The 72,089-nt window shown below is 42.0% G+C and overlaps 2 protein-coding genes across 5 annotated transcripts in view; both read left to right on the top strand.

Moving 5' to 3' along the window:
- The first annotated feature begins 4,020 nt into the window (after nt 1-4,020).
- Nucleotides 4,021-59,920, top strand: PIK3CA (phosphatidylinositol-4,5-bisphosphate 3-kinase catalytic subunit alpha). Of its 3 annotated transcripts, none has more exons than XM_066618890.1 (23): nt 4,021-4,433; nt 15,949-16,240; nt 23,125-23,539; nt 26,309-26,518; nt 27,564-27,814; nt 29,821-30,066; nt 33,021-33,106; nt 33,418-33,523; nt 33,747-33,899; nt 35,783-35,917; nt 37,203-37,327; nt 37,834-37,915; nt 38,464-38,628; nt 39,866-39,969; nt 41,253-41,424; nt 41,662-41,768; nt 43,446-43,567; nt 45,883-45,961; nt 46,547-46,717; nt 49,249-49,366; nt 50,378-50,529; nt 51,387-52,386; nt 55,826-59,920. In XM_066618890.1, the coding sequence occupies exons 3-22, from the start codon at nt 23,188-23,190 to the stop codon at nt 51,655-51,657; spliced, it is 3,207 nt and encodes a 1,068-aa protein (XP_066474987.1). In that variant the 5' UTR covers nt 4,021-4,433; nt 15,949-16,240; nt 23,125-23,187; the 3' UTR covers nt 51,658-52,386; nt 55,826-59,920. The 3 variants fall into 3 exon arrangements, with proteins under 3 accessions (XP_066474987.1, XP_066474989.1, XP_066474988.1); XM_066618892.1 differs by having other exon boundaries at nt 51,387-51,730; XM_066618891.1 differs by lacking the exons at nt 4,021-4,433; nt 15,949-16,240 and adding an exon at nt 21,282-21,364.
- Nucleotides 59,921-71,051: 11,131 nt separating this feature from the next.
- The window catches only part of ZNF639 (zinc finger protein 639), a 12,989-nt gene continuing 11,951 nt past the window's right edge, over nt 71,052-72,089 (top strand). For both annotated transcript variants that reach the window (XM_066620885.1, XM_066620886.1), the window contains exon 1: nt 71,052-71,125. The gene's annotated coding sequence lies outside the window, so the exon portion shown is untranslated. The remainder of the gene's footprint in view (nt 71,126-72,089) is intronic.

Genomic DNA, 72,089 nt, shown 5'->3' on the forward strand with positions numbered 1-72,089 from the left:
CCTACATTAGCAAAATGGAACAAAATAAGATGGTATCTTATCATATACTGGACCAGGGTGACCAGATACAATGGAGGGCATACCTTTAACCATTGTATAGAAAATGGAATGTAAGCAGTGCAGCTCACCATGGAAGGGCTTAAAAAGCTACACGTGCCAACAGTCCCTCTTCTATACAATGGTTAAAGCCAAAGGTATAGGCACTCTGTCCTCCATTGTACAAGGACATGTATCTGGTCACCCTGTGCTGGACACCAAAAATACGCCATCATCTCCATGTAAGTGCCCAAAGGCATCTGGCTAGCCAGTTTTGTATGCTCTTTGACTAATGATCAATAAGATTAGCTTCAGGAGCAGGAGCCATAGCTATCTTTACATAGGGCAGTGAAATATCCATTTCTGAAAGTTAAAAAAAACTGATGCCAGTCAGTATAGACAGTACCAAGCAAGAGAGACTAATCATCTGAATATTAGGCAGATTCTGATATTCTTAAAATAGGAAGGATCCAGTCGGATCAGAACAAGGGGTTATCTAACTTAAGATCCTGTTTCCAACAGCAGCCATTCAACTGCCTCCACAAGTAAGGCATGGTTGTTGTGACCAGTATGCAGAAGCATAGTATCTCATAGTATTTCCCCTGGGGCTGGGGATAAGAATAGGCCCTCAGTTTGGCTGTACTTGTCGTAAGAGGCGACTAAACAGCCACCGGGTAGATGGGACTCGTCAGCCTGGGAAGGCAGCTCATCTGAGAGAAGGAAAACTCTGATCCCAAACCTCCACTGCCTTGTGGCTACATCCAGTTATGGAAAAGGCTTCAGGAGTCAACCTCGAGGCAAAATCCAGAGCCGGAGTCCCTGAGGCAGTTCATGGCTGAACACAGTCACATTCTGGCAACTCCTGCAACGCCGGTGGAACCAACCGTATTGGCCTCTGCCTTTCCATTGGACCATTTCAGTGACGTGGAGAGGGGGGATTTGCTGCATGGGTAACAGCCTATCCTCCATACCTACTTTACCCAGGCTTCGCACACTGGAGAGGACACTCTGTTCCAGAACCACCAGAGCATGACACCATAGTCTTCCGAGACTGAAGGATGCCAACATTAGTATCTCTGAACATGGACAATCCATAACTCACACAGGTTTCTTTTATTTTTGGATTATATAACAAGGCCTACCCAAATCATGTCCAAATGGAAAGCATCCTTAAATACATCCCCTTCCAGCAGCTATCTACAGCAGTGGTTCTCAAAATTTTAGCACCAGGACCCACCTTTGAGAATGAGAATCTGTCAGGACCCACCAAAAGTTATGTCACCAGAAGTGACATCATCAAGCAGGAAAATTTTTAACATTTATAGGCTGTAATCATACCTACATTTACCCAGGAGTAAGTCCCATTTACTATCATTGTTGAAAGCATATACAGAGTAGCCTGTTCAAAGTACTAATCTGTAACTTTTCCCCAAATGCAATCACATCCCATGGTAGCATTAAGTCTAATATATTAAAAATAAAATATTGAAATGAATGGGGACCCACCTGAAATTGTCTCACAACCCACCTAGTGGGTCCCAACCCACAGTTTGAGAAACACTGATCTACAGAACAATAATTCATACCTAAATTTCAAGAACAGGAGCTTCCAGTTCTTACTAAGCTCCATAGTAAACAAGCTGTTTACAAATTTAGTCTTTTGTAATTTTCCAAGATTAGGTACACATGAGTAACCATTATATACGCAATCTGAAAACATCTGTCCTCAAATCAGTAATTACAGAGTATTTCCTCCAATTACAGTCTAACCTGGTACTCATTCACTCTCTCTCTCTCTCTCTATAAAATAGCCAATGGTAGAGATGACTCAGTGCACGATAACTTATTTCCGTTTCACAGTTCCATGTTCTCAAAAACTGCCAAGGAGTGTCCTTGAGTACACCAAGGATGTATTTTTTTCTTCCCCTGTCAGTGGCTCTGTGTGCTCTTAAAATTTGCACAATATACAGAAATCCAACAGATACAGCTTTACCTACCATGAAGATGATGATTTCTACAGTGATGAAGAAATCCATATCTGCTGATCTTCTGGCTGTCACACAGTTGGCACAGGGCCTCAGTCAGGTGGCCACCTTATCCTTGATTAACCTTACATAAACTCAAGTTTATAATCCAACCCTCAATGAATTTCCTATGAAGTAAATTCCACTGATATGCACAGAATTTAGCTCTGTGAAGTTATAAACATAGCCTGATCCTAAGCATTTTAACTCAATCTCATGGAACTCAGTGATGTCAGGACTCACTAGGTGGGTTGCAAGTGAATTTCAGGCAGATCCCCATTCATTTCAAAGTGCATTTTGTTTTTAATATATTATTGATGTTACCATGGTCTGTGGGAAATATTGCAGTTCTGTACTTGATCTGAACAAGCTACTTGTATATGCTTTAAAAGTATATGCTTTTAACAACAATAGTCAATGGGGCTTACTCCCAGGTATATGTGAATAGGATTGCAGCTTTTGCGATGTTTTAGGAATTGTTTTTAACTCATTTCTGGCCAGCTCATAGGTGTACCCATTTGATCCCTGTTGCGTATATGTAATGTTGGGTAGAAATGGCTTTTAAACAGATCAGTAACTGCTTGGGAGGGTTGGGGGTGGTGGTTTCCTCTTTATTTGCAAGTAGTTTTTTGTTTTTTTAAAAATAAATAAGTATAAGTATTGTATTGTAAACTTTTAATTTACTTAGGGAGCAATCCTAACCCCTTATGACAGTGCTTTCCAGCACTGACCTAAGGGCAATGCAGCTCTGAGGTAAGGGAACAAACATTCCCTTACTTTGAGGAGGCCTCTGTGAGTGACAACCAACTGCAGGATGCAGCACACGTCCCATTGGCACCGCTATGCCAGTGCTGGAAAGCACTGACATAAGGGGTTAGGATTGCACCCTTATTTATTTATTTATTTATTTATTCATTTATATTCTGCCTTTCTCCCCAAGGGCACCCAAGGCGCATTAATTAAATTTGATTTTATTGTAGGGGGGTATTAAAATTTTTCCTGCTTGATGATGTCACTTCTGGCTGTGACATTACCTCCAGCTTAATGACATCACTTCCACTGGAGAGATTGTTGTTCTAAAAAGTGGGTCCTGATGCTAAAAGGTTTGAGAACCACGTGTATAGGATTGCATTCTCTGTGAGAAATACTGTACAGACGTATATTAAAGATATTGGTGACAGGATAGGTTTCCAACTGTGGGGAGCACCTATTGTCTGGCAGGACCCCCATAAGAGGTGCATGACAGGCTGACATTTAACAGATGCAGCCTTTCATCCCCAGGCAAGTGAATCCATTTCTGGAAAGGACCAGAAATGCCGATAGCCCAATCCTATGCATGTCTACTTAGAAGTAAGTCCCATTGTGTTCAATGAGACTTACTCCCAGGAAAGTATGGATAGGTGAGCAGCCTTACAGCCCAATCCTATGAATGTCTACTGAGAAGTAAGTCCCATTAGAGTCAATGAGGCTTACTCCCAGGAAATTGTGGATAGGCTTGGGCTGTTAGGCTGCAATCCTATCCACACTTACCTGGGAGTAAGCCCCATTGACTATAATGGGCTTACTTCTGAGTAGACACGCATAGGGTTGGGTTCTGAACGCTTCAACACGTCTCCCTGCACAGGGGGGTTCAGCTTCAGCTGCCAGCAAGACAACAAACTTAGGAGCAGCCAACCACGTGATGCTACTGTTGCTGGCATGAGAATCACAGTGCGCATGCGCTGCGTGAAACCACGCCCCTTTCCCCTCCAGTCAAGATGCCGCATGCGCAGTCGGAGCGGCGTCTTTGTAGTTTGGGCTTTTGTTTGCCTTCTGTCCTTCCGTCCACATCCGGGTCACACGGCTTGGCTTCCTGTTTTGTTTTTGCCTGTCCGCTGGGCGCAGAGGGAGGGGGCGCCAACCGTCGCTCGTGGGGGTTCCTGCGCGTGCGCGTGCGAGCTCCTCAGCGGGGCTCCGTCAGCTGAGGGGAAGGGAGTGCGCGCGCGCGCCCCGCCTGTCAAACGCGGAGGGGGCGAGCGGCGGCGGGCGCGCGCCCGACGGACGGGGTGGCGGGGGCGCACTTCCGAGGGACGGGGCGTGCGAGGCTCGAGCCCTCAGGGTCCGGCGGTGAGGCTGAGCAGCCCCATTCCTGCGCCTTCGCTCCGGGCCGCGGGAGGCTGAGGGAGGCGGGTGGCCCGCCTCACTGACTGAGGGGCTCCGGCCGCGGACGGGGAGGGGAGCGGAGGAGCCTCCTCGGGCGTCTGCGCTCCCCCCCCCGCCATCCCCGCTGGGCCTCGCTCGCCGGGCCCCCGGGCCCTCTCCCGTGGGGGGCTCGCTCCCTCTGGAGCGTCTGTGGATCGGTGGCAGCGCAGAGGGACTGGCTCCTGCTCCCAGGTAAGCGTCCTGGCCACACTTTCCTGGGAGGAAGTCCCATTGGGCACAGTGGGACTTACTTCTGAGTAGGCAGGCATAGGGTTGGGCTCTGAAGCTGCAATCCGATCCACACTTTCCTGAGAGTAAGCCCCATTGGACACAGTGGGACTTACTTCTGAGTAGACATGCATAGGATGGGGCTGTCAGACTAGAATCCTATCCACACTTTCTTGGGAGGAAACCCAATTGACTAGAATGGAACTTTCTTCTGAGTAGATATGCATAGGCTTGGGCTCTAAGGCTGCAATCCTATGCCCACTTTCCTAGGAGTAAGCCCCATGGGTCACAGTGGGACTTACTTCTGAGTAGACAGGCATACATTTGTGCTGTCTGGCAGCAGTCCTATACCCACTTTCCTGGTAGTATGCTCCATTGGACACTTCTGAGTAGACATGCATAGGATTGAGCTCTAAGGCTGCAGTTCCCAGTGACTCAGGAGTAAGTCATGTTTACTAGAGTGGGACTTACTTCTGAGAAGAGATACAGACATACCTCAGATTATTTCCTGAGGCTATAGTCCCACACTGAACTGAGAGTAAGCCAGTAGTAGACATGCATAGGACTCGACTGTAGAGTCCCATTAGGGAAAGAGGAGGCATCTGGTGTGCCTCTTCAGGTGCCAGGAGATGGTGCCCCAGTCCTGCTCAGGTTCTTAGCAGTGGTGCTAAAACAGCTTTCGCTAGTGCCAGGCTTCATGGTCACATTTATTGCCCTCTCTAGTAAGGTTATCTGGTAACAGTGAACAGTGCTGGGAGAGCCTTATGGGGTTAGGGTGGGTGAATATGGTCCTCGAAGGGGATGCGGGATTGACTGCAGGGTCCCCAGTCTCTCTCTCTCTCTCTCTCTCTCTCTCTCTGTGGTACCTGAGTTGGTGTTTGGTGGTACTCAGGGGACCCCCTGGACTCCTGCTGTCTGGCATCAAGACCAGGAATACAACACAACAAACAGTAGCAGGAGGCTCCAAAGCATGCTCTTCCGCCCACCTCCAAGCCTCTTACTAGTGTTTGTCACATCACATCTGGCCTCCCCATCCAGAAGTAACTGGCAATGATTTCATCGCTAGTTACTTTCAGTTGTACTTCAAATAGGTTCTTAGCAATAGTGCGAAAACAGCTTTCACTAATGAGCATTATGGGTCAAGGAGTGTGGTGACAGGGTTGGGGATGGTTGAATAGGATCCTGGGAGGTGGTGCCATTGATTGACTTTGGGGTCCCCAGTATTATGCATGTATCACATGGAAGAACCGCAGATGCTTAAAGTGCTTCTATTATCAGCACCTTTATTTGTATGAGGGTCAGAACCAGACTTCACCAGATAAAGTAGCTTTCCATTTAAGACATAAGTATAAAGTTTCCCTTTGTTATAAGCTCTATCAGATAAAATTCTTGTCAGGAATTTTACTTTTGGATGGTCAATCCTGGAGCTTGTGACTCTGGGGCAAGTTTTAAGCTGGCAGGACCTCGGTCTGGTTTATTGGGAGTGTGGCACAAAAACGGTTGAAGACCACTGGTTTACAGGATTGCAACCTCCGACTCTCTTATCACCACCCTGCGCCCACGCTTGCCTTTCCTCTGCACATCCTGAAATAATAGGTATTTACCACCATGGCACAAAAACACATGCACACACCTTTTCATACATCAAGTGCTCTTCTATGGACTTTTCCTGCCAAGTTTTTTATTCCCTTGTTTTAACCTACTGCCTGTCTGCAGCGTGCTCTGTGACAGAGGGGACCTTCTCTGATCCTCTTGTGCTCCTGTTTCATTCCTGCACCTGAAACTATTATCCCTCCTTTATGCCCTCCCTTTATGTATGAGATTCCTTCCTCACTGCCTTTTCTGTCTTTTCAGTCTGTGTATGTATGAAACTATTTTCAGTCTTTTATGTATGAAACTATTATCCCTCCTTTATGCCTCCCTTTATGTATGAGATTCCTTCCTCATTGCCTTTTCTATCTTTGCAGTCTGTGTGGTGATCTTACCTATCAGTGCACACTTTTACAGTATAAAAACTGCAGTAGGAAAGCCCATTTTGCTATTACTGTCTTCTTCCAGAAAGTGTTGTGTTGTGTTCCAGGAAAAAAAAATCCAGCAATCCTTTTGCATCTTTAAAAATGACCGAAGCCTAGTTCCTTCAGATCATGCTCCACTAAAGATCTTTTCCCAGTAAATGTGTTTCAGTTCAATCCTTTGCATGTTTACTTAGAAGTAAATCTCAAGGGGCTTACTTGAAGGTGATTGTGCTGAGCACTGTAGTCTTATAGCCCATTTCCTAGGCACATTTATTCCAAAGTGAGTTCCACTGAGTTCAGTGGTACTGACTCTCTTCAGTAAGCATGTATAGGTTTCAGCTCATGTCTCTTAAGGTGCTACAAAATTCTGTTAAGTGCTACTATTACCTACACACAAGCTTAGGCTTTCTTCACTTTCATTTCTTACTGTCTTTTAGACTGTTGGGCTTATGTCCACATTTTTCCGGCTCTTTTTACAGGATATTATCCTTCCCTGCTACACATTATGGGATTGCTCCTACCTATGGGCTCATTCTCATCTCTCCTCTCCTTCCTTTTCCTTTCTCATATCCTGTTTTTGTGCTGCCTCCCTTTTTCTCCGCATCCCCCTGCCTCTTCTCCTTCTGTGTTTCCACCCAGTGCCTCCTCTACAAGAGCTGCTTGGTATGAATGAATAAGATTGTTGCCTTGCCACTCCCACTGTTTCCTTGGTAATCTGGGTTATGTTTACATGTCTTCCTGCTCAAAGAGGGTGGAAGAAATATTCAGAAATAAGGGTTTTGGTTGTTTATTGGCAATACTGTTTTCAGCCACCACCCTTTCCTTGCCGTTTGGAGTGTGTGTGTTTATTCAAGCAACCTGCATGGTTTTCATCATGTTGGTGTGGTAGAAAGGTACTCCATGCTATCTTTCTAAATGCATTGTTGAGGTAGGATGGTATTCACTGTTCTGATCTAGGAGGAGACTGAAATAATAATTATGTCTTTATAGTTGGGGAAACTGCCTCTTGTAGTTAAATGTTGACATGTTTTATGTAGTGTATTTAAAAAAGTAAATGCCGTCCTCACAATTCTCTGTCCAAAGACCAGTCTTTTTAGTGACAGTATTTATACATAACTCAAAGTCACAACAGCTTCCTGGTGTTAAATTATATCCTTGAGTTCCCATGAGATCTAAAAAATAAATTGCATAATTCCAGATGAGTTATTCTTTGTGGACATTGTTGCAGAGCTCAGAAACCAGTAGCGTGACTGTAAATAGGATAAAGAAATCTCTTTAATGCTGTTTCATAAGCATGGTTTGTATTTTACAAAGCATGCTTTTGTAAGCATATTTGTTTGAAGCAAACCGTTTATAGCTGTCAAGCAGAAAAGTTGTATCTCAACTCTGCCTAGTTAATGCAACCACTTTTCTGGGGAGCAGTGAACGGCTAGTAATTTGTAGGTTAGCATTGTTGACTTGCCAACCTACACATTACTCTAATGCATATTGACTTGTAACTAATGTAAATTGTATATTGTTAAAACAACAAGAAGAGTAAGTCTAGAAGAGTAACTTTATAAATATTCAACATTATAGCATACACACCTGAACACCTGAAATCACTAAAGTGATTTCCATAAATATCAGTTCTTGTTATCCGCTAGGGTTAGGTTCCTGGAAAACCTAGTGAATACTGAATCATTGAGCTTGTAGGAGAAATGGGATTAGATTCCAGGGGACCCTCTTTACCATACACTCCATGAACTTTATGAACCTGAATCTTGAAGTCTATGGGGCTGTGTGATAGCAAGGTCTCATCAACATCTGTTGCTTCCTCCTCCATGTTGGCTATTCCTCAGTTTGTTGAAGGTTGCTGGCCCAACAAGGCCTCAGAGTTCAGCAATGCGGAGGGGGTTGCTTCACCCATCCTCCTCCTCCACCTGTCTTTTAGCACCTTCCCTGGGCTTGTCCCAGCTCCAGAGCAGCCCTCAGCCTTCCAGAGACCTCTCATCCATCTGTCTCTCCTCATCACCAGGGTTGTGAGGGTTCAGCTGGAGTTCCAGAGATAGTACCCAAGATGGTGAGACAAGTCTCTAAGAGGACACAAATGTGCCCAGTGGTTCTCCACAGGGCAATACCAATGCCTGTTTGATGCAGAAAATTGACCCAGTCCAGACAACTTTTTTTGTTATCCGTGATTACTGCAATCCCCTCCCTGTACACCATGTAGGCATCTTTTCCTCTTCCCCCTGCATGGCACTGGTGTTGTCTTCTGCTCATGAGGATGCAACTGTCCCTTTTCCTCATCATCCTGGAACTTCTCTCACATCACCTCATAGCTGCACCAAACCCGACCCCCACCCCAGGTGCACTGGCACAGTATTCACAGGTAACGAGAACAAAAGTCACACATAATGAGAGGTAGGTGGCAGTTCTGCCCCTTGCAGATAAGTGAATTCGCAGATAGTGAATTTGTGTATAAAGAGAACTGTACTGTTCTGTTGTAGACTGTATTGTTGTAGATTCTCATACAGGTCCAGCCTATTTATACATGGATTTTTTTATACACGGATTTGATTCAACACAAATGGCCACTGCAGATGAGAAGGAATGTGCTGATCCCTGGAGAAGGGGAAAAATGCATCCCTTTAAAATCAGTTTAAAAAACTGAACAGTTCTTTAACAATAGCCTTCTTAATGAGAGGTGGGGGGCAGCTGGTTGACAATCCATCAGTCCTCCTCTCTCCAACGGACCCCTCCCTTCCCCCTGAGCAGGTGAAAGAAAGGTGATCACTTTGCATTGCTGAAGGGAGGGGCTGAATGAAGCTCTTTTCTAAGCACGTGGAGGAGGACTGATTGATGGATTGTCTTCTTAATGACTCTTATCTTACATCACAAAGGTCAGCAAGGCTGTTTTTAAATCACTGGAGCAAAGAAACTTTGTTTTTTAAATTGATTTGCTATAGTGCAGAACAGAACCCACAAGAATAATGAGTCTCAACCTGTATAATAAAACTTGTCTATTGAATGTTCCATTGCAAGGAAAATTACTTAATCTGACAGTGATAGTGTCTTAAAAGAATATTGTTTAATATTTGTGAAACTACTAGATATGCATACATTCTGCACAAATAGGTTGTTTACATTTGTGCAAGGTATGGTCCTTTTGTCTCCAAGCAGCTATCTTTATTCTATGTCAGAAGCTGATGAGGAGGAAATTTTTGCTTTTAGTGTGTATCTGCCTTTGCATGGCTAAAGATGTCTACAGTTTTACAGTGTGTGTGGGGGGGGGGGGCAATCCTGCTCTGCACAAAAATGTACATGCATAACTTATTGAATGCAGGAGGGAGACCAATGGGACAAGTAATGTACAGTGTGGGGCAGGATCATTACTTCATTCTTTATCAGCAATGCAGGATGGTTTTTGTGTACCCTATATCTGAATATGCAAAATGTTGAATTATTTAACATTAGCAGACCACACTTCATTTACTGTTTAGAGCAGGGTTGTCAAACATAAGGCCTTGGGGCCAGATGTGGCCCGTGGAAGCTTTTTACCTGGCCCTCAGGCTATCAGCTACTGAGCAGTGCTGAGGTGTTGCTGCTGAAAGGGCAACCAACATGAAAATTAGGCTCTCCCATATGTTGAAATATGATCAAGATTTGCACATTTTCTCTTTGATCATTTGCAGCTAATGAGTTCCTAAGTGAGAGAAAAAATGCTTATTTTTGGTTATGACCTGTTTAATAACATAACTTCCTGCCTAATGACATCATTTCCAGCCCTCAGCAAGCATCATGAATGCTATTTGGCCCTCTGTATGAAATGAGTTTGACACCCCTGATTTTGAGTTTAGTGGTGTTGTACTAGCAGTATGTGTGTTCCTGTGAGCACATAAAATTCTAAGCATATGCATTATTGCCAACAGTCATTACAGATTTTGCCATGGAAAGACACATCCAGTTTCTCCTTGAGAATTGCATCCTTTGCATTAGAAAGGATTGTGTGGTATTTCTGGATGGAATGTTGTGTTAACAAATGTGATTTCTCAAGGTGATGAGAATGATGGGACAGAGGGCACTTTCAGGGAAGTGGGAGGGTTGGATACTGAGCCCTCAAACACCTGCTTAATTGTCTCCACAAATATTCAGTCAGCACCATTTTCCCGACAGCTTGCCTTCAGTTTGGGAGTCCAGCTGAGGGCAAAATGGGGGGAAAAAATCAGAATTTCAAGGAAGAAACTGTTCAGCAGGTTAAAAGATGGAACTACATGAGAAGGTGGAAACTACATGAGAAAAGTACAGTGATCCCAACCTGGTGTTTTCCTTCTAACAGCCCAATCCTAACTTTCTAGCACCAGTGCAGCCTCAGTTCAGCCCCAAGAGTTGCAAACATTGTAAACATTCCCTTACCTTGCAGAGGCCTTTGGGACTGCCTCCCCTCCCAGCAAAATGCAGCGTGCCTTGGCATGGCTACATCAGTGCTGGAAAGTTGGTTAGAATTGGGCTTTATTAAAATTGACGTTCAGACATAATGTGAGTTGCGCATATGTGGGGCATATAAAAACTACTTCAAATGTACAGATGTACAGACTTCAGATGTCCTCACCCTCTACTGAACTTGGAGGCCCCTCCAGAGGTGAGGGGAGCGGCCCCCAGGACTGTAGGGACAGGCTTTCACCCATATCCACAGCTTCACCTATGCACAGGGGGTTCCAGAGTGGAACCCCTATGGATAAGTGGGCACACCTGTAGTTTCATTCTTACTTATCTCAGTGGATTTGCTTTGTGGGTCGGTAAAAAGCTATGATGTTTATACTACCTTATTAGTGAAGGTTCAAGTGGGAGGAAAATCTGTAAACTTCTACTATGGCGACTATCTTGCCTCTACTTCTTTGTAGTCCTTGATTATGGCAGCATTTCTTGTAAGCTTTTTTATCTGCTTGTCTTTCAGTAATCCCAGGATGACAGTATGGAAAGAAACAACAAAAATCCAGTGTACAGGTCCAACCTATTTATACATTGATTTTTTATACACGGATTTGACTCAACACGAATGGCCCCTGCAAATGAGAAAGAATGTACTGATCCCTGGAGAAGGGGGAAAATGCATCCCTTTAAAATCAGTTTTAAAAACTGAACAGTCCTTTGACAACAGCCTCCTTAATGAGAGGGGGGGCAGCAGGCTAACAATCCATCAATCCTTCTCTCTCCTGCGGACCCCTCCCTTCCCCCAGCAAGTGAAAGAAAGGTGATCATTTTGCATTGGTGAAGGGAGGGGCTGAGTGAAGTGCTGATGGATTACCTTCTTAATGACTTTTATCTTGGAGTCAAAAGGTCAGCAAGGCTGTCTTTCAATCACTGGAGCAAAGAAACTTCATTTTTTAAATTGATTTGCTATAGTGAGTTTTTTTTAATCCATGTGAGTGCTTGGAACAGAACCTAGGCGAATAATTGGTCTCAACCTGTATATCTGCTTCTGCCCTGTGATGTGGGGGGGGGGGCTACACATTTTTTTTAATAACAGCATCAACCCCAAAATGTACTTAATGGAGCTTGAGCTCTCCAGCCCTTAATTTTGCTGTGAATTCAGTGGAGGTAGAGATACTCAACTGCCTTGTGCACACTGAAATAGTCTTGGAAGTATTAAGAGCACATGTGAGCCTCATTTCTTAAATGCAGTCAGATGTTCAGGGACAAGACAGACAGTTCCTAAAGTGTTAAATTATCAGTATTTGAAGATGCTGCCAGTGTTGCAGGCAGGAGTAGCAGAAGGGCAAAGCACCCAAGCACCAAGATTGAAAGTTTCTGTGCTGTCACTATGCAACAGACTTTTGGAGTGTCACAAAAGCAGGCAGGCTAGCAACATTGCCAGTTCTTGTGTTGAATTCTATAGCGACTGACATGTCTATGGAGGGAATGAAAACATTTTGTTCTTCAGTCTTTATGGATAGGAATTTCTAGGCTGAAGTGTTGGCATTCAGTGACAGTGGTTTCACTTAGCCAAGTAATTTTGCTCTTGGGAAAGTGTCTTGTGATCTTCTCAGGGTTTGACTTGGAAGAAACCCTTCCTGGACCCATACATTAATGTTGAGAATTAACTGACGGCAAATGAGGAGCTGGGGGGGGGGGGAAGTCAGCAAATTGATGGAAATCTATACATTTATTTACTTACATTTCACCTTTTTCAAAGAAAGGCCCCAAAACACAATAATAACACAGCAGTAGACAAAAACCCAAAATTATGAGAGAAGGCAGCATGGGGAAGCAAGTTTTTTTGCTCCTGTTGGAAGGTGAACAAAAAGGATGCTAGTCTTAACTCAACAGTGGGATAACTTCACAATTCTGCTGCTGCAAAGTTCAACATCAGCACTATACATCGTGCCCAGGAGCAAGCTAGAGTCAGAGGAGCAGTGATCTGGCAGAGTCAAACTGCCTAGTTAGCTGTGTACCTAGTATGACCACACAGGCCACAACATTGTGCATATTGCAATTTCTGAACAAGTCCTGCCCTACATAGAACTTATATAAGTTCCAACTCTAATATATTCATTTATGTAAACTTATGGAAATTTTATTCAAATTTGAAATGTAAATTCTTTTTTTTTCCTGGCCCCCAACACAGTGTCAGAGAGATGATATGACCCTCCTGCCAGGGGTTTGGACACCCCTGATCTAGAACTTCTACAGCTTCCCCAGAATTTGGTTGAACACAGATGTAGAGCTGGGTATCATCTGCATATTGGTGACAGCCTACTTCAAACCTCCAGAAGATCACTCCTAATGGCTTCATGTTTTGATTTGAAACTGAGCAGTTATCTACTACAATGGGAACTAAGGGTGATGTCTGTAAGAGGGATTAAACCATGACCAGCTTCAATGCTGCCAGCCCTTGCCTCCAAGGATGAATTAACTGCCCTCCCTGTCCATTCTGCCAGTGTCTCCCAGCCACATCTAATAAGCTAGGCTGTTCTTTACCTTGAGGAGGCCTCCATGATTGCCCCCTTTGCAGGATGCACTGCACGCCCCATTGGCATGTCTGCATGGGTGCTGAAAAATTGGATAAGATTGGACTCTTAGCGATTCACATAGCTAGACTCTAAACATAAGCAGTTATGTGAAAAGGGAGAAAGAAGGAAATCCTTAAAAGGGAAAGGGCTGCATAATCAAACAAGCACATAGGGGGAAAATTGCAAGGAGAGAAGACACTGGGAATTTGGGTAGGTTACCAAAGGCCTGAAAAATTAGGGATTTGACAGTAGTGAAAAGGAGAGGGAAAGGAGCTGGAGAAGAAAAGGAAGATGGGAAGAGAGGTTCCCATGGTTCTGACTGCAACAGGAAGCCATGGCTGAATTATGGTTCTCTGTGATATGAGCTGAGGGCTACAGGCAAGGAGTGAGCCCGTCAGTGGGCTGTAAAATCCCTTCACCCCCTTGTAGTGGGAGGAGCTATTCTTTCCCACCAGACAAACTCTCCCAACCGGTTGTACAGTCACTTCAAGGCAGCCCAGTTGTTTGAGACCTGTACATGGTGGTTGCAGGTGTCTACCTAATGCAGAAGCCTCAAGCTGGTTTCAGGCCTACTAAAACCATTTAAGAATAAGTGTGCATACATACACGTGCTTATGTGCAAAGAAGAAATTGATGTCAGTTTGACTGTATGAGAGACAAGGAAAGATAGAGTTTTGTGGGTCAATTTCAAGGCTGCGCTAAGGACCATGGTTACCAGTCTGTTTTTGCTGGGTGGAGTGCACCGCATTGCAGGAATTGCGAGGCTCAAATGGCAAAACCAAACAATTCTGCTGCTCCAAAACAGAGTATAAAAAGGCAGAAAAACACCTGACGCAAGCCCAGGAGCTAAATAGTAGCCATAGCTGACTTAAGTCATTTCTGCCCAACATTACGTATATGCAACAGGAACCAAATGTGTACACCTGTGGGCTGGGCAAAAATGGGTTAAGGAGGGAAGCTGGGCAAGAGAACTGCAGCAACTTTCCTAGAGAAAAAGGATATGTTGCAAGATGGCCCACAAGGAATGGTTGTCAATTCCACACTGGCACAGCATCTTTTGGTTGTGCTTAAGGAAGAGAAAGTGGGAAAGGAAAAGGAAGAGGGGGTTATTGATCCTGGGTGCTGACTTTGCACAATGAATTTAGGTTGAAATGGGGGTGACTTTAGGGTCAAATGCTGCAACAAGGCTGTGTCTGAGGCTCCTAAAGGGCCATTTTTTGCCCCGCAGTGCAACCAGGCCTCCAATCATGAATTCAGGAGGACTTGGAAGAATTGAGGATCAGTCTTCATAATGAGCGCTTCCAGGGGGCAGCCAAGCCCCCCTGCTTATTGTTCAGAATATTGTTCACTGTTTCCGGGCCCAATTCAAGGTGCTGGTTTTGACCTTTAAAACCCTTTATGGCTTGGGAGCTGTGTATATGAGACACTCACTGCCTTTTTTCATATGGTCCATTCTTGTTGGTCATTGGAGAGGACCCTTTTGGTTGTGCTACCATTGAGAGAGGTCGGGGATGGCAGCCAGAAATAGGGTCATCTTGATGGTGATGCCTGTACTATGGAATTCCCTCCCTTTTTAGCTGAGAACAGTTTCCTCATTATTCTGACGAAGCTTGAAGACATTTTTATTCTGAAAAGCCTTTGGTACCCTGTAAGATCTTGGGGTATGATGGCTGCATACTGACTCATTCTTTTTAGTAAATTAATATTTTATGACTTTTTTATGCTGCTGTTTGCTGCTGACTGACTTTTAATGTGTATTTTATAGTTTGTTTTTATCTGTGATATATTTTAATTGATAGCTGCCTTGGGTGCCCCTTGGGGAGAATAGCGGGGTAAAAATAGAATGAATGAATATTAGAATAAGCATCAAGGCTTTAAACTTTGATTTGATGGGTAAATCAGTGAACAGTTTGATTAATAGGTTGCAGCAATTTTTAATTATGGGGCAGAGATTCAAGAACATATTTGCTTGTTCTGGAAAGCACTTTGGCTTTGATGTGTTTCTTTTAAGATTTTTATTTTTCTTTAAAGGTGTCCTGCTTTGTTTGGTAACTTCTGTTAATTTACAACTAAATAATCTCAATTAATTCTGCTTCCTCATAAAGGCAATTGTGTTGAAGTACAGTATTGGCAATATAAACGTTTTTTAAAATCAAACAAACGGTTAACCACTAGACAGTTAATCAACTAAAATCGTTAATCAAGTGACAACCCAATAAACACCTATTTCTAGGGTAGAGGCTGTATAGATGGGGGGGGAATCTGTGATTATTCTCATTAAGTTATAAGTTATTAGTATAAACAGGTTGATGCCCACTCCTGTGAGTAAAACTTATTTCTTACCTTTTCTCCTTCCCCTCCTGGATCCTTCTGTTCCCAAAGTACTTGTAACATAAATGTCCTTCTATCACACTGTAACTTGTCCTGTAACACACCTGCTGAGATTATTTTTCATCTTTTTTTCTTCTTCAGGTTGGACCTGTTGTTTGGACATTTGACATTCAGTCCACTCTGTTAATTGTAGTAATAAATATGTTGAATACCATAGATTTAGCTATTTGCAGTGAAGATTCAAACAGTATGACTTCCCAGAGTTGCAAAATCGCTCTACATAAAAACTATAGCAATGTTTCTGGATTATATCAAAGACCCACATCTTTGTATTGTGCAACATGTGGACATCAGAGAACTTACATTAATGTAAGCATCATGTGAAGCAGGAGCCCTGTGGATCTGTCTGATCCGAAAGAATAAAAGCTTGCAGGTAAGTGGGAGTCATTTTATCTGCAGCTTCTCCTTCATGTCTGCAGACCGGCAGAAGGCCTGCAAATGGTTGTTTATCTTAGAGCAGTGGTTCTTAAACTTTTTGCACTGGGATCCACTTTTCAGAATATCAGTCTGTCTGGGATTCATGGAAGTTATGTCATTAACCTGGAAGTTATGTCATCAAGCAGAAAGTGCTTTCTTGAGAACGCAGCAAGCACTGAAATTGCACTATTTTCCCTTTATAGGCGGACTATAAATAAATTAAAATAAAATATTACATCAAAGTAAAATTAATTAAAAATATTAATATTAAAATATTGAATTAAAGTAAAACAAATAATTAAGGGGAGATGTCATGGGGAAGCCAACCCAGTTTCACCAAGTGAATTCTCTCTGTAGTCTGTCTAACCCCCACTCCAAAAAAAAATCAGTAAAATTTTCAGCCCTACCCAGAGCCCAGTTCAATTTAAACCAGTTCAGTGGGATTTGGGACAAAATCAGTTTTAAATCAAAGATGTTTTTTATTTGGGCTAGAATGCAATTCAAAGCTTCCCTCAACATCAGGGCTTTTCAGACTGGAGCGTCATGATGCCCCAGCCTGTGGGCCCTGCCTCTGCCCCCTTAAAGGTTGGGGGCAGCCAGGAGGTAGTGGCGTGCTCCCCAGGATTGCACCACTCGGGGGCTGCAGGGGCTTGGGTGCACTTACCCAAACCTCCTGTAACCTTCTGGGGGTGCAGGGAGCCCTGTGTAACCGTCTGCAGGTTGAAACCTTTTGCTTTGAAAGCGAAAGTAGAGCCATCGCGCCCCACCTATGCTAAAGCAGAAGTGGAACACGTTCGCTCCACTTTTACTTCTGAAGCTGCGGGGAGCCCTGCAGTAGGTCGTGTAGGGCTCCCCACACCCCCAGGAGGCTGCAGGAGGCTCAGGTAAGTGCACCCAAGCCCTTGCAGCTCCCCTGAGCCTTCCCCCCCGCTCACGCTGCTTCCCCCCCCACCCCCATAAGAACTTAGAGCGGCTCATACTCTCCCTGAGAGTTTGAAAACTGCTGCGCAACACCATTAAAACCCCAGATTGATGAGAGGAAATGAGATGCAACTGGGGCTGGGTGGGAGAGGAGTCTGGAAAAGACAGCAACCCTTTCCAATAAAGCAGTGGTTCCCAGACCACCAGAACCCACTTCTTAAATTTGCAAACTATGAGAACCCACCTAGATTTGAAAGACTAAAAAAGAAAACAGCTGAATCCTCTGTTTTATCCTTTTTATGGTGGGGTAGGTGGGCTGCCTTCTGGAGCATTTGTTGAGCTCCATATATATCACATCAGGACCATTCTGATGGCTTTGCATTCCCTTTCACCTGACCTTCTACATGCACCAAGGCACATTTGCTTACTTGCAAGTAAACACGAATGTGTAGCTTGGTTTCACTTTCAGTAGGGTTCAATACATCCATAAATGTGGAGGGAGGGACTTTTGGGGGGGCTTTCTGTTTTTGGGGAGCTACTTTCTTTGGATTGCGTCCATTCTGGTGGCGTTGGATTCCTCTCAGCCTGCCCTTGGCAGTGAACTGAGGGACATTCATCTACTCCCAAGTAACCGCCCAGTGTTTTACGAGTACTTTCATAGGGCTCCATGCATTTTCCTTATCTGTTACCAGCTTGTCCGTTTCAGTTTTCCAACCCACCAGCAAGCAGGTTGCAACCCACCAAGTGGGTCACAACCCAAGTTTGAGAAACACTGCCTTAGAACTAAAAGGCTGAATCTAAAAAATGTCATTTGTGTTTCTCTAAGGACTCATTTAACTATAATACAGTATAGCAAAAAGAAAATATTTCCAAGGGTTCAGAAATAGAATACTTCCTAGTTTAAAGCATTGGAAATAAGGTTTAAAACTGAGAACTGGTTCTAAGGAATCCTTTGAAATCTTAATGCCATGGCAACTTGTTCATATTAGGCATTAGCAAAGGCAACACAAATGAAGTTGGAGCTTGCATGTGATTGTTACAGCAGTGCCCTTTGTCTTAGTTGGGATAAGTTAATTTAGGCACCATCTAGGAATAATATTTGATTTCACTGTGGTTAGAAATCTGTAATGTTTGCTATGTAAACTGCTTTTTGAATTATTTTTTGTTGAAAAGCAGTATTCAAATATTAATGTAGAGCTACTCTGCTTGTTTTTAAATACAGTTCCTTATTGCAGTTTGATCTTTAGTATATTTTTAAGGAATAAACATCATTCCAATATTTCAATGAAGTATTTTGTGCTTGGAATATGGGTTAGGACCAGTTTACACTATCTTTTGCTTGCTAAGGAAACGGGTGTGCTCTGATTAGATTCTCATTGGTGCTATAGGTATGTTGCTAGAAGAAATCAGCATTCAGTCTAGTTTAGATAATGGCTTGGTATAACGAGGGTCCTTTAGCTGTTGCCCCCTTTGGAGAGCTTCTGTCAAAATCTCATCTTGTGTGTGTTCAAATTATATAAAAAGATTATGACACCTGTTGTGAGAGGTGCATTCTCTTATTATTAAAGTTGCAGTTTCATTGTAACTACACTGAAGAGTTTTTAATGCCACTAATTAATGCATCATGTAAGATACAACTCTGTCAGTGAATTTTGGCATACTGTGAAACAGTCCATATGGTGATGCACTTATTAGACTGAAAAGTCATTGTATAATCTACCACACTTCTGAATTTAATTATACTACTAGGTATTCTATAGTCCCCTCAAAGTAACTTAGCCAACTACTTATGTACATTCTCAATACATTTTCTTCAGCCTGAGTGGCAAAATAATTCTTGGTTATCAGCTATTGAACACCTACAATATCAAAGGGTAAGTGATTTGTGTTTTGAGTGGCAAAATATTTTTAGAAGTAGCTCTGTGCAGTTCACTAAAGCAGCAGTCTGTCGTTGGAGCAGTGGTGTAGCTAATGATTGTGTAACCTGATGCGGAGCTCAAAATTATGCCCAGGAAGTGATGTCACACCTGGGCTTTTTAAAAAGTGAGAATTGGGGGGAAAACATGGCTCCTCCCCCCAGCAGCTCACCACCCACTTGCTCTGCTACCTTCTCCCAGCCAGTTGCATATCTAAGGCATCTATCTGCTACCTGGGGTCAAAAAAGATTTTGTAGCCCCCCTCCATGACAAAATTTAATTAAGTAAATAAATAAAAAGTTTGCCTCTTATTGGTTAGAGACACTGTACTGAGGTGAAGAGGGATGGTTATTCTCCCCCTGTTAAGTATGAGGGATACCACTTAAAAAAATGCCTCTACCCACTTAGCAGGGGTAGCTATATTATAATACATGGAAATGAGAGTTGACTCATATTAACACCTTATTGGTTCCATGCTAAATAATAATACAGTGTTTCTCAAACTGTGGGTTGGAACCCACTAGGTGGGTCATGAGCCAATTTCATGTTGGTCCCCATTCACTTCAATATTTTATTTTTAATATAAGAGAGCCAGGGTGGTGTAGTGGCTTGGGAGGTGGACTTAGACCTGGAAGATCCAGGTTCAAATCCCCCCTTAGCCACAAAGCTTCCTGGGTGACCTTGAGCCAGTCACTTTCTCTCAGCCTCACCTACCTCACAGGGTTATTGTGAGGACAAAAGGAGGGGAGCAGCTGTGTACACCGCCCTGAGCTGTTTGGAGAAAGGGTGGTATAAAAATGTGAAAAATAAAAAATAAATATATTAGATTTGATGCTACCATTCTATGTAATTGCTTTTGGGAAAATGTTACAGACCTGTACTTTAAACAAGCTACTATGTATATTCTTTTAACAATGATAGTAAATGGAAGTTACTCCTGTAAGTGTAGGTAGGATTGTAGCCCAGGATTGTTAAAAATTTTCCTGCTTGATAATTTCACTTCGGTCATGATATAACTTCTGATGGGTCCTGACAGATTCTCATTCTAAAAAGTGGGTCCCAGTGCTAAATGTGTGAGAACCACTATCATAATAACATCTCATTGGCTCTCAGAACAATCCGTCTCATCGGTCAGTTTTGAGTTAAGGCAGTCTGCTTTTGTTTCTTAAGGCAGTTGTGTTTTCATTTTCTGGCTAATTGGCCATAACTTTTAATAGAATACAGATATTCTAATGTCATTAGTTTCATTGCATTCTGTATTAAATTACCTTTCCAATAATATATAACATGATGGTATTATTCATCCTTACCAAGGTTTTCACACTTTTGGCCACTAGTATCAAGCTTAACTTGTTGCCCCCCTAAAGCTTGTTTCTTGGTGCAACTGCTACCCCCTTAGCTACGCCACTGCATTGGAGGCTGTCCTCCATTTTCCAACTTGATACTATCTCCTTCTGTTCAACAGCTCTGGCTGCCAGGTGTAGTTTAAAAGGGCTGTGTTTATGTTACCACTTTAAAAAAAACAACACATACTGGAGGCGTAGTTCCATGTGTCAGCAAAATAAACGTATGTGCATTCTAAGCAGAAACCATCTCTTGCAATTTCCTCAGGAAGAAAAGCCCAAATACCAGCTGCTATTTTGATTTGACTGCTCTAAAATGAGATCCCTAAATTTGCCTCCTTCCCCAAATAGAAAATGAACATGTTTTCTGAATTCAGCTGTGCAGGACTATCTTGCTAGGCAGAATTCCTTTAGAATGGCAATTTTTAACCTTTTTCATCTCACGGCACACTTGAAGGCAGTAAAATTGTCAAGACATACCTTTTTTTTTTTTACAATTGACAAGGCATTGCAGGTGGGGGTCTCACATCCCCCAGTGGTCCTACCAATGGATGCCCCTCCAAATCCTGTGGCACTCGTGTGGATCATTTGCAGCATACCAATGTGCCATGGCAAACTGTTTGAAAATTGCTGCTTTAGAATATAATTCCTGCTGGATCAAGCTAAAGACCTGTTTAAGCCATTTCTGCCCATTTACATATATGCAACAGGGACCAAATGTGTACTCCTGTGGGCCCAGCAAAAATGGGTTAATCCAGCATCCTTTTGCCTCACCCATTATCTCTGGGAATCCTAGAAGCAAGAAAGAACAGCAAAATATTTACCCACCATTTTTCCCCTGCATCTGGGATTCATAGGTATACTGGTTGAACCTGGAGGTACCACGTTGGTCTGTCAAAGGTTAGTCAAGATGGCTATCTTCCATTAATTTGTCCAGTCCCTTGTGGTGCTCTTTTAGCTTCCTGACCCAAGATCTTGACCTGTCTCATTGTTCTCCATTGCCACTAGTCCATAGTTTGCTAGGGCCTCACTCTTTCCAAGGCTTGAGGAATCATTAAGGACACTCCCTTTCAGTTACCTGGTACTCAGCCAGAACTTTGTACAGGGTTGAAATAGAGACAGTGCAGCTCCTCAAACAGAACTGGGTCTATTTACAAAGGACACTTCCATAGCGATCTTTCTCTCAAATAGTTTTGCAGTGCAATTTTGCAGTGATAGTTTAGTGTTTTCAGATCCAGCTCCCCACATGGAAGTGGCTAGGAGCTTATGTACACTTTGGAGGTGCTTAACTCTTCCCCCTTTCAGCTGACCCTTTTGGAGAGAATTACAAACCAACTTCCCCTTCCCATACTTTTTAACTTAAATGGTTTTGGATGGAAATCTGTAGCTTAAATTCTAACCCTTTTCACACAAACCAGAAAAGGAAACCATTTTAAAATTCTGCCCGTGACTTTTCAATCCATCCAGGCTGGTGGCAATGATCCCACAGATTAATTATGCACTATGCAGAGTATCACCACCTTTTTCCATCTAAAGCTCCCACTTGTTTCTAGGTGTGGGGGATTTGTTTTTGTTTTTTGCCTCTGGGTTTTTAAAGAGATGCAGCTATCATACCTCAGGGCCAAATTGCATATGACATGAGGAAGTTAGACAGCCGTGGGAGAGGACAGCATAACCAGAAAGAGGTGAACCTCTGACAAAGATTTTATCCAAGTGCACTGGGCAGTCTAAATCAAATTTCTGGCCACCTGTTTGAGGATTACTTCTTTTGTGTTTCCTGTTTTAAGTGAAGTGCAGGCTTTGAGAGGGTTCACTAATTCAGTTGCAAAAATGAGCTCTGCTCATGAATCCCAAATGAGTCCCATTGTCACTGAAGGCTTGGTTGATGAAGATGTAGGATTTGGCCTTTTTTGTAGCAGCATCTAGACTGTGGAATGGCCTCCCCACATGATCAAGTTAGTGCCCTTAGTGCCTATGGTAGTGAAAATGTTTCCATTTTGCTCAATTTTCTATAGATATATTTTTAGCCTCACTAATTTTTTTCTTTCATGTTTTGTTTTTAAACTGTTTTGTATATTTTAAGTCATTTTTGTGGCCCCTTAAATGGGATAGAAATCTGGTTTATAAATATTTTAAATAAAATTGCCAACTAATTTCTCCACAAATTCCCATATTCTGCTCACCACCCCAGGGCAAACACTAGAGGCATGATTTTAATTGCAGAAAGAACCTGCAGGAAAGTACCCTCCAGTGTGCCGCTGTAATCCAATTTGCACTCTTCTTCCCTCTTCTTGCATTTCACTTTTTAAAAAAATTGCTGGGCAACCTGTCATGAAAAGTGTGAGTTAGGCCCAGGACATACTGGTAATCAAAGCAGATGAAAAAGAACCAGTCTAATGTGATCAGCCTTACAAGCTACAGAAAAAGAACCTTGCCATCCCATTCTGTACAAGCTGAAGTTTTTGGACCATCTTCAGGAGCAGCCTCTTAATTTTGAGAGAGAATTTTTGGCTTTCTGAGTACAAGTTAATACATTATCTTTTGTTTTCTTGTTTTAAATACTGTAAGTGTTTGAAGAATATTAGCATAAAGAGCAGACAAATTAGAAATGGTTGTGAGTAATGAATATTTTCTGCTGAAATATTTCTTTCTTTCTTTAGGTTTTCCTGCAGGAATCTATAAATTTCATTTTTTGTTAATCCTAAAAGAAGGTAACTAACAAAATGCCTCCAAGACCATCATCTGGTGAACTGTGGGGCATCCATTTGATGCCACCAAGAATCTTAGTAGAGTGTCTTCTACCTAATGGTATGATAGTAACTTTAGAATGCCTCCGTGAGGCCACCTTGTTAAATATTAAACATGAACTCTTTAAAGAAGCTAGAAAATACCCACTTTATCAGCTCCTTCAGGACGAGTCCTCTTACATTTTTGTAAGTGTTACACAAGAAGCAGAAAAAGAAGAATTTTTTGATGAAACAAGGCGACTATGTGACCTGCGGCTCTTCCAGCCTTTTCTAAAAGTCATAGAGCCAGTAGGCAACAGAGAAGAGAAAATTCTGAATCGTGAAATTGGTGAGGGTTTTTTTTTTGTTATTTATTACAAGCACTTATAAGTGACCCTGAAGACTCCACTCCCTGAAGAGTGGAGTATAATGTGAAATAAATGTAAAAGAAGGATTTTGTAATTTTCCAAAAGAAAGTTAATTGCCACGCATCCAATCATAATCAGATGTTACATGGTAAAGGCATTGTTGTCACAGTAAATGAGTGATGGCCCCCCGCCTCATCTGGTTATGCAACAAAGGCATTGCATCACATCAGAAATTGCAAATAGCTATCAGAGCACAGTTTGTGCTCCCTAGTTATAAACTCTTTTGCCTGAATGAGTAGTATCTGTGACTTGACATATATACAATTTAGGTTAGGATGACTGTTGAAAGTACAGTTTACTTTAAGTCAGAGATTGTTTATTGTATTAGCTAATAGCCATCACAATAAGATAAAACATGTAAATCCAAAAATACATCAAAGATACAAACAATGATAAAATGAGGTCAAAATCAAGCACAAAAGGCACCTACACCCATCATATTAAGGAATCTCCTTTACAATCTACCACTATTTCCCCCAGGTAGTTGGCACGAATAGTTCTGGCAGCTTTGGCAAACAGCGCCACGCTATAGGTGACCGATGGGTCATAATCGGAAAGTAACCAATACAATTTCGTAAGTGTGTTCTCCCCTTGAAGGGTAGCCAAAATAGGCTCCAAAAATCTTATGAAAGTACAGTTACAGGGCTTGCAGAAGTTGTGTGTACATTTTGGATTTTCCAGTGATAAAACCATTCTGGGACTTTGTTTATATTACCTAACAAATGACCCAATCCTGTCTGGAAGCATCTGCCAGTGTAATGCGCATTCTACCGGTGGAAGGGTCAGGATCCAGACAGAGTGTAGCCTCAATGGGAGTCCCATTGAACACAATGAGACGCAGGGCCCAATCCTAACCATCTTTCTTGTGCTGATGCAACGGTGCTAGTGGAGCATACACTGCTTCCTGTGGAGGGAGGTAGTTATTGGAGGTCTCCCCAAGGGAACTTTTTTTCCCCTCTTGAGGCAGCAACTGTTATCCTGCACATGCCAGATCTTGTCTGATCTCGGAAGCTAAGCAGGGTCAGGCCTGGTTAGTACTTGGATGGGAGACCGCATGGGAATACCGGCTGCTGTAGGCTTATACCATAGTCCAGTGGTTCTCAAACTCTTTGGGAGAGTTTGAGAGCCAGTAAGTCTTTGCAGGGGCAGGGGGAGGAGGCAGCGGTGGCGGGGGGAAGGCAGCGGCGCGATTCCCAGGATCACGCCGCTCGGGGCTGCAGGGGCTTGGCTGCACTTACCCAAGCCTCCTGCAGTCTCCCTGGGGTGCGGGGAGCCTGGCGCGACTTCTGGCAGGGCTCCCTGCAGCAGGGAAAGTGGATGCGGAGCTATTGCGCCCTGCCCCCGCTAAAGCGGAAGTGTACCCAAGGTTGCAAGACTTGTCAGCATTCGAACAAACAGAATTCAGAACAAACAAGGGACCCAAGTGCACCCAAGCCCCTGCAGCCCCCTGAGCGGCACGATCCTGGGAATTGCGCCGCTGCCTTTCCCCGGCCTCTAGGCTGCCCCTGCCCCTTAAGGGGGCAGAGACCGGCTGGAGCGTTGCGACGCTCCAGTTTGAATAGCACTGCCATAGTCTTTCAAGACTGAAGGTTGCCAACCGGGGCTGCATTGCAGCTACATCTGTGCTGAAAAATTGGATAGGATTTGGCCTGTACTTCTGAGTGAACATGCATAGGATTGTGCTGTAATGATGAGATATAGAGTACCAAAAGGTCAGTTCAGGAATTTGAGAGATTCTGCGTACAAATATGATGTGGAAAAGTTTAAACAAACAAAAGCTTTTTACTAGAAAAGGAAAATCTTGCCCTTTCATTCAGAAGGTTTTAGAAAGTCTAGGATGCTGTTACGTCAGAAGAGTTGAAATTGGAAATAATTTTGCAGAGGAGAAGGAGAAGAACAATGCAAACAAGATATTTCCCTACTCCTTAGTCTTACAGGTTTTTGGAATAACCACTGTAGTTGTGCCTGACCTGGATTTCCATGCCACTGTACCGTGACAGTCACTAATTTTACCTACCTAACTCAATCAAGCAACAGTAGAACTGCCTTGGATCTCCCTAAGCTCAGTTCCACTGAACTGCTCTCAGAACAAGCTACGCTGCCACAACCCATAGACTTGAACCAATATTGAGAGATTGTATTTTGGGGTGGAGAGATTGGGCTTGTTCCGAATTGTTCCCTATGGTGGCAGGGGACAGTGGGGAATGGTGACTCTGAGGAAAAACTGCTGAGCAGATGGTTGGGAAGGGCTGAGGTATATGAGAAGCATTCCCTGAAGACCATCTGGAAAGTCTGCTGAAGAACAAATCTCCTATAGCATTTATGTTAAGATTTACCGCACTGTTCTAAAGTTTATAGTAAAAAAACATTTTTAAGACATCCTGCTGTGTCAGTGTTGCCTGATGGGGACCAAGCACTAACCTGACAAATCCAGTGTTATAGAAAGTGGCTATGATAATGTTGCCAAGCAAAAGTTTCAGGATCCCTTTCACATGACAGCCAAGAATTGGTGAACTGGGCTGCTTGGACTTGAAATTTGGGTTGACTCCTACCGCTGTCCCTCTGACTCAGGAAGACCCTAGACAAGCAGAATATCTCCAGCAAGTCAGCTTTTGTGGGGAAAGAGACTAGAATCTGTATTTAATGCTTTCTTTTGGCAATCTGTCAAAATGATTTGCTTTCTTTTTTAGGTTTTGCTATTGGCATGCCTGTCTGTGAATTTGACCTGGTTAAGGATCCAGAAGTTCAGGACTTCAGAAGAAACATTCTTAATGTTTGTAAAGAAGCAGTAGATCTGCGAGATGCTAATGCACCCCATAGCAGAGCATTGTATGTCTGTCCTCCAAACATAGAATCTTCACCCGAGTTGCCAAAGCATATATACAATAAACTAGATAAAGGTAAAAGAAAAAACTTGCTGCAGCTATTCAGTGTATGTGCCAGATCACTGTCAGGTGAATGGGAAACTACTTGAACAGTGAAATGAATACATTTTCAGGAAGCTTTGCCATGCACTTTTCCTTCACTCAGCATATTCTGTTTCGTACAAAGCTTTTTTAGAAGTCTGGACATGTCATACTCCAGCAGTGTTAAAATGTGGTGTTCAGCGTTCATGTAACTTTAGGGGTCGCTTAATAAATTACCAATGAAGTACAGGGTACTCCCATATCTGATCCCCCTCCAGAGGCAAGGGGAACAGGTTTCACGAAGAAACTGGAAGTGACTTTGTTTTACATCTAGGACTCTGTCTGAGCCTGAGTAGATGTCCACGGCCTCTGCTATGTTCAGGGGACCTTCCGGAGGCAAAGGGAGCAGAGGGTGGAAGGAAGCATTCGCCTGTATCTGCGGTTTCACTAAACCGCTGGGGTTTCCAAAACAGAATACCTGTGGATACAGGAGCACACATAATTATGTTCAGATCCCTTGAAAGGAATTGGTTCTGGAAAATACAATTCTCTTGTACCAGGTCACACTATGGCTCTGTTCCTTATCATCCCTTTGCCCTAATGTTTTAAATATTCTTTGGTGAAAAGTTTACCTAAATCTGTAGTATGTTGCTTAGTCTGTAAGATGTATAGCTGGAATGAAGCACAGAGTTGTGTTTTAGATCTTTTCATTTTCATTTATTTTAGGAGGTACTGAGGAGTGGTGGTAAAGGGGCAGGGCTTTCTCTTTTCTGTTTCATGTAGGTATGGTTTGATAAAGAATAGACTGATACAGGAACAAAAGAGATGAGTTTATGTGTACCATGGGATATGTAGTATTTAAGTAGAATGCACCTTATGCTGAAGGGATCCTGGTATTTACAAGGTCAGAGCCTAAATTTTTCTGATATTTCATTGACAGCCATTACAAATGTTCCTTTAGATTTAAAAAAAAATGTCTTTCTTAGGAAAACTGTGTATGATCCATAACATAACCTGATGTAGTTTCATTCTGTTCCAGGGCAAATAATAGTGGTGATATGGGTAATAGTCTCTCCAAACAATGATAAGCAAAAATACACCTTAAAGATAAACCATGATTATGTGCCAGAACAAGTCATTGCTGAAGCAATCAGGAAAAAAACACGAAGTATGTTGCTGTCATCGGAACAATTAAAACTCTGTGTATTGGAATACCAGGGGAAGTATATTTTAAAAGTATGTGGTTGTGATGAGTATTTGCTAGAAAAACACCCCCTTAGTCAGTATAAGGTAAGTAATATTTTTCACAGTTTGGAATTTAATGCTGCTTGCCAGAGTTGAATGTTCTTAACAGTTCAGAGCTTGGAAGGGAGGCCTTGCATAAGAAACAAAACTGGGATCAATCAGAGTGCAGAAGATTAAATACCGAAGCTATGTTGCCATTTTTTTCATAATTTGATGGATGTTAATGGGTGGTACTAAAATGTATTTTCTTTAACTGCATTTAACATTTTGCTGCATAGCAAGGTTTAAATTGGAATTGTTTGCCGCACTTAGACTGATGGGTCTTTTCTGGTGTCTTTCAAGGCATAAATTGAGACTTTCATGTTTTTGTATAATTTTTGTACTGTTGTATGTGAGGCTTATAGTGTAGAGCTGTGCAGAAGCACCCTGCATGTAGCAGAACTAGGTTGCAAGCTACTAGTGCTGCAGGCTCAGGCTTTTAGTATTTTTTTCAAGCATGATCAGTAGTTTACCCAAGATCTTAAATAAGGAGGGAATTCTGTTTGTTCGAATGCTGACTTAAGTCTTAGTTGAAAATAGGTCTCATAGGACCCAAAGATAATCCAGGTCCATGTACATTTCTTTAGAAATAAGCAGAAGTTCTCTTCCTTAGCATGAGTCTTATTGGGCAATGGATGGGGAGAATAAAAACAGAAAATAAAATCCTTGAACAGAACTTTTTCAGCTTAGGTTATTGTTTTTTAGTGACTGAATTCTGAGAAGTTTAGAAGTTTCATTTTACTTTAATTGAGTGATTCACTTTTTGTGCTTGTGGTGCTTTCTAATATAAATGTTTAAGGTGATGCATTTATACAACTGCATAATAGAATGTACAAATATCTGAATAATTTTCACTCCCCAAAATTGTGCCTCTTCCCTCTTTCTTTACCAGTTGTTGTTTCTTCAAAAAAGAAAAGAGAGAAAACATGAGCACACTGCTGTTGGCTATAAGGGTGAAATGGGGCTATCATAATAAGACAGGCAGGCTATCAGTATAGGATGACACCTTTGGCTCTTGATAAGAATTCCTTGTCAGTGCCACCTGGTAGAATATCCTGCCACTATTGCATACCTCCTGTGCTTGCTTTATTAAAAACATATTCTCTGCTACCAGTGACGTAGCTAACGGTCGTGTAGCCTGCTGCAGAGCTTAGAATGATGACCTGGAAGTTACATCATGCCCAGGCTTTTAAAAAAGTGAAAATCAGGGGGAAACCTGTCTCCTCAAGTCCCTTCAGCTTGCCACCCACTTGCTCTGCCGCCTCCCCCTCAGCCAGTGGCATAGCTAAGGCATCTATCTGCTACTTGGGGTCAAAGAAGATTTTGTAGCCTTCCCATGACAAAATCAAATTTAATTAAGTAAATAAAAGTGTGCCCCTTATTGGTTAGAGACACTGTGTTGGGATGAAGAGGGATGATTTTTCTCCCTCTGCTAAATGTAAGAGGAGCGCCCTCAAAAAAATGCCTCTTTACCCGGTTAACAGGGATAACTGTATTATGATACATGGAAATGAGAGCTGACTCATATCAACACCTTATTGGTTCCATGCTGTATTATCTGTACATAACAGCATCTCATTGGCTCTCAGAACAATCAGTCTCATCCATCAGTTTTTGAGTTAAGTAAACCCAGTTTTTGCTATATAATGCAGTTGTGTTTCATTTTCTGGCTAACTGGCTATATCTTTTGATAGAATTCAGGTATTCCAATGCGGTTTGTTTCATTGCATTCTGCATTAAATTATTTTTCCATTGATATACAGCATGATGGTATTATTCATACATACCAAGGTTTTTACAATTTCACTAGTGTCAAGTTCAGGTTGTTACCCCTCTAAAGCTTGTTGTCTGGTGCAATTGCTACCTCCTACACACCCTTAGCTACACCACTGCCTGCTACCTAGCTAATACTGAATAGCAAAATACAATACTTATAATGCTAACATCCTTGCATTTAAACAAATTATACTAGAAAGAGCAACTTTCAATACAAAAATACTTATCTTTTGCAGTATATCCGAAGCTGTATCATGCTTGGTCGAATGCCCAACCTGATGCTGATGGCTAAAGAAAGCCTTTACACCCAGCTACCCTTGGATACCTTTACAATGCCATCTTATTCTAGGCGTATCTCTACAGCCACCCCGTACATGAATGGAGAAGCTTCTGCCAAATCTCTCTGGGTTATTAACAGTCATCTCAGAATAAGAATTCTTTGTGCTACTTATGTAAATGTAAATATTCGAGACATTGACAAGGTAAAAGCCAACTCCTGTGTGTCTGACTATGAAATAAGTACAGGTTGAGTCTTGGTATACGCAAGGGTTCTTTTCCCAGAACTCACATGGATGGCAAAAATCACATTAAAGCAAATCTGTTTAAAAAACAATGTCCCTTTGCTATGCTATTTAAAAACAGCCTTGCTGAGCTTTGTGATGTAAGATAGAGGCATTAGGCAGACAATACATCAATCATTCTCTCTCCAGTCTCTTAGAAAGGTTTCACTCCAAGCCAGCGACCTCTCCTTTCACCCAGAGGGCAGCCTGGGAAAGAATGCAGATTATTCTTTCAGGTGCTCAGGGGAAAGGGAGGGCTTGCTAACTTGGAGTGAAGCTGTTCCAAGTGCCTGGTGAGAGAATGATTGATGAATTGTCAGCCAGCTGCATTCTCTCACTTTAATAAGGGTATTGTTAAATGACTTTTTTCTTTTAATTTAAAGGACCCTTCTCATTGTGCTGAGGTAAAACCACAGGTGAAAAATCTTTGGATAATTAGGTTATACCTGTACTCACAAATGTATTTCTGAAAGTTTTCAAAATTACCAAGGTAGTATTTTAGAAGAGTGCTCTAGTTACCTTTGTGAATGGATTAAGCCAGATATTCCTGAAGAAGAGTTGCAAGACATGCAGGGCCGGCTTATTAATTAGGCACAGTAAATACAGTGCTACTGTACTTTTAGGGGCCCACAAAAATGTTTTGTTTTATTTTAAAATCAAAAGAAAAAATATGAACTTTTGGGATAGAAGGAAATGTTCAAATTTTTTTCTCACATCAGAAAAAAATGAAATTTTGCATCCCACAAAAATCTATCAAATTTTGCCTGAAAAAGAAAATGTTAATGTATTTAACATTTTAGCAAAAATAATTTTTAATATTATAATGGTAGGAGGGGCCCACGAAAGCACAAGTACCTTGTGCCCACAAAACTTTTAGGGACCACAAAATGTTTTATTTTTTCTTCAATAGAGAGAAAATTAAAATGTAGTGCAAGAGGAAGTTCTGATGTGATTTAATTTGGAAAATCTCCTACTATATTTGTGCCAAAAATTGATAAGAAAAATTGATTGAAATTCTTAATGCAATGTATACATTGGGAAAACTTGTAACTAGATTTTTTCCCCATTTGTGCAGCAAGCAATCCAGCTACAGTTTTCTTCCCATAAAACAATCTTGAAAATAATTCATTAACAAGCTCTTTGAGATCTGTAGATTATATTTCAACCAGTGCTTCTCTTTTTTAGAAACAATTTTGTCTTCAGGCTTAGATCTATCAATTAGAAAAACCTGGTATTGGTATTCGCAATTCTGTTATTAATTTGGCTATAATATAAAAAACTTGAGTTCTGATTTTTGTCTGAAGCATTTGAATTTAAATTTATGCTTTGATCTGTTTCACTGTAAACTCTAACTTAATCAAAAAACGATTTCTTTTTTGCTAATGTTCTGTGACTTTATACTCTTGTTTGCTGATGTTCTGTGACTTTATTCTGATGTGTGTTTTGCAAAACCCTCAAATTTGTGAACCTTATCTCATGTATTCTATAAATATGACACTGTGGTCAAGATGTATTATTGTACATAATTTGATGCTGAGTTGCTGTAAAGCTGTATTAATATGAATATTTTGAAGAATGTCCTTCCAAATGACACATATCAGAGCTGTTTCAAAATTACCGAATGATGGCGGATAAGAGGTGCACTTTCCCTCAGTGCAGTTTACTTCCTGCAATAAGTAATATAGTACGTTGACTGCATTGCTATAAAGATGAATATAATCCAGTTCATTCAATCATGGATTATATTTGTCTTTATACCAACACAGTTGACATACTAAAATCAATAAAATTCAACCCGGATTATATCCTATGTCCTTATAACAACAGAGTCCTAAAATATAATTTTAAATATTTTTAATGGAGGAAATGACCTATGAAAGACATTATGCAGCCCTGAAGACATGAAACATGTTAAAGCAAATAAATGCTAGTGTATTTTTTGAGATTTATTTTTCAAGTATTTATACTGCCTTCCCTCGAAGGAGCTTGGGGTCGTTTCATGGTGCCTTCCCTCATTTTATCCTCTCAGCAACCCTTTGAGGTAGGTTAGGTTGAAAAATAGACTGGCCCAAGGTCACCCAAGAAGATTGTGGATGAGCGAAGATTTGAACCTGGATCTTCCAGGTCTGAGTTCAGTGCCAGAATTGCCACACCATCCTGGCTGAGGTTACCTCTAACTTTTTCCTTGCGTTGGTGTCCTCTTTTCTTATCTGGTTTTAGCCATCTAAGGAAAGATGTCTAAGCCATCTAATGTCTTAAAATTTATGAATAGTAATTCCACATTTTATAATCTTTTATTCTTGGATTACAAATATATTATTATTATTATTATTATTATTATTATTATTATTATTATTATTATTATTATTATTATTATATTAAGAGTATTTATATACCGCTTTTCAACGAAAAGTTCACGAAGCGTACCGAGAAAAATCAAATAACTAAATGGCTCCCTGTCCCCAAAGGGCTCACAATCTAAAAAGATGCCAAGGAGTACCAGCAGACAGCCACTAGAACAGACAGTGCTGGGGTGAGGTGGGCCAGTTACTCTCCCCCTGCTAAAAAAAAGGAGCACCCACTTGAAAAAGTGCCTCTTACCCTATTTTACCCTATTACCTGTTTTTCCTATTGGATTAAAATAGTATTTTGCTGTAAACATACTGTAATTTCATTTGGGAACTCTTTCCTAACCTGGCAAATAAATAATTTTTATTTTTAAGCATAAACACAGTTCGGTCAAAGTAGCACTGGATTATTTCATAGCCATCTTCATTGGACACAAAAATAAGTTGCATACTTCTTTGTGAAATTGATATGTGTAGCTTCTGTGTAGATACCAGTATAATTATGTATTTAAACATAACTTTTTTCAGATCTATGTCCGAACTGGTATCTACCATGGAGGAGAGCCATTATGTGATAACGTGAATACTCAGAGAGTCCCTTGCTCCAATCCCAGGTAAAGAACACTAGAATAATGAAAGCAAAAGTGTTGATTGAAGATTTTTTTAAAATTTACTGATAGATTAAGGGCACAATCCTAACTTGTGCCAGTAAAGCCAGGCCACAGTGGCCTGCACTGTATCCAGAGCAGGTTAGGAGCTGGCTGGTGGTCACCTTGGGGTAAAGGGATATTTTTCACCTTACCCCATATCACTTCATTTGCCCAAAAATGCATTAATGGTTTTTGATTTGCCATCTAAATTTTGAGACATTTCATGAAATATTTTTAGTCAAATTGTTGGATAAGCCCACTTTTATCCCTTGCAGATGGAATGAATGGTTGCAGTATGAGATGCACGTTCTTGATCTTCCACGCGCTGCTCGGCTTTGCCTTTCTATCTGCTCCGTTAAAGGCAGAAAGGGTGCAAAGGAGGTAAAATTTTATCATTAGGTATTACAAATGCTTGAGGTGTTTTGAAAATGATTCTCCAGCTTAATTGTGTTGCTCTCTAAACCGCTAGTAATTCTTAAAATTTATTTTGTATTATTATAAGTCTTCAGAGAAATGTGTTTACTGTCTTTTAATTCCTTTAAATGCAGTTTTAATGTGGTCACTAATAAATGAGACTAAACAGTGATTATTTGCTCTTTTTAAGGAACACTGCCCATTGGCGTGGGGAAATATTAACATGTTTGATTACACAGACACTCTTGTTTCTGGGAAAATGGCTCTGAATCTGTGGCCTGTACCTCATGGGTTGGAAGATCTACTAAATCCAATTGGAGGCACTGGATCAAATCCAAATAAGGTAAATTAACATTTCATACCATTCTAGCATATTTACCAACAACTGTTTTAATTCCAGGTTTCTCAAATCCTAATGGTACTCTTTACATTTTATAGATAAAGTCATGATTCCCCAAGAGTAACTAAGGCCTAGTTTTCACAAACAGCATATTAGGAAATAAAAGTATTCTTAAATATGCTACTATGTATTGCAGGTGATGGTTCAAATGTTTGTCCTCTGTTCCATCTCTTTCCCTCTTTCCCACTCTCCTGCCCAAATTCCTGCACATAGAAGATGTGAATCAGGGAGATTCACATAGAAAATGTTTATCAAGGAGAAGTCTGGGCTAACACTTGGGCAAACAGTGTTGTATTTCCAGGGGTTCCTTCTTCCACTGTGGATCCCCACAGCACCTTCCCTGCCTTTCCCAAAAGTCCCCCCAAAGCTCAGGAACAATTCTTCAGGGGGATCAGGGAGCTATATCAGGGAGAGGATGGGGAAGATCATTTGTGCAAGCGCCATTGTTTAATGAGTCACAAGACTGTTATGTTGAAAGTGCTGTTATTTTTTACTATTAACCATTGGTTGTTGAATTTTTTATTCATTTTAATCTTATCATAGCCTTTTCTCTATTGATTCAGTTAGAAGTGCTTTATTTATCATAAATAATAAATTTTTTGATTACAACCATTCTTGTAAACAATAATGCTACAGTTTATTCCTATCTGACATTGTAATTTGTATTTTTCAGATAGTCTGTAAACTCTGTAAACCCTTTTAGTTTGGTCTAGTAGTTTATTTCTTGAACTCGGTGATAAGGGGAGATACTTAAAACCTAGAAGCTGAATGTTGTTGCCCACTTTGTAATAGTGCTACAAAACAGAGATAGATCTGTTGTATGTGAAAACTAGGCCTAAAATAGACTGGATTGTGAGCTAGCTTTTGCTCTAGGCCGGGGGGTAGGCAGAAGAAAGTAAAGGTGGTTGAGGCAGTGTGAAGCTGCAGCATAAGAGGTCAGAAGTAGGAAGTCCAGAGAAATCCATGAAAAACTGCTTAGTCAATTGTCCTATCCACCATCCACATATATAAAGGGATTACAAGCAGGGCCAACATGTCTTACAAAAAGCTGCTTGTTCAAGGTGATACAGTAGCTATCTGTAACTCTTAGCAGAGGTTTATGTCTATTGAAGATGAAGCTGCCTTACACCAAGTCAAGCCATTGGTTCATTCTTGCTCAATATTGTCTACTCTCACTAGAGGTGGCTGTCCATGGGCTCAGGCCACGGGTCTTTCCCACCCCTCCCTGAAGAAGCCAAGGATTGAACCTAGGACCTATTACTCTCAAGCATGTCCTCTTCCACCAGGCTACAACCCTTCCCTTTATAACTGTGGAATTAATAATAATAATATTAACTTGGTATTTATATACCACCTTTTTGGTCATCGGATTACTCCTCTGACTTTATTCAAGGCAGTTTACATAGGCAGGCGTTTCTAAATCCCTCAAGGGGATTTTTACAATCATAGAGGTTCTCTCTTTCAAGAACCAACAACATTTCAGAATGGATCTTCCTGGTTTGGTCTGGCCTCCAGTTCTCCCACGCAGGCTGACAAGCAGCTCCATCTCTCACATGGAGGGCAGCCAAGACGCTTCTTGCTCACACCAAGAGCAGGTGGAATCACTCAGCTGGGCTTGTCAGCTGCTTCAAGGTCTCGCCATTCTCAGCTGTTCAGGAAGCTTCCGGTGTCCTCGAACTGGCGACCTTCTGATGTTATCTTCGGGCTAACAGAGGCTCTACCCTCTACACCAGACCTCCTGCCCTGATTGTTATGTAATTATGATTGTTAGAGGTTTGTTGAACACTGTTTGTACTCCTGCAAATCTAAACTTTTTTTCTCCCCAGGAAACGCCATGTTTAGAATTGGAATTTGATTGGTTTAGCAGTCCTGTAAAGTTTCCTGATATGTCAGTAATTGAAGAACATGCCAATTGGACTATTTCTCGAGAACTAGGGTTTAACTACAGTCATGCTGGGCTGGTAAGGGGAACTTAATCTGGAAAGTAATGTTGTGAAAAGATTGAAGTGTATTCCTAAAATGCTCCATTGAGAAGATGATGGTGATTGTTAAAATATACCTGCACACACCAATTTTTCTGGTAATTTTTAGAGACAAAATTATTTTTGTCACATTTTTATACCACCCTTCCTGTCTTAATTTTTGGGCTGAAGACTGTTCTTGTTTGTTTTTTTAGTAGTCTTCTGTTAGTAAATTAGAGTGATCAACATAAATCGTTCAGTCTTTCCCCACTATATGTCCTTAATTTAGTCTGTTTTTACTAAACATGTTATTAGAAGCAAGTTCAGAACTGGTGTAATGTAGTGGCTGAGAATGTGAGCAGTAAGTCATGTTGCAAATAATTTCAGAATAATTTTAAAAACCTTACTAGCTATTCTTTCACTTTGACAAGAATCTGTACCATTGTTATGAAATGCTATGTACCTGTCTGACTTTATCACCCCAACAATACTGGGTATGCTGATAGCATTTTTCAGAAGATAAACTGCATCCATATTCAAGCAACTCATTTATATAGTTTTAGTTTTAAGAGAATTTTAAGAGCACCCATAACTCAAAGGCAACAAGTCAATAAAATAATACCCTTTTTATATATGTATGTATTCTTGTGTTTATATGGAAGTTAAGAATAAATTAATAATCTTGTACCATGTACCAGGCAGAATGTAGGTAACCTGCAGCTATTAGCATATTCCTTTTTCACCATGCAGTTTTATGCAGCACTTTGCACTAATGATGAGCAATCTGTCTTGATATGGAATAGAGAGCTTTCGTAAGTGCCTTGAAGGAGCTATTTAAACATTTTTTTTTCAAAATTTCCAGAATTGCATAGCACGCTCTGGCTGCTAATTATGAAGGATTTTTTCGTTCACAACAGTCCTAGCAAGCATGTTATAGAAACTTATAGCAAAAACGTTTTTTGATAGTCTAGATCAGGGGTGTCAAACATAAGGCCCGGGGGCCGGATCTGGCCCGCAGAAACTTTTTATCTGTCCCTCAGGCTCTCAGTGGCTGAGCAGTGCTGAGAGGTTACTGCTGTAAGGGCAACCTGCATGAAAATTGGCTTCCCCATATCTTGAATAGTGACATCACTTTCTGCCTAATGACATCACTTCCAGCCCTCAGCAAGCATTATGAATGCAGTTCGACCCTTGGTATGAAACAAGCTTGACCCCTGTTGTAGATAGTACATATATGAATAATATATTCTCTTTTATGAGTGACACATTGTCTCTTGTTTTACAGAGTAACAGACTAGCTAGAGATAATGAATTAAGAGAGAGTGACAAAGAGCAGCTTCGTGGAATCTGCACTCGAGATCCCTTGTCTGAAATAACTGAACAAGAAAAGGACTTCCTTTGGAGCCACAGGTAAGACATTTTGAACTGTCTGATGTAGTTCAAGAGGGGGAACTTCGGAAGGTCTATGGACAAATAGGTGGAGTACCCACAGATGCAGCTTTTGTCCAAGGACACCCTTAGTTCAGCGGTTTTCAAACTCTCATGGAGAGTTTGCACCGCTATAAGTTCTTGCAGGGGCAGACGGGAGGCAGCGGGGGTGGGGGGAAGGCAGTGATGCGATCCCCAGGATCATGTTGCTCAGGGGGGCTGCAGGGACTGGGATGCACTCACCAGCCTCTGCAGCAGCCTTCCTGGCGTGTGGGGAGCCCTGCACAAGCATCTGCAGGGCTTCTCAGCTTGTTAGAAGTGAAAGTGGAGTGATCATGCTCCACTTCCAGTTTTGCGGAAGTGGAGCATGACTGCTCCACTATCACTACTAAAGAGCTGGGGAGGCCTGTGTGTAAAGTGAAACAATTGATAATTCTTAATTCTTTGCATGTGTAAAATGTCTTGGTTTGGTGTGTTTTCTTCTGCAGGCATTACTGTGTAAATATGCCAGAAATTCTACCTAAACTGCTTTTGTCTGTTAAATGGAACTCTAGAGATGAAGTAGCCCAGGTAATACCTGCATGATTTAATACAATCTTAAGTAGACAGTAAAGCTTTCCTCATAAGTGCTTCCATGAAAACTGGAGTTTAGATTCAGTTCTCCTGCCTCTTTTCATAGCATGAAAAGAATATATTTTGCTATAAACCATGACCTCTTTGGAGCTCTGGTAAGAGGCACGATTCCCTCTTGATTTAGTTAATTTCCGTAACATTTGAAATTCGTTATCACAAGATGTAACCTATGTAGCTTTAAAAAAAGCATTTTACACATTCAGGGAGGATAGTTGACTGATTGACTGATATTATTGGTTATTGGTTATTGACTGATATTTAAGTGGAACCTTCCAATTCAGAGGAAGCATCTGATATTCCAAGTGAGTGGAGGGGAGAATGTCATCTTCATACCCTACTTCTGTAGTTCCAGGTTGCTATCTGATTGCTTGCTTTTGAAAACAAAATGCTGAATAAGAAGGAATCTGGTATTGTCCAGCAAGGCAATTCTTACATTATCCTAACTGTGGTAGTGATGCAAATCTGTGGTGTTCTGTACTGTTCAGATGTACTGCTTGATAAAAGACTGGCCTCCCATCAAGCCTGAACAGGCAATGGAGCTTTTGGACTGCAACTACCCAGATCCAATGGTGCGAACGTTTGCAGTTCGGTGTCTGGAAAAATATTTGACAGATGATAAACTCTCTCAGTATTTGATTCAGCTGGTACAGGTACTACCATCTGTGTCTTCATCAACTGTGCCTTTATTAAATGTGCTTGTGTAATTAAGATTGTATTTTAAATTAAATGTGCTGAAGAAAGAAAGGCTTGGCATTCTGGGTGATATCCAGAGTACCCTGAAAGGTTAAAGTTGGCAAACTTTACTGTAATTCTTGACTGCATGATAAAGACCATTCCCAGAGATGAAGAGCTATTTCACTGACATCTGGATGTGTTATCGCTGCAGCGTTCAAAGGCTAACAGGCATCCCCCCTGCCCCCTCAAAAATTAACAAGTCATTAAAAACTTCGTATGTTCACCTACCTCTTACATATACTAAGATGAAAACTCTTAAAAGTACTTTAATTTTCCTACATTAAATAATGATTTAGACCGTTGTTCTCTGCTTAGAAAATTAACAAAGAAAAAAAGAGAACCAAAAGGAGAAAATACTTAGTTTTACTGTCTTTCAAAAAAGCAACTCTCCATTTCTTCCACCCAAAAAGACAAAGACCAAAAATGGTCAAAAACCTTTTTTTGGGTGGGGTCAAAATGATGACTTTGTAGCCCAATCTTATGCATGTTTATTGGGTAATAAGCCTCCTTACTTACTTCTGCTAAGCACTATGAAAATGAACTGAGTTCAGATTCCTATTTACTGGAAATAAACATGGTTAGGAAGAGGTACCCTACTGCATCCAGCAAGCATTTTTCTGTCTGTTTGCATCTTAAGCAATGAATAGCTGCAAATACAAAGAATGATGGATTAACCTTCCAGAGTCCAAATGACTTGGCCTCAGGGCATGTAGGAGAAATAAACAGAAGGGAAGGCAATACTCAGCTAACACAGATAAGCTAAGAAATTTATAGTGTGTCAGTTTAGCACCAGACATAATATGTTGTGTCCAAACCACCTCTGTGATCAAAAGCTCCCTCTGTTCATGAAGTAAAAGGAACGTTTCTAGCACAGTTCTTCTTCAGCGAATGGAAGGAGCATTTGTTTACAGTGAACAAGGTTAGGATACAATTAGATACTTAGGCAACCACGTTGTTTGTAAAGCAAAGCGGCAGGCTTCATGCCCCATCTTGGGTTACTAGATGAGTAGTAATTTGCAAGCCTGGCTACTGTTTTACTAAGGTCATGTCGAGTTGTAAGACCTGGAAATCTTGCCACAGTATAGTAACTAAATACAAATTACAGCTCTGTGTGCTTTTTCTTTTTTTCCTTTTTTTTTTTTTTGCACCTAGGTTCTAAAATATGAGCAGTACTTGGATAACCTGTTGGTGAGATTTTTACTCAAGAAGGCACTGACCAATCAGAGAATAGGACACTTCTTCTTTTGGCATTTGAAGTAAGTTTGGCTTTTCACTTTAAACTGTATCCCATTATTATAAAAACATGAAACATTAGGTTAGCTGTGTTTTACCCAAGCCAGGATTGGTCATACCCCGGCCCGGGAGCCAGATCTGGGGTTCAGCAGAATCCTTCTATGTGGTGAGTGGACCTTTTGATTCCACTCCCACATGGCTTGGTCTGGTAGACCTGGGCACCAGGGCACTCCAGGCAGTCGTGTCTGCTTGGACATCCTGTTGCACAGCCTTCTGGGATGCTAGACAACAGACGCAACATCCCAGAGAGCCCCAGTGCCCAGTCTACCAGGAGAACAAGCTGCGCAGGAGTGGAACCAAAAACTGCTGTCCGAATGGGGACCACATTTCCGGAGGACTGCAGTCGTGACTTTGGGCACAGCTGACTCAAGCGGTGGTTCTTTTTAAATATTTTAATGATTTTAAGAAGTTGAAAATATTTAACAATTGCTAAGATTTTTATATCATTATCTTAAAGATTGTTTTTACCTTCATTTTCATATTTCAGTCTTACCAGTGCCAGGGCTTTAGTGCAAAATGTTGTTTTAAATTTAAATCATGTTGTAGGCATGACAGCAATTACATTTTATTTTAATTACTTATGCTTTTGAAAAGTGTATAGCACTGCTCATGCTGATTATGGACCTATCCTTGAAATATACTTTATACCAGTCATGTCTTTAGCCATTTGCCCAATTACCATTGGCAGTCTTGAACTATGTGTGGGTGAGTGGCTGCATGGGACTTGCCTTTCCTTTTTGACCTTTTTGTGGGTAGTGACAGCTTTAGCAGAACTTCAAGTGCCTATAGCATTCACTGCATCTGGCTCCTTTTAATCACCATTTTTTCCCTGTACAATGAGCCAGAAAATGAACCTACACACAAGAAAATACACACACCCTATCCAAAACAACACTGTAGACACTTCATTTACTAATGAAGCCACCACTACTCACAGAGGTGCCATAAAAACAAATCTAAAGAGCCATTGACAAGGGTAAGTATTGCCACTACTGCAGCAGGCAACCAACAATTTATGTGGGTGGGATTTAATGACAGGCTTGCCTTTATAGTAAAATCAGTTGTCCAATTTGTTCCAAAACTATCTAGAAAGTCAATAAACTCAAGAGTAGAGCTTCAGTTGGATGCCTTTCCTATTCCTGATAGCAAAGATTATTTTAACCAAGGGAATGGGGTCATCTTAGTTACAGAACCTGGGTAGTTATATGTTCATGTCAAATCATCTATAAATGATCTCTTCTGATAGGTCTGAGATGCACAATAAAAATGTGAGCCAGAGGTTTGGTCTGCTTTTGGAGTCCTACTGTCGAGCATGTGGAATGTACTTAAAACATCTGAGTAGGCAAGTGGAAGCTATGGAAAAACTGATTAACCTCACAGACATCCTTAAACAGGAGAAAAAGGATGAAACACAAAAGGTATATCTGTGCCCTGTGTAACTTGAGGTTTAAAGATGAGGTGGTTTTTCATAGTAGAATTAAGAAAACATCAGTTTTTGTGCTGGTTGTTTTCTTGAGCACTTTTAGTTAAAATACTCTGAAAAGCTATTTAAAACAGCTGTTTGTGCTAAAAAAAATTGAAACTGATCACTAACGCTGTCTTTGTAAGTGAGCAACTAATGAGCCCATTAATGTTTGAATGCTATTATCCATCAGGTACAGATGAAATTCCTTGTGGAGCAGATGAGACGACCAGACTTCATGGATGCATTGCAAGGCTTCATATCTCCTCTCAATCCTGCTCATCAGCTTGGACCCCTTAAGTACAATTTTCTTTCTTAGCATTTATAAAAAGCATTCCAGTAAACTATTTGTGAAGTTAATTATCTGAGAAACAGTAAAAATAGAAAATAGTATTAAGAACTTTCTCAACAAACTCCTTGTTTTAAAACAAAGCAGCAGGCTTCATGCCCCTTCTTGGGTTACTAGATTAGTAATTTGCAGCTTTTTGACAGTCATGCTCAACAGTCAAACAGTGGTTTCAGTTCCATTGGTCCCAAATAGTTGTTGCCATTTTTTGGCCATGCTGCCAAAGAAATGTGCCTTCTGGCTAAACCTAGGTCACAGTGGTGCACTTTTATTCCTTGTAATTGGAGGATATACCCAAAGAGAAATTCAATGCCATATTGGTCTTAAGGGGTTTACTGGTATATAAGAAATTTTGTTGGGGCATATTGGGTGTTCCCAGATGTACCCCTTATGCAGCTATTTGTTTAGAATTGGGACAAACGCAGTTGTAGACCAGGGTGTGACATCTTAGTATTGACTGCCTGTTCTTTTTCATTCATTCATTCATTCATTCATTCATTCATTCATTTGCTATACCTTATGATTCTGAACATGATATCCCTAAGTGGCTTATTAGAATCTGGAGGAAAATAGAGTCTATGGGTCTTCTTTTTGACCTTTTGGTCTTGTCATCAGAAACAGAATTTCTTTCAAAAGTTAAGCGGAGGCTTTAGGATATTGAATTTCAAACTCAACCAGGCTAAACAAATTTGCTCCTCCTTAAATTTTCACATCCTATTAGTCCACAATCAAATGGCTCCTCATCTGTCTCTTTCGACTAGCCATAAAGAATGTCGTGCAATTACACAAGCTAGATTTAATGTTGTTCCATCAGTTGTAACCTTGGGAAGGTATCATAAGGTCCCCTTTTTAAATTGGCATTGCCCTTGTTCTCCGACTCTGGTTGAGACTCTTTCTCACATACTTTTCTTCTGCCCAATTCATACTGGTATGCATTCTATTTATCTAGAAATTAACCTAGGGAAAAATACTGGGCTTTCAGAACAGCTGAAACTTGTATACCTATTAAATGATGGCCCAGTAGAAGTGCTGATGGGCACTGATATTTTCTCTTGTCAGCTGCAGAAAAGTATGGAAATAGGCCAGTATGATATGATTTATTCGTATTTTAATCTTAAAATTTGTATTTTTCCCCTGACTTCCTATAATTATAGTTTATATTTAATGACTCATTTGTTGGAATATATGATGCTAATAAAGGTCTCTTTAATAATAAATAATAATAATAATACAGGTATTTATATACCGCCTTTCTTGGTGTTTATTCAAGACTTTATTCAAGGTGGTTTACATAGGCAGGCTATTTAAATCCCCATAGGGATTTTTGCAATTGAAAGAAGGTTCTATCTTTCAAGAACCACAACATTCAGATGTTTCTTTCTGATCTGGTTTCACATTCTGGCCTCCATCCTCCCACGCTCAGAGCAGATGGAATAACTCGGCTCAGCTTGTCAGCTGCTTCAAGGTCGCACGGTGCTGGTGGCCTCAAACTGGCGACCTTGTGGATGTTATCTTCAGGCAAATGGAGACTCTACCCTCTAGACCAGACCTCCTGCCCTAATAAATAGACCTAATAAATTTTGTAAGTTTGAAGGTGCATTTATTTAAGTAGCAATACTTTTCTTTCATAGGCTTGAAGAGTGCAGAATTATGTCATCTGCAAAAAGGCCATTGTGGCTTAACTGGGAAAACCCTGATATTATGTCTGAACTGCTGTTTCAGAACAATGAGATCATCTTTAAAAATGGGGATGGTAAGGAAGAATGTTCATACCTGCATACGTGTTTCCTGTCTAATTAAATGTTCAAATTATACTTGTCAGTGTACACATTTATTGAACTAATTGGAGAGTTGTGTATAATACAAATAACATCTGTTACCCATAACTTTCATTTCTTTGTATTATGGTCATGCATATTGGGGCAAAAAAATCAAAACTTTACGTATAGGCTGATGGGTTCTGAGCTGTCTGTGACAGATCAGGAGAGAGATCTTGGGGTGGTGGTGGACAGGTCAATGAAAGTGTTGACTCAATGTGCAGCAGCAGTAAAGAAGGCCAATTCTATGCTTGGGATCATTAGAAAAAGTATTGAGAACAAAACGGCTAATATTATAATGCCATTGTACAAATCGATGGTAAAGCCACACCTGGAGTATTGTGTCCAGTTCTGGTCACCGCATCTCAAAAAAGACATAGTGGAAATGGAAAAGGTGCAAAAGAGGGTGACCAAGATGATTACTGGGCTGGGGCACCTTCCTTATGAGGAAAGGCTACGGCGTTTGGGCCTGTTCAGCCTAGAAAAGAGACGCCTGAGGGGGGACATGATTGAGACATACAAAATTATGCAGGGGATGGACAGAGTGGATAGAGGGATGCTCTTTACACTCTGACATAACACCAGAACCAGGGGACATCCACTAAAATTGAGTGTTGGGAGAGTTAGAAGAGATAAAAGAAAGTATTTCTTTACTCAGCGTGTGGTTGGTCTGTGGAACTCCTTGCCACAGGATGTGGTGATGGTGTCTGGCCTAGATGCCTTTAAAAGGGGATTGGACAAGTTTCTGGAGGAAAAATCCATTACGGGTTACAAGCCATGATGTGTATGCGCAACCTCCTGATTTGAGAAATGGGCTATGTCAGAATGCCAGATGCAAGGGAGGGCACCAGGATGAGGTCTCTTGTTATCAGGTGTGCTCCCTGATGCAGTAGGGCTATTCTTATGGGTATTCTTTGTATCTGTAAAGCAAAACATCATAAAGAGAGCACGCGCTGGAGTGTATGAGCAGCTATTCCTGTCCCCCACAAAATGTACACACATTTTTAGGATGTTCCTCTGAGTTGCAACCACAGCTTTGCTTCAGAAGGTATTTTGTGCCCTCTGAAGCACTAAGTTGACTTGTGTTTGTCAGTTAAGTACCTAAAAGCTTCAGGCAAAGTATATTTACTTTACAAACATACTAAAACTTTTGTGGCTGGATGAGTTTAAAACTTAATATGAAGTGTTTATCAAGTCTTTAAGCCACGGATAAAAGTACATTGTAGGATCTAGTCCTAATGTTTCGATTTCAGCTGTGGGAAGCATCTTCAGGGGTTACAAAGAATTTGCATCCTTTCAACTGTTAGTTGGCCACCAGCTTAACAGCCAGTTCCTGCTTGAATTGTTAAAGGCATACTAACATTCTTTACCTGTTCATCATTGCTATGTAGGTTTTAACTTCAAGGTTTAATTCTAGTGTATTTAAATGCTGGATGCCAGGCATAATTTATACTGAGAGTTTCTTCTTTTTTGTTGATATTGTTTTTGTGTTTTTCAACTTCAGTGATTTCTCTAAAGATTCTGTGTGGTACTGCTACACTGTGGAAAGAACCTGAGTCTGGTTAAAATTTATTTGGTGATCTGTTGTCACAGCATGCTCTGCCACTGCTGATTTTTCACTTTGTTCTAAGCAGCAGCAGCAGCAGCATTCATGCTCCTTTATTCTTATAATCGCGCTCCACTGCTGGTGTCTATCTTATTCCTTGCGAGTGTGGAAAAGTCAACATAGGGACCACAAATAGAAGCATGATCACAAAAATAAAGGAGCATGTTGGCAGTGACTCTTGTGATAGGGAGACTTCACACCACATACACACTGATTGAATGGCAGCAACCTTGTTGTACTGTCTGATTGAGGGGAAACAAGGGAATCTCCTTGGCTGCTGCATATGCATTATTTCTCTTGCTTAAATAACTTATATTGCACTATAGTTGGTAGGCACAGAGAGAGTGAGCCAAGCAGCTAGAATGCATGGTTTTCTTTTCTGTTTTTCTTCTCTCCTTGCTCCCCAATAACTGTTGCAGTTCTGGTTGTTCTCATGCAGAGATTTGAAGCACCTGGATATAGAAGATTGCCCTGAAACTCTGGCATTACTTTGTGTTAACACTTTTATTATAGGTTGCATTTTTATTTTTATGGCAGAGTCATAAATAATAAAGCACAGTAAGCTATCATGCAAAGCCTTCAATAATGTATTAAAAAGCAGGCTATGAAAAGTTCACAGCACTTGTATCCCTTTGCATATTTCAGATCTACGTCAGGATATGCTCACACTTCAGATCATTCGAATAATGGAAAACATCTGGCAGAATCAAGGCCTTGATCTAAGGCAAGTATTCATAAATTGTGTCATCTCTTAAATGTTTCATTCCAATGAGTTTCTTTTCCACTTCTGCCTGAAGAACATGTTTAAATCAAAAGCTTGTAAAGCATGTTTAAACTGCTTACAGTCATTTCTGCCTGTTCTCCTAGCAACTTTGCCATCTGTATGCAGTGAAGATACAAATGACTTCAGAACCAACCATTGTAATTTTAATGCCTTGCATGTGTTTCCCATAGTCCTGGGCTGGGATCCAAAGAGCTACTTTAGTCACATTCAGTGGGATATTTTATTTGGAATACTAAGCCCCTATACATACCATGAACTGCTTTTGAAAATCTTACTTCTTTCAGAACAACCTGTCATGTGGCCTGGGACAGGAGGGGGGCTCTTGAACAGGTCCTTGAATTCTGCCCCAGTAGTTCTGTCCAAATGGCTTGATTTTTCAGTAGTCTCTAACAGAGCAAAGCTTTACTTAGACCAAGATTTTTAAGCAATGATTAAAAGCCCACATGATTTGAAAGGTTGACCACCTTAACAGTCTCAAATCACGTACACCGTATTAAGAAAAAATCCTCGTATTCCTTTTTCTAGGATGCTGCCTTATGGTTGTTTATCAATTGGTGACTGTGTGGGGCTCATTGAAGTGGTGAGAAATTCACATACAATCATGCAGATCCAGTGCAAAGGTGGTCTTAAAGGTGCGCTGCAGTTCAACAGTCACACATTGCATCAGTGGCTCAAAGACAAGAACAAAGGGGAAATGTGAGTTGAATGTTTTTTCCCCTTCTTCCACTTATCAACTTCTCTTTTCCTTAAAGGGAAGCTTCAGAATCTTATGCTTTTCCATTTGTATGCTACAGGGCCTTTACACACTGTGGCTGCAATCTGGAGGTCTCCTTCAGGCAAGAGTTTGTTTATTCCAGGCAGTGCTTTTTTAGTGTTTTCTTTTTGATAGCAGGTCCCATACTGTGTCACCATTGCTTTTGAATGTTCTTGCCTCCTCCCATTTTGTTCTCACAACAATTCTGTGAGATGGTGACTGGCCAGCAAGCTTTTGTGGCTGAGTGGGAATTTGAGCTTAGATTACCACCAACCAATCACACAATCCTCTCTTGCGCTGGAACAGGCAGGCTAGGAGGCCTGCGCTGTATTCAGCACAAGATAGGGACCCACAGTGGTTCAACCAGAGATAAGGGGAAACTCTTCCCCTTACCCCTGGGTAAGCCACCATGGCCCCAGTGGGTCTTCTCAAACTTGCACCACCTCAGTAGGTGGCATAAGTCTGAGAAGAGCAGAGCGACTTGCAGCCGCACTGCGCTGTTTGGGAATGGGGGCTAGGATTTGGCATATCTGCTGGGTCCCAGTCCCGCCTCCCACTCCCCACCTACCCGCCCCCAGGACCACCCTCCCCCCACCCCGGAATGCCTCCCTCCCACCTCCTCTTTACCTCTTCCCCGCCCTCCCCAGAGCCTTGTGTTGGCTGAGCTCAGCCGATGCAAGGCTCCCCAGTGAAGTCAGTGCAGAGGCTGAATTCAGCCTCTGCATATCAGCGTGCATCCCTGCTCCTGCCCAGCTGACTCCCAAGGAGGCGCAACATCCACAGCATATTTGCAACTCTCCTGGGCCAGTGCAAGGGACTTCTTCTAGACCAAGAGTGCCTTAAGATTGCACCCCTAACCTGACATTCTAGCTGCTAGATTGGAATTTCATTTCTAGGGAGATCAGGATCGCTCTCGCTTTGTTCATTTTTAAATGCATAGTAAAAAATATTCCGATTTCAAAGTCTGCTGTGTAAAAGTTTTAAACTGTTTGTTTTTATTGCTGCTGCTAAGTTGGTGATGCTTTATTGGCTCTTTTTAATTAATTGCTATGATTTTTAAGCACTTTATCATTAAAAGTAGGGAATAAGCATATCAAATCTGTCCACTGCATTGGTTGTCAAGTGCAACAGTTACTCAACTCTGTAGGTTACACTAAAATCTCTTACAAGCTTATTAAAGCTAAATATCCTTTCTAGTGTGCTTCAGCTCTGTGGTGGCAGGATCAGATTCTGCAGCTTCCCTTTCCCAGGTGGTAGAAAGTTTCACGGGCAGTTTTCCTTGTGATGAGCTAGCACTGGAATCTTAGTTCTGTTTCTTTGTTTACAAGGTTGAGCATGGTAAGCAGACAAGCAATTCTAGTCTTTAAAGTAGCATCAGTTCCCCAAAGCAAACAGCATGCTATTGGAGCACCTTTCTTGCTAGCCTGCTGCAGAACTCAGACCTCATTGTTCTCTGTGGTCTATATTCCTAGATAGTAGCCCCAAGTTCTGTACTGCAATCCCAATGCAAGCAGATGGGTTGTACCCAGTGAAATGTCAAAAGCTATCAATTCTCATTAAAACGAGCACTTTCTAGTTATTTGGTGCTCGTTAAGGAAGTATATTTTCATTACCTTGCCGCCTCCTCGTCACCACCGCTGCTCCACTGCCGCTTGTGGGGGAGCGGCGACCGACGGGTGCTTCACCGCCCCGGTGAGCCTTCTGCGGGGTGTAGCGCCTGCGGAGCGCTCCACCACTGGGCTGCTCAGGCCTGGGTCCCTCCTGCGGGGGGGGGGAGGGCCCAAGATGATGCCCACCACATTGCTCTGGTGCTCCTGCTGCTGCTGCCGATGTGGCTCCGCTGGCAGCTCCACGTGTTGGAGGGGGGATGGAAGCCTCCCACGCTGCCTCAACACACCGTTCCTGCCCGCTTGCAGTGAGGGGGGAGGCAGCACTGAGTCCCATCAGCAGGCAGGCTGTGAGTTGTTTAGAGCCTGGGAAGCAGTGGGGGAAGTTTAACCCCCCTGCTCCAGGGAAGGAAATTTTTTTTTTTTAAAAAAAGGAAAAAAATACTGATGTTGTGCTAGAGCACGACATAGGTCTGTCCTCATTCTTAGAAGGTAGGACCGGAAACTGGGGAACACCATGGGACGCCCCCAACATGGGAGGAGTATCCATTCAGTGAGGTTCCAATCCTACCTTCCAGGAGGAGGGGCATCCCAGCAGCAGGAATGCCATCCTTCCTTTCTCAGAACTGGAATTCTCAGGTAAGAAATTCCTACTTTTCATTTATGTTTCCTTTAGCATATATATCTAGATATTTTAGAAAATATTGGGATATTTGTTTAGGGCCTAAACAAATACCTAGATAAAATTTTATCTCCCATTTTCGATGAAGTTGCTTACAAAATAGTTCAACCAAACTGTGTCTGCGATAAAAATGCAAAATAAATTAAGCAAGCAATATTTAACATGTTTTCACTGTTTTTAACAGGTATGATGCAGCTATTGATTTGTTCACACGCTCTTGTGCTGGCTATTGTGTAGCTACTTTCATATTGGGAATTGGAGATCGTCACAATAGTAATATCATGGTGAAAGATGATGGGCAGGTAAAAAAAAATCTTAAACATACTTGCATAGAATATTTAGATCTCTACGTGTATTGTCTTTATTTGTACAGTGTGGTTTTCAAACCTCCTGCCTTCAAGAGTCACCTATGTCTGCCAGGTAACCCCTGAACATCTACCACAGAACCCATGTGCACAGCAAAAGATTCTGGGACATTAAGCTAGGGCAGTGTTTCTCAAAGTGTGGGTTGGGACCCACTAGGTGGGTTGCGAGCCAATTTCAGGCAGGTCCCCATTCATTTCAATTTTTAATTTTTAATATATTAGACTTGATGCTACCATGGTATGTGACTGCATTTGGAGACATGTTACAGACCTGTACTTTAAACAAGCTACTATGTACATGCTTTCAACAATGACCTCAATAGGGCTTACTCCTGGGTAAGTGTGGATTGCAGCCCAGAATTGTTCAAAATTTTCCTGCTTGATGATGTCACTTCTGGTCATGACATCACTTCCAGTGGGTCCCAACAGATTCTCATTCTAAAAAGTGGACCCCGCTGCTAAATGTGTGAGAACCACTGAGCTAGGGAACATAATTCACACTGGGCAATCTTGCCCTCCCGTGAATTGACAGTATTCCCTAGAACAGTGCTACTCTAAGTGGTGGCCCACTGGTCTGTGGTGCATTTCCTGGAAAGAAACAGTAGTAGTAAAATAGCACATATAATATTAGTTCTTTGCACATTGGGAAAAAAATTGCCAGTCTGCCACATCAGATAGTTTGAGAAGAACTGTCCTTTAGAACACACTCAACACTCTTCTCTAGTACACGTAACAGGAAATAATTAGTAGTGGGGGGGGGCAAGCTGTACTGCAAGGAAGTCTTATCTGCCATTATTGCTCTTTCCACTGACTTGCGTGGAAGAGTTTGAAACTCACTGGTGTAATGCATAGAAAAGATTGGGTTGAAAACTATAGAAATAATTCAACAGCAACTTTCAGTCCTCTTCATTTTCCTAGTAATAACATAGGAATTAATTTTCTCCAAAGCTGTTTCATATTGATTTTGGACACTTCTTGGATCACAAAAAGAAGAAGTTTGGATACAAACGAGAGCGTGTTCCATTCGTCTTAACACAAGATTTCTTAATAGTGATTAGTAAAGGAGCTCAAGAATGTACCAAAACAAGGGAATTTGAAAGGTGAGCCCCTTTGCAATTAAAGCTTTGCTTCTGATAAACAAATCTGGTTGCACAATCCAAGGTATACCCAATTAGATTATTTTTGGATTGAAATAAACTGTTTCTTATATGGAAAATGTCTGATTTTTGGCTTAGTGAACTTGCTTAAAGAAAACCGCACTGTGTTTATGCATGTAAGGTAGCAATTGGTGGGGAAAAAAGTAAATGGTGAAAATTTTTTTTTAAAATTCTGACTTTTTAAAATATAAATTTCAGCCAAAATTTTCTATTTTTAAAGAAATCTGGTTTAAAATGAAATATGAAATTAATGCACCCAATATAGCTTCTTAAAATGGAAGTTATGACATTCTTCTGAAAGGCTCTCTTGTGGGGGGGAAGGAAGGAATTATGGGGAATAGCTTTGCCAGTTGTCATACATTATAACTAACACACTAATACAGCTTGGATCATGGGGGCCAGGGACTGGCAAGTCACTTCAGGTATTGTTTATTGATCTATACAGGTGACTTTTACTCCTGTCCCTACCAACTACGAGGGCACTTCTATATGATAAAGAAGGTCTGACCAAAACAGAATACTGTCCACTTCTGCGGGCAAAAAGTTGCATACTCCCACTTCCAGTGGTATGCCCAATATATGGTACAGTGCCTCTAGCAAACTGGCACTTTGAAGCATGCAAGGTTAGGCCAGCATCCTGCGAAGTTTGATAAACACTCGGCACATGCTTAAGATGGTCTCCCCAATTTTCGCTACGGTTCGCAATGTCATCAAGGCACACAGTTGCATGATTTTAGTGTTTGCTCAGGAGGCTATTCATTACATGTTGAAATTTCAAGGTTGTCTTTTTCCATTTCAAGGTTCCAAGAAATGTGTTACAAGGCTTATTTAGCAATCCGACAACATGCCAATCTCTTCATAAACCTCTTCTCCATGATGCTTGGTTCCGGAATGCCAGAACTACAGTCTTTTGACGACATTGCATATATTCGAAAGACTCTTGCGTTGGACAAAACTGAGCAGGAAGCGCTGGAATATTTCATGAAACAGATGAATGATGCTCATCATGGTGGTTGGACAACAAAAATGGATTGGATCTTCCACACAATCAAGCAGCATGCTTTGAACTGAGGAAGCAGCAAAAGAAGATGAGAAACTGGTGACCCATTTTGCGGGCATTCCACTGCACTGTTGACTGTTGGCAGTAAGGACTTTGTTGCGTCATAATTGCACAAACCTTGAACAGAACTTTGAATTTGTGGCAAGATTATGAAAGCTCAAGAGCTATTTAAATATGTTAAACAGGGTTTCAGAACACTACAAATTATGCATTTCAAAATAGTAACTTTCCTATGTATACAGTCATTTTTTGCCTTAAGTCCAGAAAGGCGAACTTTGGAAATTTGTTCCTTAGTTTGTTTAATGAGGAAAACTTGACAGCATTAAAACGAGTCTTTCAGAGATTCCAGTTGGTCTGGTGGAAATCGGAGGAGTTTGGGTTGCAAGAGATTAAAAAGAAGGAAAGTTCAACAGTGCAGTTAATTGCTTCTGAAAGTTTTCCTCTCCCAGGAGCTCAGCTCAGTACATTTGAGGAGATGGTGCCTTTTATATTAAGTTTGATAGGATTGGTGGATTTAAGAATAGCAATCTTTGCAGTTTTTGATTATCTGCAGTTCAAAGTCTTTAGGAATAGGTCTTAAGATTCTGCTGGACAGTATTAGTAGGATTAACATGATTACCTCCTCCACCACCTCAAACATCTGGTTAATGGGCAGGATTTTGCAACACTTTTAATTTGATATTTTTTCTAACCTAAACCTCAGTGCATTTTTATGCATGTTTTCCAGAGCCTAAAAAGAGGTGAGTTATTAGAATTAAAGATTATTTTTATAAAAGTTATTTATATAAGAAACTATTAATATATATTTCTTTTTCATTGATTTGTCCAATCTTCTGTCATTTTAATTTTTCAGACCACTTCTCTCTAACAGCCTGATCGTATAAGCCACTAGGGTTGATTCAGTGACCTGTAGCATAAGGTTTAGTGGTCCCTTTGTTGGCCTTGGCATAATATGTGTGCTTATTTTTAGACCTGACCCTAGAGCCAGTGCTCATACAGCTGTTCTGCAGACCCTGCATGGCACACTATCTTCACCAGCTGTGTTAAGCTGTGGGAGGGAAGGAGTTTCAGGGCTTTTCCATGGCAAGTTGGACAGAGTTTCACAGGTGTACCCATGAAGGAGGTGGGTTTAGTTACAGCAACACAGTTCATGCTGCTGCAACTAAAATGACCCGGTAAGATACCCTACTGGTTGCACTTCTAATTAATTTGCTTGGACTGAGGTCTTGTTGAAATCAGTAGGGCTTGCTTCCAAGTAAACATGTTAAGATCAGGGTGTTGGACTCTACTGTCTACAACAAGGATGTTCAAACTTTAGTAATGAGCCTAAATTGAGCAACAAATACTTGCTGAATTTTCAGGTTGTACATCAAAACAAAGAAGAACTTGGCAGATTGATGAGAGTCCTTGGCATGGGATGCAGATCAATGGAAATGCAAAGATGTTTGTTTTTCCCTAAATTCTCCCAGAAAGGAACACTGGGAAGACATGAATCTTCTGCAGAAAGTAGGAAGTTCTTTTAATAGAGTCAGCTCATGCAACTGGAAGCCAGGTTTTCCTGGGTTCGGAAATGGAAGGGAAAAAACCGGAAATGGCATGTAGACTGCTTCCTGACTCAATGTTGGGGCACATTAGTGCAGTGGCTCCCAAACTGTGGGTCCAGTTGTGACCCGGTTTTTGGTGGTTGGCGAAACTAACAGGGCAGATTAGGCTATGTGCATTAAGGGTTAAACAAGTTGCTACACGGGGGAGCACTGCTGCCCAATCACCATTATAGCTGTGCACCCCTTGGCATATATAAACCAGGCAGCAGCCTCTAGGCAGTGGTTCTCAAACAGTGAGCTGTGGCTCCCCAGGGAGCCACAGAAACCAGCCAGGGGAGCCGCAGAATGCTTGCAAAAGCCTCACCACCCTATACAATGTATAGGATTGTAACCCTAATGGGTAGCCATGGCCAGTGGCCAAGTAGGTCAAGGGAACCGCCAGTGGGAACCACTACTCTCGGGCCTCTGAAACATTTGGGAACCACTGCACTAGTATATTGTCAGAGAAGCTTGTGCCTTCACTGGTAAGTGCCTTTCTCCTTCATGGGAAGGCCTGCCAAGCTTGCCTTCAAGTCATACAGGAGCCAATACTTCCAGTGCCAACATCTGCTCTAGTGCTTCAGATGCAATGAGGCTTTTCAGGTCTTCCTTTTAATAATCTCAGGCAATACTTGTTAAATGAGATTCTGCATATTTAGTAGTTCTTGACTTTGGAGTCCGCCTCTGTCTTAGCCTTTTTCCTTGGACTGTTCAAAAGTGATTGGTTAGTCACCACAGTAAAGCAACCAAGGAGAAGACAACTATTTTCAATCTGATCACTATCTTATCCTTTGTACTGCAAAATGCACAATAATCCCTAGCATGCAGAGGTAATCAATCCATATTGTATAGCTCTGTGTGTGTGTGTGTGTGTACTGCATCTTTGCATATAGATGCATATACTGATCTCTGTGTTTATAACATTGGCATCAGCCAGAAAAGTGCTGGTACAAGTTATTGGGGGGAAAGAACCAATTAAGAGCCAGATATTTTGAGTCCAGGATACTTTAGGGCAGTGGTTCTCACACATTTAGCACCCACTTTTTAGAATGAGAATCTGTCGGGGTCCACCGGAAGTGATGTCATGACAGGAAGTGACATCAAGCAGGAAAATTTTTAACAAACCTAGGCTGCAATCCTACTCACACTTACCCAGGAGTAAGTCCCATTTACTATCATTGTTGAAAGCATATACATAGTTGCCTGTTAAAAGTACAGGTCTGCATTTCCCCAAATGCAGTCAGACGTCATGGTAGCATCAAGTCTAATATATTAAAAGTAAGATATTGAAATGAATGGGAACCCACCTGAAATTGGCTCGCGACCCACAGTTTGAGAAACACTGGTTTAGGGTGTCATTTCTGTTGCATTAATTTTGTAGTTTTATTTGGCTCATGGAATTTGAAAAATGTTCCAGAAGTCTGGATAAATAAGTGCTTGCCTTTCTTCTTTCCATCAAATTTAGGTGTTACTCAGTGCAATACTAGTTTGACTATAATTTCTGATGGTAGGTGTTGGAGGATAAAGTTTCTAAATAAATTTGTATGAACTGTAAATGGATGAGAGGCTAAATTCCTTGAGCAAACTAAACATCAGGAATGTGCTGTTTGTTGCTGTTTAACTCTCATTGGGGAAAAATATTAGTTGAGTAGTTGTTTGCATTGATGGAAAATTACTATTGTGGAGATAATATGACTAAATCATGGGCAGCCTTGCTGAAGACTACAAATGCACTTACCTTGGAAAGGGATGTTAGTGGAAATCATACTAGAAGACTTTATAGAGTCAGAAGCCTATAGGCTAAAGTGGTGGAACTAGTTCTTTAGCAATTTGGATGGACTGTTCAGATAATTTCACTGTTCAAAATAATTCAGAGCATTTCTTGAGGTTTAAATGTCATTGGTCCTATAAGTAACTGGGTTCAAAAGAACTGTGCCACAAATTCCACGGCCTCTGAGCTTCCATTTTTCAAAACAACATGCTCTGGTGCCTTGTGGCATACTGTATATTTGCAAAAGCAATGTTTAATATGGCATGGTCAGGGTGATTTGCTGTTTAAACAACCAACCCACTAGGCATGCCCAATATAGCACATTGGATCCCAGCCAACCTCTCCAGTGCTAAGGATGTTAGACATTGCCTGTGTGTATGTTACAGTCAAGCTGTGATCAGCTCAAAGCTTCTTCCAACTCTTCTGGATTCTGCTCAGTAGTGACTAAGGGCCCAAACCCATTCAACTTTCCAGCACCAGTGCAGCAGCAATGCAGCCCTGAGGTAAGGGAACAAATGTTCCCATACCTTGAGAAGAGCTCTGTGACTGTCTCTGCACCACAGGATGCAGTGCGCACCCTATTGGCACAGCTGCACTGGCACTGGAAAATTGGATAGGATTTGGCCCTCATACATTGCAAAGTATCTTATTTTAGGAATTGCAATAAACCAAATGCAATGCAAAGCTAGACCCTTCCTTATAATCCAACTAATTCATCAATGGTAATTATTTTACCTCAGAGACTGCCAGCATCTTTAGCTTATGTATCTCTGCCACAGGATTTGATAATGGCATAAGTCTTTTTCTTGTTCGTTTTTTTCCTAGAGGTGTCCAGCCCTGGTCTGCAGCCTGTACAGACATGAAAAAGAAGGGTACAAAAACAAAATAATCAGAGTATGAAGACTGAACATGCATGTTATAAAATAAGGTGGGAGAAAATGACTTCCAGAATCTTAGTAAACATGAACTACTGACTGCTATTAAAGTTGATCTGGCTCTCCGTTAAAAAAAACAACCCTTAAAACCTCAACAAAAATAATCAAATTGCATTTTACTTAGATGGCCTTAAAAGGAGATTAGGTAAATTCCTGGAAGATAGGTCTATCCGTTACTATTAGTCAGGATGTCTACGTAGGGCATTCAAAGGAGATGTGCCACTTATTACCAGCTCCTGAGGTACAACAGTGGGAGAAACTCTATACCATCAAGCCCTGCTTGTGGGCTCCTGGTTGGCCACTATGGCAAGTAGGATCAGTAGCCGCTCAAGCTATTCAGGCATGATGATTTCCTTACCTACCCCCTTCCTTGGCAGCAGAGTGGTGAAGAATTGCACCCAGTCAGCAATATATGGCTAAATATGGCCCCTCTTCCCTGCTGAATTTCAAAGGGATGGAACAAAAAATAGTGGAAGAGAGTGCTAGGCTAGATCATCTCCTCTCAAGGGAAGTGACCTGGTAAGTGGAGGGGGAGGAAGATAGGAAAGCACCAAACTAGCCTAGAGTGTTACCTTTCTTGGCAGCAGTGATCTGTTGAGCAGGTGGGAAGTGGCAGCATACCCCCAAATTTGTCACCATTCTACATAGGTCATTTCAGGTTGCTGCAAAGGGTGAGCAGGATCCTGTACAGGACACTGGGATAAGCGGATCTTTGGTCTGATCCAGCTGTGTTTCTCCTACATTGTGGTATAATGTAAACCTTGGAAGTCTTTGCAGGATTGCTAACTGTTTCACTTCTGCGTGGTTATAATTAAAAACACTAGTCACCATAAAGTGGAAGGAAAAAAATCACTAGGTAGCATAAAATGTATTATGCACATGGTCACAGTGCTGTGAATTTCAAGTGGTATCTGTCAGAGGCCAAAATATGTTGACAAATCATTATGCTAAAAAGCTTTCTCTTCCTGTTTCATACTGGTACAATATGGATTTCCCTTTGGGGAAAGCGATAATCCTTTTTCTAATAAACAAATTGCAGTATTCACGTCATAATTGAGTGCTTTGATTTACAATGTCTCTGGCCATATTTAAAAAGAAAAGAACAGCTTGATCTAAAAAACCTAAGAGCACTGACCATTTTTTTAAAGTATTCATACAGCACTTAAGCATGATTTCCACATTTTGGAGGAAATATGATTGACCAACACAAATGAAGAGAGGTAAAGATGTGCCATATGAGTTGGCTATCAAGCCTAGTGGCTTGGTCAACAAACAATTTTAGTTTTTGACACAAGGTTTGAAAGTCTCTCTCTAAAGAATCCTTCATTTCACAAGTGCCAAATACAGCTGTTCAGACATTCTGAACTGGAAAAATCAACCTATTGGGATTTGTAGAACCTCTTACTGACAAAATTGGAGTAGAACTTCGAAACTCATTTCCAGTAAATCAGAATTATACCACCTGCAAAATCTCTGTTTCTAAGATGACAGTCATGCTTAGCAACATATTGAAAATGGCACTTTTAAAAAAACTCATCTCTGGAATTTTGCAGAAAAGCCTACTTCACCTCCCACCCACCCCACCCCCCAGAAAAACAGATTGTTTTACAGAAATTATTTAGTGAGTTCTGTGGGATCTGGATTACACTGTATCTTAAAATGATCAAAAATTATTGATCTTCACAGCTTCTGTTGTACTTTTTATTTATTTAGTTCTGAAGGAATGTTGATTCTATAGGTTAATTTTGGTCTTCTTGAATTCACTTGTTCAGTTCTAATGGATATATTAGCAAGGAAATGTTTTCCCTTTACCCTGAGAAAATCTCTACAATATGCACATACCCACTTAAAAAAAGTTAAATGGCTAGCTTGGTTATTTAAGTTACTAATTAATTAGGTTACTGGTACTTAGTAAACTTAGGGCACAATCCTAACCCCTTATGTCAGTGCTTTCCAGCACTGGCATAGCAGTGCCAATGGGCCGTGTGCTGCATCCTGCAGTTGGATGTCACTCATGGAATCCTCCTCAAAGTAAGGGAATGTTTGTTCCCTTACCTCAGAGCTGCATTATGTTAGTGCTGGAAAGCACTGACATAAGGGGTTAGGATTGCGCCCTAATTAAGGTTGCCACTACTTAGATTTACTAAGCATAATGAATGCATAGTCCAAAATGAACTGCTATGCAGTGCCAGAAAGCAGCTCTTCTGTTTGAGAGCATATTCCATTGTCTCATTGGTAATAACTGTGATCATAGTGGAAAACTGGCAGGAAAGGCTTTGTGTCACATGGTCTTATTCATATGTGACCTATCAGATGACACAATAATTCCCTGGTTTTTCCTTTGAAATTGGGCTGTACCATGTTTCCCAGGTATTCATGTCAATTACGTTCCTTTTTAATGACAGCTGTGTGTCTACAGCTAGGTTCTCCTACAGTCTCCTTCAACAATAGGCAAAACTGAATCATTGGCTCTTAGTTATAAAAATAACATGGGGGGGGGGAAGGTGGCCAACTAGAAAATGATAAAAGTTCTATTTGTATTATATGTGTATGTTACAGTTGAAATCCAAAATCTGTCATTTCTAGTTCTGACTACATAGTCAAAACTAGAAAATCTGGACAGTGTCAGAGGTTTCCAATATTGCCTAGGAAGAACTAGAAACTACCATGCCTGTTGGGAGAAACCCATTCTGAATAGTCAGATAAGAGGTCTAGCCAGCATTCGGGATTTCTGGTATTGCCTAATTGGAACTGGGAATCACTGCACCTGTCAGGAAGAACTAATTCCAACTAGGAGAAACCTAAAAAGCCACAGGTGTTTTCAGTGGAATACGAACAGTTTCATACTCAGCATAGTACTTACTAGTTTGAAATAGGTGATCCTAATAACTTGGGCCACCACCTGGACCTCCTTGACTGGTAGGCATGGAGTGAAAACCCTTTCTTATTGGCTCCATACAGTCCAAAGAGGTTTCTCTTGACAGGCACAGTAGCTTCTAATTCTTCCTAGCAATAATAGAAGCTGGCACCAGCTGGCATCTGGAGTTTTTAGTTTTGACTAGTCAAAACTAGTAATGACAGATTTTGTGTTTTTACTGCAATGTATAAGTTTCTGTAGAGAAGAGAGTGGTCACAGAAATGGCAGTTAGAGCATTTGACACAAGTGTATGCTACTACCAATGCTTATACTGCAGCACAGTGTTTTAATATGTACACACCTTTCTCCCATGTGCAATGCTACTCAAATACCAGGTATAAGTTAGCCCCTGCACTTATGTTGACCATGTTAATCAGCTGCTGTAAATAGTATTTTTATTGAGCATTTGTCCTGTGTAACATCATGCTGTGTATGAAAAGTGTTTGTGTGTGTTAAATGCATTTGAGTGTAGCTGTATATAGTTCTAAAAGTAAATTGAGCCTGTTTGGTACACATTTCTGGGGTTCTGTGAAGTGTTATATGCACATGCACTTCTGTGCAATTAATGAATCATTGAAAGTTTTGGGTTTTTTAAATCAATTTTCTTTTAGTAGTGTAAACTCATGAAACTATCTTGTATGGCATCAGAGCAGTGTCCATCTAGCCCAGAATGGTCTTTTCTGGCAGCAGCTCTCCAAGGATTCAGTGGTAATCATTCTAGCCCCATTGCCTGATGTTGTTTTAGGTAGAAATGCAGTTAATCGAATCCAGGATCTTCAACAAGCAAAGCATGTTGTCTGCCATGGAGCCTTCCCAAGTGATAAGCCAGACCTGGGGACAGCTATGCCATGTAATTAGGGCTGATTACACTACAGGAAGTGGCGAAGAGTGGTAGTCCAAGTGAATCTGATCTTACTGATAGATCTTTCTGTTTCCAGTCATCAGAAATATGAAATTAACTGCCTACTTTATATCTTTCAGGATGAAAAATAAACAGTTTTCATGAAAATTTTTGTAGACTGAAACAAAATATTGGAAAGAATGGGAGAAAGGATCAAGTCAGTTGCATCCTTTTAAATGTCTCTGTCTCTGAGCAAAGGATTGCATCATTTTTGGATGAAATTGACTTCTTAGTACAGAATGAGTTGATGCACAGAAAGCTGCCTTACACAGTCAACACATTGTTTCATCTAGCTGTGTCTGGCAACAGCATTCCAGGGCTTTGGAAAGTCAGTTTTTGCTACCTGGGGATAGCAGGGATGGGACCTGGAACAAAGCAAGTACGCCACATCCCATTCTCAAACTTCTGATACTATGACTATAAGGCATTAGTGTTGTTCGTCATTATGATGCTTAATAACAGCATTCTAGTGAAGACATTTGTGGATTCCAGACTGTAGAAGGGGCAAAATGTAAAGCTTGGAGGAATGTTTTTTGGGGGCGGGAGCTCCCTTTTGGGAACAGGCAGCCCAATCCTGAAGGCAGCAGCTCCACTGGGTGCAGCACCACCAAAATGGCTAGCACTGCATCCAGCAGCACTGCCAAGGCTGCCGAGGGTCTCCTCAGTTAGGGGATGTTTGTCCCCTTCCCGTAGGTAAAGCCCACAATGGGGCTCCTTAGTCTGCAACAGCTTAATCTGCAACAGCTATTATAACAGTGCAGGCTTGAGACACTGTGTTGGGCCTTCTAGCCTGACAGAGTTCAGGATTCAGCGGATAAGAGCTCTGTGGTCCCGCCCTCCCTAGAATGTCTCCCCCCACCCCCAAGGCCCTCACCGCTACCTGGCGCTCTTACCTAGCTCCAGTCGACATCCAGCTGACTCCGCACAGGGTGTTGCAAACATGCCTTTGGCTGAAGCTCAGCGCTGGCACTGGCCCAGGTTAAGATTGGGACCTAAGCCAGTGTTTTGCTTGCATTTCTCTTAAGTCCCTTCCCCCAAGTAAGTTGAAAGTATTAGAACTGCAACCTACCTCAGATGAAAGATGCCAGAATTTCTGATAAAAATGTAGCCAGAAGCACAGGCACACTCAAATCCACATGGCCTTGTCAAGACCCTCCCCATAAGAAGCATGGGGTGCCCCCTTGAACCAAATGGTGCTGGCTAAGGGGCACTATTATTTTGTGAGAAATGAGATGGGCTGTGAAACCTTTTTAATTTCCAATGCCCTACCCCAGAAAGGATCACCTTATTCAGCTAACACTGGGTGACTGAGGTTTTCATTAACCAAGAAAACTTCACTTTCCTTTTCGAGTTTGCCAAAGGAGCATCCTCAGAGCATTCCCCTTAGAGATAAGGAACATAAGCAGGAACACGTGTGCATATGCGGGGTGGGGAGGAGGGGTGTGCAAGGGGATTGAAGCAGCCAACTTATCTCTTTTCCTTCAAACTGAATCACTCTCCAGCTTCAAGAGCAGGTAACATCCCTTCTTTTGTACCACCTTGGTTTTTCCTTCTCTTCCTCTCCTAAGTACTGACTCCTGGGATAAGATTCATTTGCACATTTAACAAGCATCTTCTTTGTTCTTTATTTCCCCCCTTCCCTGCCATAAGTATTTGCCCTTGTCTATATGAGTGGTTAGCCTTATATTCATTGTGGTTTTCTCTTCTAGGTCACTCTTTCTAACCATGCTTGTCTATATAAGTGTTTGCTTATAGCTATTTACAGCTTCATATTTTTGTGCTGCTACTTTTGTTCATTGTATTTCTTTTTAATAAAACTTGTTTGGAGCATTTGGACTTTGAGTCACTCCCTACCCCCCTTCCTTTTCATGGCACCAATCCCACAGGTATGTGCACTCTGACCAAAGGTAAAATATGTTTTGGGAAACACATGTGAAAACTCATGTGCAGATATCCATGGTGACACTTTTTTGAGCACTTTGGTTCACTGGGCTGAAGTTGCAGTATAAATATGCATCACTTAATAACAGGGATATGTTCTCCAAACCCCATCATTAAGCTGTTTAGTTATGTGAAATCTTTCCATTTGGGTTGTTGCTGATGTCATCAGGAGGCCCCAGAGGCCTCTTCCGCATCACACTGGACATCCATGGTTCTCAGAATGGCCTGCAGAAGTGTCTGGAAGCTACTTCCAGTTTTTGAAAGCAAACCAGAAGTAGCTTTCTGAAAACCAGAGTAGCTTCTGGAGGCTCCTACAAGCCATACTGAGGCCTGTGGAGGGCCGGCATGACCTAGAAAAGACCTCTGGGGCTTCCTAATTACAACACCACTAACACAAAGGAAAAGAATGTTCAGCTACTGTACAGTAAACCAATGATAGACTGTCGTATATGTGCTCTATCATTGGTCGGAAATTGTGCACTCTACTCACAGGAGAGGGTCATAGCTCAGTGATAGAACTCATAATTTGCGTGTGGAAGGTCCCAAGTTGCAGCAGTACCATCTTCTCTCCTATGCTACTAAAATCTGTCTTAGTCGAGGACTGATACATTCACATGTATAAATGTGTGTTTCTATTGTTAAAAATAGAATTAAATTCATCCTTTTTTCCTTGAACTAGTTTAAAATAAGGATTTTCCCAACTGATCAATGATTGTGTTAGTTCTAAAATGGCATCAACTCTGCTGCTTTTCTTCCTCTTTCACTTGCATCTTGGCTTCAAGCAGGAAGAAGGTGATTGGGAAAGAGCCCCACTGCCTATAACTGCACTCGGCAAACTGAAGAGACAAGATGAGAGTGCAGCCTTCTTCTCTTGGCTTTAGAGAAATTGCATAGCTCTGTGAAATTAAATTGTAGTGTCCAGTTAGACAGCATGTACAGGATGAAGAAGAATCTGAGTCTAAACCTCCAGTGGAAGCTGGAAACTGCACATGGGACAGCTCAGCTTGCATGATATGGGTGGTGGAGGTGGGCTGGTTTCGTGTGTGGGTCCTGTTCAACCAACTGTGGTAAGATAATGCCTTGCCTATTTCAAATCCCTTGTTTCAAGAAGGAGGATTGTTGTGGGTCAGCCTGCAGAGGAGTTAACCACAAGATGTGCATATAAATAGGAACAAACAACAGCTCTGGAAAGAAGAAAACCTTCACCAAGAAAATGGTGAATTGGGATCAGATTAAATCCTCACCCCTCAACATCATGCTCGCAATTTGGATTGGATGCTGGGGTTTCTTAAATCATAAATGTCCAGAGATGGGACACCCAATCATAGATCTCTCTATTGTTCCATCTAATTTGGGCCCAAATTACCTGCATTATGATTTGGAATCATGTTTCAAAAGTTTCCTTGCAACGAGACTGGTTCCCCCCCCCCCATTTCTGAACTAAAATGTCAGTAATTTATAAAGTAGGCTAAACCTTTTGTACTGAAGGGGTAAGTAGGCATTTAGATCCAAGGTGTAAATAATTCCAGAACAAAAATACATGCAGAGAGAATTGGAGGGAATAATCTGAATTTTAAACAATGTTCCAGTGATGAATGAGGTCTTGAGTGTTACTGGAGCTGTAAAGAAAAGCAACATAATATTTAAAATAGGCAACTGCTGATTAATCGTAAACTTTTATAGCAGGAAAACTATTCTTTACCTAGCATGGTAGAGAACACTTGCTGGATTTTTATTCCAACTTTCACCTATGTCAATTAACTCATAGCGTCTAAATACTACTTTTATTATTTAGCATCCACTGTATGTTAGGTGCTGGACACAGAAGAATCCAAGGTCCTGCCATAGAGCTTGCAGGCACTTGGTGTATGAAATGGGGATGAAAGAGCAGACAGTAGCAGGCAACCATAATACAAGCTGGAAATGTGCAAGAGCCAGGATGGTGTATTGGTTATAGTGTTCGACTTACTGGAAGATCCAGGTTCAAATTTCCACTTAGCCACGAAGTTTCCTGGGTGACCTTGGGCCAGTCACTATCAGCTTCACCTATCTCACAGGGTTGTTGTAAAGAAGATAGGAGCAGAGGGACCATGTATGCCAGTTCCTTGGAGGAAGGGTGGTATGAAATATGAAAAATACCTGACATTGGGAATAGAAGACAAAGATGGATAAGGGTTGCTAACAAACACTGGCAAGGAAGTAGAATCTGGACAGTGCATTGAAAGAACAGGGCAGTGCAAGCAACAGCAGACAGACTGCTTTTGACAATAGTGAGCAATGTAATAAGAGTCCAGATTTTTTTTGGCGGGGGAGGGGTGGCCTCAGGCTTCTGGATTGATTAGGGTAGCTCTGGTAGGAGGAGGATGAACCTGGAATTATATGAATAACTTGATGGACTAGTTCTGGGGTGTCAAACTCGTTTCATACATGGTGCCTGCTTAGAGCAGGAAGTGACAACATTAAGCAGGTGATGCCCGAAACAGAAACTCATTAGCTACAAATGACAGAAGAAAAGACGGGCAAATCTTGTTCATATTTTCAAGATATGAGAGAGCCCAATTGTAATGGAGGCTGGATAAATTGCTTCCGGGGGCCACATTCTGCCTACGGGCCTTATTTTTGACACCCCTGGTCTAGTTTACCAATTGTGCTATATCTGTTGTGAGCCATCTTAGGGCCCAATCCTATATCCAACTTTCCAGTTCAAGTACAGTCTTAATGTAACCCCAGGGTAAGGGAACAAATGCTTTCATGCCTTGAGGAGGCCTCTGTGATTGCCACAGGATGTGGTGCACACCCCATTAGCACAGCTGCACTGGCACTGGAAAATTGGTTATGATTTGGCCCTTAGTAGCAACTGTGGGGGAAGAAGGGTGGACTAAAGATAATTTCATGTCCACGGGAGTGGAAGGAGATGTTAAAGGGGATAAGAACTTGTGCAGAAAGGAGGAGGCAATGAGTAGAAGAGAGGCAGTGAATGTCTTCTGCTGCAACACAGGAGCTGATGAAGACCTGCTATCACACTGCTAGCAAATATACATGCCAAATATATAGGGCACCCAACTATTCCATTGGTATGTCTCACAGTTGTTCCTATACATGGATGCTGCTGTTAAATAACTCTTCTAATATACCTAGTACCTTCAAGGTGCATGTTCAAAAAATCTAACATGCCTTTATATCTTAACACCTTTTAACTACATTGCAGTTCATCCTTTTCAGTGCATGGTTATGGATAATGCAGGTTGGGATGCAGGCTGGGATTCAACTCCAGCCTGCATTAGAAACAATGATCTTGGTTTTTTTAGTCTTTATACATTAACAGCTGAAAAAACAAGCATCATATGAAGATGGCGCAACAATTTTTCATTGCCAGGATAATTGCAGAACATGCTGTGGGGCCATCTTCCTAAACATTAATTTCTACCATGAACTCAGTCGTCGCACTTGAGCGTCACTAGGGTTTGCATCACCTGGTGCAGGAGCGCATCACCCCCATGATGGACCTCCTCCATTGCAGTGGGGTGGGGCAGTGTGGTAAAGCACCATTGCTCTGACCCCACTGATTTTTCACTATAACGTTAGATAGAATATAGATATTTCTTTGCATTCTGCATGAAATTATGCATCGAATGATATATAACATGATGGCATTCAAAAATACAAGGTTTTAAAAAATTTTGGCTAGTAGTGGTGTCACCCCTCTGTGCACATCACAAAAATTCCCTCCCCAAGCTGTTAGCTCTGGAAGGGAAACTGTTAATGACACTATAAAGCTGTTTGTAATATCAGATAACAGTAAATGTAGTTTGCTACTTTAAAGAGAGTGGAGGAGTGTTATTTAGAAAGGTAGTTTGCAGTAATGAGGTTCGCTCACAGAGCCTTCATTACTAAGATGTAACAGGCATGTATAGGAAGCCTTATATTCTAGATTGTGGCATTCTTATTTTTAAACCATTACAGTTGTCAGTACAGACATTTCCCCCCCCCCCCCGTATCCACCAATCCCTTATCTACTTTTCCAGTTATTCATGGCTTGGCTTCCTGTCAATGTTCTGCCTGTGTCCCTCTAGTGTTCATACTCTCTGTCTGCACAATAAAGTAGTGCACTGAAAGCACAGGTACTGGCAGGGCTAGTGTTAATACTTATGCATTACACTCAGGGCAAAATCAGATGTGAATTAAAATATGGTGTTTGGCCCTGTTTGTCTGTAGCTATAGGTGAGAATCTGGATCATGACCACAGAATATACCCTTTGCCCCTCCTGTGGTCCTGCTCTGAATCAGGGACCCCCCACAGTGGCAATTTACCAAAAAAGAAAGATTTATGTAGGATCAATTTATGTGTTTAAAGAAAGACTTTATATTAAAAATATAAGAAGAGCCCCATTGAGACCAAAAGCCCATGCAGTCTAGCTTCCTGGTTCCACAGTGACCAATCAGATGCCTCCAGGAAGCCTTTGAACAATGTACAAAGGCAAAATGCCATTAACCCGCATTTGGTATTCAGTAGCATATTCTCTCCGCCCATGGAAATTCCATCTACTTATTATAACTAACACCCACCAATAGATCACTCCTCCATAAATGTGTCTAATTTCTCTTTAAAGGATTTAAAGACAATATCACCACACCATGCAATGATAAATAATTATGTGTTGTGTAAACAACTATTATCCTTCATTCTAAATCAACTCAGGGGGGAATCCTAACCTTGAGTTAGGCCAGCGCATGTCCCCTACGCGAGTGTCTCCATAAGACACTTCTGTGGCAACTCTGGAGGCATTGTGCCCGAGGAACGTGAGTTCACGCCGGCCATTTCAGGCTGGCGTGGGGCTCTGGGGAGGGCAGGCGGTGGGTGGATCCTAACTCCACTCCCGGGTGACCCGGCACAGCACAAGGCTGCTCAGATCTGCGCCACCTCCTCGGGTGGTACAGATCTGAATAGCCCCATTTGGCTTAAGTCCCCTTGCCCCAAGCTGAGCCACAGCCATCTCCAACCTTGCTCTGGGTGTAATGCAGGCCAGGTGGCCTGCCTGCTCCAGGGTAGGTTAGGATTGGGCCGCCATTCAGTTTCAATGGAATTCTAGTACTCTGTGAAAGGAGAAAAAAAAATTATCTTTATTCTCCATTGCATAAATATTTTAGAAACCCCAATCATGCCTGCCTATCTTAGTTGTCTTTTTTGCTAAACTAAGCCTCAATTATTAGCCTCTCCTTGTAGGGGAAGGTCACAAGCACATCTTCTTGGGATGTGAACAACGAGTAGAGGGATTTTTACAAGTGCAAGCCAATATACATCTTCCTGGAGTAAGTCCCATTGAACTCAATGGGGCCTACTTCTGAGTAGACATGCAGAGGATTGAGTTATAAGTCTTTTGTGTTTCTGTCTCCTGGTCTGTATGTTTACTCATGCTCAGCTCTCAATTTGTTCAGGTTCTAAGTATCTGCTTCTTCGGTCCCCTCAAATCTAAACTCCTGCTTGTTCTACTAGCTGATGGTATCCCATGCCCTTACCTGATGTGATTGCAGAGTGGTCACTGATGGTGCCATTCAGAACTTCAGGGCTGCTCGAATTGCCTGACATGCTGCCCTCTTGACCTCTAAAGCTCTTTCTGGTTGCCCTGACTGATAGACAGCTACTTGAACCTGAACTTCCGGCTCTGTCCCATCATGATCCAAGAGTAAATCACAGCAGAAAAATCCATCTAACAAGCACCTCAACCACCTTCGGGCCCTCGCCTCCTGTTCTGGGTCCAAACCCGGGTCTGGGTCCACCTGTACAATGACTCCAACAACAGCCACCGGATTATAGTAGATGCAGTTCTTCAGCTTGTGTAGCATTTCTGCTAGTCGGTCCAGCTGATCCCAAGACTTTAAGAATGGGGCTCTGCACAGAAAGAAAATGAGCTGGGAATAGATTCTTTCTTGTTGTCTTGAGCAGCCGTTTTCATTTGACTGGGGCCTCTCAGGCTTTTGGGTGGCTGCCTGATCACAGCAGACCACCGAACTGGTCACATGAAAAGCTGGTATAGGGAACTTGGCAAACACTTCCTGACGAAACTCATCCACCACCGCCTGGCTTTGTAATTCCCCGAGCAGGTGCACATTGCCTCCCATCATAAACTGAAGGGTCACAAATTCCAGCTCCAGCTTTTCCTCATGGGGAAGGTCAGATCTGGCAACCACCGCCAGCAAGTCCCTCACTAGTTTTAAGCCTGCTTCTTGGCCTTGGCTATCTTGTTCTGTCATTTTCCCCCGGCCCTGGCCACTCCCAACATGTTCTGTGATCTCTTTCCAGGATCTTCCAGCCTGCCTCAGGATCTTCTTCTGGGTTCCCATAGTCCACCCTGTGAACACATCTTGGATGATTCCACCTTGTTCAGCATTCCTTATTGGGGTTTCTGCAGGTTGCTCCAAAAGATCTTCTTGCTCTACTTGAACCTGGTCCTTGATCTTTGGCCTGGCTCCTCCAGCCACATCCTTGACATACTCATGATCCCTTCCAGGATCCTCTACGACATCCTGCTGATCTGCTTCATTCAGCTCTGGGATCTCTTCTTGTAATCTTTCTGCCTGCTCTAGAATATCATCGTGGTCTTGTTCCTCCACCTCTGTGACCTGCTCCTCAAGCGTTCCATTCAGCTCCCTGGTGTTCTCAGCATCTATCCCTTGCTGTGCTGCCTCCTCTTGGATTTCTCCCTCCTGCTCCATTCCCCTTAGCCTCCTCCTTCCTCCCCCTGTTCATTTCCCCAGATCCTCCCAACTCTGACTGACTTCTTGTTGCCTAGACCTGTAGGCTGCCTTGTGTCACAATACACATTCATCTGACTCATTCAACACTTTGACTGAGGTTCACCTTGTAATCCACTCAGCTGTCTCTTTAAAATAGCTGGCTACTAGTTTCGTTGAATAATGATGAGGAGGGGTAGGGGTTGGAGTTTTGGAATTGGTACAGACAACAAGAGGTCATGGAGAATGTGCACTGCATAACATTGCTTCATATTATTAAACTTAAGTGAGCGAGGTCACCTCAAAGAGCAGAAGGGAGAACTCTGTGGAAAGGAAGTGATCCATAGCTTATTTTATTGCATTGACAGCATAATCCTATGCACATGTACTCAGAAGTAAGTTCTACTATGTTCAATGGAGCTTACTCCTAGAAAAATCTGTACAGAATTGCACCCTTAATTATTTATTTAAAACGTTTATTCCCCCAATTTTTAATTAAAAATTTTTCAAGCCCATTCACAAAGAAACCATTAAAACATTGTTAAAATACAATAAAATTACTAGTAACTATTCACATGAACAACACAAAATGGCAGAACACAGCATAACAAATAAGATTGCATTAAAACCAACCTCACAGTTCATGTGGAAGTCTGAGCCAATTTTTTTTCCAAAAGTTTCAACCTGGAACCTAAAATTACTCAGGGCAGGCTCCCCATAAGTATCCCTGGGGTAGGTATTCTACAAGCAGGGTACCACACCAGAAAAGGTCTCTTTCCAGTTGCCACTGATTTTCAAAGGACAGGATCACCAGGAGAAAGATGTTAGTGACTGGTGGTTCTTTAGAAATGTGGGCCCTAAGCTGTAAAGATCTCTGAAGATCAATTCCATTGGTCTGACCTGTACCCAGAAATGCACAGGAAGCCTATGGGGTGGTCGCAGCAATCGCTCTCCAAGTTCAACTCTAGGTCAAAGGGTGAAACTAGGGCAGTGGGAGGTGGTGCCTGTTGCTAGCTGCTGAGCCTTGCACATGCCATCTTCTAAACTCAACAGTGAGAACTGTTCTCAGTAGCTTGGTTTGCACTGTATATTCATGGGCTCTGTGTGCACACAACGCAAGATATAAGCATGCATGTCCTGTCCCACTGTCTCATTGAGAATTATCCCAAGCATATCGGTGAGGCTTGGCAGTTCATCTGAACCACTACTCATGCACTATGTAAATATTGTAATATAGTATTTAAATCCTGTGTGAAGCGTAGTGTGATTATGAAGCTGCCTTAGGACAATATGCAACCGGCACTCTCACATCTTCCTTCCTGTCCAATTCAAGAGGCAGTTGAGGAAAGGGACTTTCTCTTCAGAAGTTGTCACTAATGCAATCCTATGCCCACTTTACTGAGAGTAAACCCCATTGAATACAGCGGGGCTTACTTCAGGGTAAACATGAACAGGCTTGCACTGAAAATCCACCAACCACATGTTGATGATGAATCCATGTTAAGCCAATAACAGGCGGCACACTTTGGGCTTCAGCATCACACCTACCTTTTTTTCTCTCTCTCCCTTTTTGCTTAATCTCCAGCCTGATGAAAAGTGCTAGAGAATGTGAAAGCCTGCCTGTGACTCTGCCATGTTCAAAGGTGGTCCTAATAAATGTATCAGGCCTCATTCTCCCTGCAAGAGAGTTGCTGAGCCAAGTAGCTCAGTGTTTCCCAAACTGTGGGTCACAACCTGCCAGTGGGTCGTGAACCCATTTTTGGTGGGTCACTAAAAGTTTTTGAAAACTAAAAATAAACTTTGCAAGCACCTTTGCTCAACATGCAGAAGCAAATCATTAGGTGTTATTATTACTGCTCCCCCATTCTCGGGAGTGTGTGTTTCACTCAGTGTTTGCTGCACAGCCTGCTGCACACAGAACTGGGCATCATTTTATCATACTAGGAACCCAAACCTATGCGTGTCTACTCAAAAGTAAGTCCCACTGGAGTCCATGGGGCTTACTCCCAGGAAACTGTGACTAGACTTACAGCCTCAGAGCCCACTCCGCTACATGTCTACTCAGAAGTAAACCCCATTGTAGTCAATAGGGCTTACTCGATAGGATTGCACTTAGAACCCAGTCCTATGCAGGTCTACTCAGAAGTAAGCTGTATTATAGTCAATGGGGCTTACTCCCAGGTAAGTGTGGCTAAAACTGCACCTCCAGAGCCCACTCCTGTGACAGTCTACTCAGAAGTCCCATTAGAGTCAGTGGGGCTTACTCCCAAGTAAGTGTGGATAAGACTGCAGCCTGAGAGTCCAACCCTGTGCAGGTCTACTCAGAAGTAAGCCCCATTATAGTCAACGGGCCCTACTCCCAGGAAAGTGTGGATAGCATTGAAGCATGAGGAGCAGCACGACTCCGAAGGCGCTGCTGGTGAGGAGCTGGCTTAGACGAGCAGCTGCCCATCAGGCCTTCGGGTCGCGCCTCAGAGCAGGGGCGGGGCCTCCTTGCGCGCACGGAAGGGGCGGGGCCTCCTGACCAGGGCTCTTTCCCCTCAGAGCAGGGGCGGAGCCTCCTGGCTGCGCCTCGTTCCCCTCAGGCGAGGGGCGGGGCGCGGCCACGCGGCGCGTGCGTCCGGCTCTCGGCCCCTCCCTCTCCTCCATCCTGGCGGCGCGCGCGTGAGGGAGGCGTCGTCTGCGGCCTGCTGCCGAAGGTGAGTCCTGCGTGAGGGGAGTAAGGCGCTCGCTCCTACCCCCCCGCACGTTAATCCTTCTCGGCCTGGGGCTCCGCCAAGCAGCCCTCCCGCTCCCCGGGCGCTGGCATGCTCCCGCTCCTCACGGGGCTCCTCACGCTCCGAAGGAAGCCCCCCCATCTCCCCCCAACCTTTGTGGAGCGCTCCAGTAACGTCCAGGGGATCCCCAGTGGGGGGAGGGGCATGTAGACCAAGAACCGTTGACACGTGTATTGCTGCGCACGTGTGAACGCGAGGTCAGCCAGGTAGGGCTCAGCGAGGCTATTCCCAGGGAGTTTCTTCTGGGAGGGGGGGGTAAAGCCTTTGGAACTCCTTGGGGGGGTGCTGAGCTTCTCAGTGGGCTGTGAGGAAGGAAATGCCAGCTTAGACATGTTCAAGAAGGTGTGTGTGTGTGTGTGTACACTGGCCAGGGATGTGCAGTAGGTGGGGAGGCAGGTGAGGCAGAGCCTTCCCACTGGAGTCCTTCGAAAAGTGACGCCACCGTGGGAGGCACCCACGCACCCACAGCGAGGCTCTGCCACGGTGGTATCACTTTTCGAAGGACTTCAGTAGGGAGGCCTCACCTGCCTCCCCACCCACTGCACTTCCCTGCATCACCTTTATATCATCTCAGCGTTTCTCAAACTGTGTGTCGGGACCCACTAGGTGGGCCGTGAGCCAATTTCAGGTGAGTCCCCATTCATTTCAACATGCTTTTTATTTTCAATACATTAGACCAGTGGTTCTCAAACTTCTAGCACCGGGACCCACTTTTTAGAATGAGAACCTGCCAGAACCCACTGGAAGTGACGTCACCAAGCATGCAAATTTTTACTAATCTTCGGGCCCAATCCTATCCAATTTTCCAGCACCAGTGCAACTGTGCCAATGGGGCATGCACTGTATCTTGTGGTGGGGCAGCAGTCACAGGCCTCCCTGAGGTATG

Source organism: Tiliqua scincoides, chromosome 3 (assembly GCF_035046505.1).
Source record: "Tiliqua scincoides isolate rTilSci1 chromosome 3, rTilSci1.hap2, whole genome shotgun sequence".
NCBI classification, from domain to species: domain Eukaryota; kingdom Metazoa; phylum Chordata; class Lepidosauria; order Squamata; family Scincidae; genus Tiliqua; species Tiliqua scincoides.

Coding starts and splice junctions, on each gene's coding strand:
- PIK3CA (XM_066618890.1), top strand. CDS start 23,188: ATGCCTCCAAGACCATCATCTGGTGAACTGTGGGGCATCCATTTGATG. Junction 27,815..29,820: donor ACCCCCTTAGTCAGTATAAG/GTAAGTAATATT, acceptor TATCTTTTGCAG/TATATCCGAAGCTGTATCAT. Junction 45,962..46,546: donor AATCAAGGCCTTGATCTAAG/GCAAGTATTCAT, acceptor TCCTTTTTCTAG/GATGCTGCCTTATGGTTGTT.